This window comes from Micromys minutus (genome assembly GCF_963924665.1).
Source record: "Micromys minutus genome assembly, chromosome: 5".
Taxonomy (NCBI): Eukaryota; Metazoa; Chordata; class Mammalia; order Rodentia; family Muridae; genus Micromys; species Micromys minutus.
Genome location: NC_137974.1, coordinates 88,540,340 through 88,612,428, shown reverse-complemented (window position 1 = coordinate 88,612,428; position 72,089 = coordinate 88,540,340). Strand labels below are relative to the sequence as shown.

Sequence of the window (72,089 nt, the reverse complement as noted above, 5' to 3'; positions counted from 1 at the left end):
AAAGTCTTGGAAGACTCCTGGTGTCATAAGCAAGCAGCAGTTAGAAAGCTAGCTCAACAGCAGGCGCCAAAGGCAGAAAGATGCTAGTGCTGTCTGGTTGGGAAGCTGGAGGAGAGCATGCTGGGGCCTCATACTGGGCAATTAGAGGGAGCCCAGGAGGGTGGTACAGGGAGGAGCAGTCTGTGAGGGAGATGTCCTGAAGAAAAGCTGGTTGGGGGATGACTACAGAGTGATAAAGGTGAGGATGTCCTCCAAGGATGGAGAGGCTGGCCATCTGTAGGAACTGGGGTTAGGGACCTCCCTCTAGGACACTTGCGATCCGGGAACCTGGATGGGCAAAGGCTTCCTGTTAATTTGCAGAGAGGTGAGTTGTTAAGAACAAGCTTTTCATCAGACAGACTCAGCCCTGCAAGAACTATATGATCAAGTCAGGAAGAGTGAGAAGCAGCCTCCAGATGGGAGAAGCATTGCCAGGATCTGCAGGGATGTGTAGGAAGGGATGGGCTGGAAGGATGTAGACACCGATTCGGCCTTTTCTGGCTTTGAGGGGAGGAAACAGCAGGAGAATGGGGGCTAAACTTGACTTAAAGCTGGAAGCTCAGAAGTGGTGGGCCACATGACATGTAACATGAAAGAAGAGAGGGCCGCTGGGCAGAAGTACTTTTTTAGAGACAATACCAGGTATTGTGTAACTGATTGATGGCTCTAATATATTTGTATTTCTGTGGATATCATGTCCTCTCCACCTCCTAAATCTTAAAAAGTTTTCCATGGCTTATAAGACTAGGTAATAAAAATAATGGAGGGTCAGATCTGTTCTGACATTATCACCATTCATTGGTTATTTGGCTTTTCAAATGACCCCAAAGAGAGAGCAAGAACTAGAAAGAACACACATCAGAGAGCAAACACCAAGAGTGGCTTCCTTTAGGAGTTCTCAGAACAAACAGCTGATTCTAGATCAAGGCAAGGAAGGGGCCCGGACACTGCCCATTGGTTGATGGTTATTCAGTGGGAGGAAAAGAAATCCTTGCACCGTCAGAATTCTCATTTTGAAAGTTGCTTGTATGGGTAAGGAACTACCTGGAAGATGTTCTCAGGGAAGCTCTTAGCAGCCAGGGATGGCAGACCATTAATGTTTTATCTCTTGGAAATAATATTCCTTACAGACCGGGATGGTTTTGATGTGAATGATCCCTCTTGTGCTAATATTTTCATGCTTGATGTTTACCTTGCAATGCTGTTTTGAAGGCACACTTAGGAGGTTTCTACTATTTGGGACCTGGTCGATAAAAGAGGGTCACTAATGATAAGCTTTGGGCTTTTGGAAAATGATTGTTTTACTTTGTTATGTATTTTGAGACTGGGATTCACTATGTAATCCTCACTGGTCTGGAACTCACCTAGTTCTCGTGGTGGGAATTTGAAGGTGAGATCTGCCCCTCTGTGACTCAAAGCTGTATTCTGCCTCTGCGGCCTCTGTATGTATCAGTGGGTCTTCTTGACCCACTGATAAAGTAGATTTGGAACCTGGGCTAGCTTGGTAGATAAAGGGCAGTTTCACTGCTGATGGTCTGAATTCAAGTACAAAGCCTCAAGCCAGCACTGTGGAACCTTTGCGGCCACAGCCTTTTTTCCCTCTACCTTCCTGGCTTCAAATCAAGCTTCCAGCTTCAGGAGCATGCATACAGGGACCGACACCATCCACACTGTCCTTTATTGCAGTACTTATGAGCGCCCGCCATGACTTCCGACTCCCAGTGCATGTCGTTCTCAGTCCCAGAATCAGCAGCACCTTCCTTCCTCCGGAGCACCATCAAGGAGAGAACAACCAGCTTCATTATGGCTGGTTCTCCAGAGAAATGCAGTCTGGTCTGCGGCCTTTTTATGTCAAGGCATAAAGGAGGCCGGTTGCCATGGGCCAATCATTAGAGGAAGGGCTCATGTGATTGATGCCCCCCCATCTCTTTCCTTCCAGTCACCCTAGGTGTAATTTACTGATCTTGCTGTCAGCTCAAAGCAATCAGATTCTTGCCTCAAAAGGCTTGTGGCCTGGGCGAGGGTGTTTTTGTCCCTCCGTTCAGACAGTCATGAGACTCTCTTCCTTCATTATCTTCACAGGCTGGGTAGGAGACTTGCCGTTGGCACTAAGGCTGCTTTCTGATGCTGCTATATTTAAAAAAAGAAAGAAAGAAAGAAAGGAACCACCCCTTCATCCTGTAAAAGGTGCAAGGTACCCTCTCAATTAGGTGTCTGCCTTCCACAATCCCAGCCCACCTCTGTGTGGTGTGGGGCTCATGACAGTTACAAATGGAGTATGACAGTTACAAGCTGACATCTCTGCAGTTGCAGCCCCGAGGCTTGTCAGGAAATGAGCCTTCCCTATACCTTGTGCCAGGGGAGCTTCCAGGAGTTAGAGGAAAGAGCAGCAGCATCCTGAGTGGCTCAACTAGAAAAAATATGGGGATGGAAATGAAACCCCACTCAGTTCCTCTCACATCCAGTCCGATGGCTGTTTAAAGGGTGAAACACAATTCAACCAACGCCGGCAGGAATGGGGTGACTGGAACCCTCCAGGGATGATGGAACTGCTTCAGAAAGCAGCGTGGCAGCTTCTGCGAGAGTTAAACATAGAAGTCCCATATGATGTAGCAATTCCGCTGCCGGTATATACCCAAAGGAGTTGCAGGTGGTGCCTCCAAGCAGATACTTGCTCATCACAGCAGACTTGGTGCTTACATAACACACATAAATACAAGGCGTGTGGTAGCATCAGTCACAATACCCACCACAATGGGGAGAAAGACTCCTGTCTACCAACAGATAGGTGGATGAGTAAGATAACATATTACTTAGCCCTAAAAAGGAATGCATTACAGACACCAGTCTTGAAGATCATAAGCCAGATAAGATATCATGACTCCAGTTTTGTGAAGACTATAAAGTAGACAATTTTACAGATGGGAGACAGTAGAGTTTACCAGGGTCTGAATGAGAAGTAAGTAAGACCATGGAGCTATTGGTTAATAAGCAAAGATTCTGCTGGGGATGGCGAGATTTTATTGGAAATAGACAGAGCCAAGACTGTACAACACCACGCATGCACTGATCGGCATTGTGAGTGTTTTGAGTGCTGGAGGTGTATGTTCTTAAAATGGTTAAAACAGGAAAACTGAAAGGCCAGAAAGCCAAATTGCCAAAAACTGAGGTGTCTCAATTCCATTTAGAATCTTCTTCCCTGGTGTGTGTGTGGGGGTGGGGGGGGTCTGCAAACTTGTTCTTTACCTGGCCTGGAAGTCTATGAATGTATCAGGACCTTACAAGAGAAGATATTTGCTTCTGGAAAGGGTTTTTCACTGAAGTACTGTTAATGAATTGCTGGTCAAATGACTTCATAGACTGTGCAAATTCATTGCATCGTGAACCCACTTTTCTGCCTGTCCTGAGCAGGTGTGTTGTGCAGAGGCTGGGCTTTCTCTTCTCCTGGGAGAAACCTTTTAAAATGAATAAAACATGCCTGAGCATCAGGCTTCCCGCTGATTCTCCCCACCTCTGCTATCCTTTGTTTTCTTCTGCCCTTGACAGGCATGATGGCTTTGCTCACAAGCCTGCTCTGATTTCTGTGAAGATGAGGATAACAGCCTGTCAGTCAACCCCATCTCACCCGTTTAATTTAGATTTTAATGATAACATTCTACTGGGACTACACTTGGGCCCTTATCCCTAGCTGCAAGGCCTTCACAATGTCATTGTGAAATTGGGATAGGGATAACCCAACAACCCTGACAGCTGTGCATTCCTCATGGAGAAGGGAATCCCTTCCTGTACACGGCAGGGTGTGACCCACAGCCTTGGCTGTTCACAAGAGGAAACTAGGCTTCTGCAGCCAGTGCTCGCTTTGCCTGGCTGCTCTGAGTACATGGATAGATTAAAATGTTGTTCCCCCTCCAGTAAGAAATAGCTGGTCTCAGTGTAAGTGCTGTGCTGGGTGACTTTCACCTGGAAAAAGGCTTGTTTGGGTTCATGGCTTTATTTATATTTATTTGTTCTGTCTCACAGCATGTCATATGTAGCTCTGGTTGTCCTGGAACCTCCTATGTAGACCAGGTTGGCCTCAAACTCACATATTTCTTTATCTCTGAGTGCTGAGATTAAAGGAATGTGCCACCATGTGGTTTGAAAGGCTCTGGTTCATTATCCACCCCCCCCCCCCCCACACACACAGTGCTGAGGTGAGATGGCATATGTTTTGGGAAAGGGTGGTGGAGCAGAACACTCACAGAATAAGCCAGGGCTAAAGACAAGGGACAAAGACAGGGTATCCCCACCCCCACTCTACAGGGATTCTCCAAACCATCTATGGACTTTTCCCTCTGCCCCACCTCCTCCAGTGTCCACCTCACTACTGTTCAACCAATGGCTCTGGCCTTTGGGATCCAAACTCTAGCATATACCAAATGCTTGCAACATCCCTGTTGAATCGTATTTGCAAATTAGAAGTGAAAACACGCCTGCCCCGGGAAGCATCAGGCTAACTCCATTTGTCACCCTAGTCTAGGAGATTAAAAACAAGTGACAGCATTTGAAGGGAAGTGTTACACTCTGGAGAGAATGCAGCAGCTGAGGAGCGCAAGGTGCAGCACAGTAGCACCTTTGCCTCCGCCCTGGATTGTTTCTCCCGAGACAGACCCTCAACAAGCAAAACAAACACTTGAATTTCCAAGGCATTTCCTCTTCCTGCTCCCACCAGGTTCTTCTCTGAGTTGATCTCTAACCTGACAGTATGGTCCTCCCAGGATGACACCCATTTATTTGTATTCAGTATTTGGCATTTCCCACGAGATGCTGTTTGACTTCATGAGGGGATTTCTGTCCAGAATGAATGGACGTCCCCAGGGTGGCTTCAGAGTACAACCACATTCTGAGCATCTAGGCCAGAGAATTTGGTTCAAGGCACATGGTGAATATTTGAACTTGAAACAGAGGAAACTTTCAATGCATTTAGAACATGGTTACATTACTCTTAACATGACCTGCTTGAACCTCTCCCATTCACCAGAACAGATGAGATGCCACAAAACACTGCTCTTACTACTAGTGTGATCTGTGCAAATATTCAAAAGAAAATACATTTATAACAGTCTTACATTTCTCCAAGACCATGCTTTATCCACAGTGCACCCCTTCCTCTGTGCCATAGATTAAAGCCACATCCTGGAACATGCCAAGCAAGTACTCTGCCACTGACCTTCAACCTAGCTATGATCATACCATTAACAGTATTAACAACATTGATTCATCTTATCTGAATTCTGCAAGCTAATTTTACTGCCCTGCTCATACACTGCAGTACATATAGTACTCACACACAAACACACACACTCACACACATACAAGCACATACACACACACACATACAAGCACATACACATACACACATACAAGCACATACACATACATACACACACACACACACACACACACACACACACACACATGGACTAAGGCCCGAGACTCCACATCTCACATTAAATGGGGGGTCCTTTTATTAAAGTGTTATTTTGGGAACTATTCTGTCAAGGCTGGGTGGAAGAATGAAGGTAGCTCTATATATTGTGTCTTTCAGGCACAACCCTCCAAGCTCTTTTGGAAGGGTTAAAAGAATCATAATGCTTTGTTTTGACCTGAAAATGCACACTGTATATTCTATCAGGGAAGAAAGGAGGCATGCTTGTAATCTCAGCATAAGGGAGGCAGCAGCCAGGTATGGGCAGTTCAAGTCTAGTCTGTTTCAAATCACAGGTGGTGGGAGGAATGAAAAAAAGGAAGGGAAGAAGGGAAGGAGGAAGGGAAGGAGGGAGGGAGGGAGGAAGTGAAGAAGGGAGGGAAGGAAATGGTAACTGCAGTCTTGTTTTCCAAGGCCAAGTCAAATGGTCTTTTCTAACATTTGTTAATCATGTCATCCCTGTAGCACCTTTTTGTTCCCCACAAAAAGCAAATGAATATAGAAACACTTTCTGAGTCATGGACCTGGTGGCTTATAGCTGTGATCCCAGCTATGCTGAAAGACTGAGGAAGGAAGACTGAGTTCAAAGCCAGCCTGGGCTGCACTGAGAGTTTAAGTCTAGTCTAGATAGGTTGGTGAGATCCTGTCCCAAAATAAAAGATAGAAGAAGGTTTGGGGATGTCACTTGGTGGTAGAACATTCACCAGGCATGGATGGGGCCTTGGGTTCAATTCTCTATAGAGCTAGAAGGATGGTTAAAAGAAAAAAAAAAAGATAGTAGTTTTTCCCCTATGAGCCCCATAGATGAGAGAATGGTACTTAAAAGTGTCATTAAGACTCTGGAGATTGCCAGTTCACTTCCTCCAGCAGTGTGCTATGATGTGCCAGGGATTTCAGTGCCATCCCCACCCCTGTTCTTTGCCACAAGTCTCTAGGAGAGTTCTACATAAAGATGGCCACACTTAGGGCACACCAGCTCTGTACTGAGATCCTCTGTGTAAAGTCTGTGGTTTCTTGTTACCTAAGAAAATTAAGCCTTGAACATCTAAATTGATTTGTCTAGAGACAGAAAGTAGGTATCAGCAAAATGTATGAGCCTGCGTGCTTCAGGCTTCTCCCCCAGGGGATGTCAGCAGAGGTGCCTCACAACAGGGAACATGACCCGCACTTTGCTAGTACACACTCGGCTCCCCCATGGGTGGGTCAGTCAGGGGTTGGGGGTTAAGAATCTTAAGAGTACCTGCCAATGGCAAGCTGTGGCCGGAACTGGTCACAAGCTGTGGTTTATGTATATACCAGAATCCAAGACTTAGTTTTATGTTGAAGAGTTTTAAGCTGTTAGCTAATCACCACTATTGTTTCTCTAAATAACCTCTACATTTACTGATCCATGACTTAGCAGAGTTGACAGTGGCCCTTCTAGACTTTCTTTTTTCACTGGAATTTTCATATATACAGTGATCATGTTCACCACACTGACTCCTCTCATCCCCCTCCCCTGCCCTCTGAGCCCCTTCTTCCCAGTTAGTCTCTTTCCTCCTCTCTTACCTCTTCCCCAATCAATCAGCTACTAAGCTTAACTATGGCCACCTGCAGAAGCATAGATATAAGTTATTTCCTACTTCATGGACAGCTTACCGTGGCTGCTCCACTAGGGAAAATGACCTCTCCTTTCCCAGAAGCCATTGTCTACCGAGGGCTCCTCAGTGGGGATGCCTCAGGAACCCTTCCCAAGACTTTCCTAGTCTCCGTGGCTTAACTTGCAAATGGCGGGAGGCATGCTTAGGCTGGACTGTGAGGGGCATCTTATGCTCAGGAGAATGCTTGCAGGGCATATGTGCTTGTACAGAATCTTACCGTAAACATGTCTGGGGGAGCAGGAACAAGGAGAATTACTGCAAAGGGTTAAGTATATAAGCATTATTGAGAAGTGCTGGTTGTTAACTGTAGAGTTAAAGATCATTCATGGTCTTTACCATAAATGCTGAGTAAGCACTTTCTTCTGTTTGGTTTTGGGTTTTTTATTTTTGTTTTTTTTGTTTTATTTTGTTTTTATTTTTGTGTACCACTGGCTCTCCTGGAACTCACTCTGTAGACCAGGCTGGCCTTGAACTCAGAGATTTGCCTGTCTCTGCCTCCCAAGTGCACTGGCGCCAGCACCACTACCATCTGGCTATGAGTAAGTGCCTTTAATACCAGCAGCAGGCATTTTATTTTCAAAAGCAGTAAAGGTAGTATCTGTGGGGTTCTTTTTATTGCACTTATATTAGTGTCTAAAATTACATGTAAGAAATGTACCTGCCTTGGGCCAGCAAATGGCTTACCAGGTAAAAGCTCTTATTGCCCAGCCTGAAAACTTGAGTTTGGTACCTAGAACCCATGTGTAGAAGGAAAGAGCTAACTCTCATAGATGTCCTCTTACCTAATGTGTGAGCCATGGCAAGTAATTTTATACTCACACTGAATTACAATAAATGTGTCTTTGTTGTTGTTGTTACTATTATTACTGTTGCTGGAAAGGGAACCCAAGGCTGTGTTAGCAATGAATGAATGAATTAATTAATTAATTAATTAATTAGTAACTTGAAAGTTCTCTACACTTTAAGTCAGCCTTTAAAATGTAGAACCCAAAAGCCAGACATAGACCAGCAGTTAGTTCAGAGCACATGCCACTTTTGCAAAGGATCTAATTTGGTTTCCAGCATCTGCATCGGGCTCACAATTGCATCTAGCTTCAGCTCTAGGACATCGGACACCATTTTCTAACCCGAAGTTTGTATATATAAAACTTTAAACACCATAAAGAAATCTTTAAAATATAAACTTTATGATAACCTCAGCTTTAGATGGGCCTACTGAATGCAAGGGAAGCAGGGCTGCTCAGGGAAAAGGTGCCCATTTGGCTGTGTTACATTCCAAGGTCATGCCCGAGGATGGCTTCAGAGTCTCCTGCCTAGTGAGAGGAAAAAAGGTGGTGGTGGATTGAACACTACAGCTGTGACTTGTTAGTTATGGGAACCTCCAGATATTCGGTGGTTTCTGCAAAAGTTCTAATTCACACTCCAGACATCAAAAACTATAGGGGAGACTGTAAAATTACACAGCAAAGAATGAATACACACATACCAAGAAGTGCCAGCAGTTCTGGCTGAACTGGGAATTGCTTTCAAAGCGTCCCTTCAGAAAGTTGCTACAGGTATCTATGCACAGACGGAGGCTAGGAACAGAAAGGAGGCATCCAGCAGGAGCATATCAGTTGCTGATAGGGAAGAATGTGGCCAGTGATGAGGAGAAGGGAGTAAAGCAGAGCAAGAAATCATTGTCACAGCTGAGCCGGAGCTCACAGATCCTATCTCAGCCAGATAAGACCCTGGGCTTATTTACTGTTATTTTTGTAACTCTTTAATTGTGAAAGTCCCCTTTCATTTGATGTGCAGCTCTTGCTCCGTCATATTCCACATGAACCCGCTGCCTTTCTACAAACTGCTAATCATCTCTTTCTTATTCATGAAGTATTTTCATTTAGAAACTGTGATTTGTTGTTGCTACAGTAAACAGAACACACAGCTAGCTTGCAGTCTGCTTGAACGACACAGCATCCCGGCTCACAAGACGACAATCAGAGGACAATAAGCGGACTCAAAGAGGGACACGGCTCCACAATTTTTTAATTCATTCTTAAGCTATTATTTTTTGTTTTAAATTATACGGATATATCTGTGTGGGGGTAAGTGCACATGAGTGCAGGTGCCCACAGAGCCCAAGGGTGGGGGTACTCTTGGCGTTACAAGCAGTTGTGAACTGGGGATTAAACTTCTCTGAAAGAGGAGCATATGAGCTTAGCCACTGAGCCATCCCTCCTGCTACTCAGCCCCTCCCCACACACAGACACCAAAGATTTAAAATGAATTGACAAAGAAGTAAAAATGTGGACATTTCCTGAAAGGGCTGCCATTGGCTTTTGCTCTGGTAACCTGATTGGTGCTTCTGTTGTAACTTTGTTACTGTTTTGTTAATTTGCCCACTTATTTTTGTTGTTTTTGTTTGTTTGTTTGATTGATTCTGGGGATTGAACCCAGGGTCTCACACTGGCACAGTAGCTTGTCCACTTCCTGTCCTGGGCCTTATTTTATGAAGACGACTCACAGTAATATCAGAAGGTTAACATTACAGGAACAATTCTAGTATAATGGGCACACTAAGTCCTGTGGGGTCACCGAGAAATGCTGAGTCAGTCAGAGGTAGAAACTACTAGGGACTTCCTTCCAAAAGGTCTGGCAAGGCAGGAGATGGCTTCCTGGTGGTTAGTTATCTAGAATTATTTTGGAGCAATTTGGGACTTAGTTGCCTAGAGCTGTCTGGCACCTGACCTAGCTTAATATACTGCAGGAAAATCCTAGGTTAGGCAGGGTATGGAGGTCAAAATAAGGACTTTCTACAGAACAGGGCTTCCTACAGCTGCAATAAATACCACAAGCAGAAGCAGCTTGGGGAGAAGGGGTTTAGTTTGGCATATACTTTATAGTTTTCATCAGTGGGAGAACCCAGAGTAGGAACTCAAGGCAGGACACTGGAGGTAGGAACTAAGCAGGGATCATGGAGGAAAGCTGCTTGCTGGCTCACTTAACCTGTTTTCTCAAACCACCAAGGACTACCTGCCCAGGGACGGCACCACTCACAATGGGCTGGGCCCTCCCATATCAATCCTTAATTATGAAAGTGCTCTATAGATTGCCTATAGGCAACGTGATGGAGGCATTTTTTTTTTCCTCATTTGAGGTTCTTCTTCCCAGGTAAGTATCAAGGTGACAAAACCAGCCAGCACACTCAGGTCTTTATGTGCAAGCATGTGAACATGCACACATGTACCCCTACACGTACATATATACACGGTCACACACATTGAAAAAAGGAAAATTCAAGGTGGGCAGTCTGAAATGTTAGTGGCTTATTGTTCATGAACCTTAAATATCACCCAAAGGCTAGTGTGTTGAAGTAGTCACCGGGCAATGGTGCTTCTGGCATGGTGAAACTTTTGGTAGGTGTGATGTTTTGCATATGCTTGGCCCAGAGAGTGGCCTTTATTATTAGAAGGTATGACTTTGTTGGAGAAAGTGTGTCACTGTAGGGGTAACTTTGAGACCCTCCTCCTAGCTGCCTGGAAGTCAATCTTCTTGTGGTTCCCTTGGAAACAAGATGCAGAACTCTCAGCTCCTTCTCCAGGGCCATGTCTGCCTGGACACTGCCATGTTCCTTCCTTGATGATACTGGACTGAACCACTGAACATGTGAACCGGTCCCAGTTTAACGTTTTCTTTTATAAGAGTTGCTTTCTTTGGTCATGGTGTCTGTTCACAGCAATAGAAATCCGAACTCAGACAGTAGGTAAGGCCTGGGAGAAAGCAGTTGGGCCACCAAGACCTGGCCCCTCCCCTCTTGTTTGGCCTCTAGTAGCCATGAGGTGGAGAGTTTTACTTCACAGTGCACTACCCTTCATGCTATTCTGCCTTGAAAAGGGCCAAAAAGCAACAGAGCCAATGTATGATGAGCTGAAACCAGGAGGCAAATAAGCCCTTTTTGTGTGTAAGCTGTCTCCGGTAGTTTGTCACCATGATGGACAGCTGATTAATACACAGCTTTCATAAAATGACATAGATGGCTTTGAGAGGAAGATAAGTAATGGGACGGAAGCTTCTTCTAAAGGATAATCTCCTTTCCAGTGGTTAAATAGAATAATTCAATATCAGACAACCTCAGAAGCATTCTGTGCTCATGAATATGGATGGGCTGGCCAGCCAGAAAGACTAAAAGAAAAGTAACCCCTACCCTTGACTCTTCCACCTTGATGTCATTGGTAACTTGCTTTATGTCACAGTTCTAACAAACCTGTCACATAATCTCTACTTAATAGGAGCTCGCATTTATTCATTTGTTTGTTTGTTTTGACATTAGGGCCTCATGTAGCCCAGGATAGCTTCCAATTCACTATGTAGTAAAAGATAGCCCAAGGATAACTGTGAACTTCTGATCTTCCGGTCTCCATTTCCTGGGTCTATAAGGAACCTTCCTCTCATTCAGTTTTGTGCAGGGCCAGGGACTGAATTGAGGGCAAGAATTCTGTAAACATTCCCAGCCCAGATAGATGTTTTGTTTATTTGTTTTTAATTACTCCGTTCCAGATTATTATTCAAGGTCTTTGTTTGTGGTGCTGGGGATGAACCCCAGGGTCTCAGGAATCCTAGGTAGGCACTTTAATACTATGCTGCCAGCCCCCGTCAGCTGGTCACAAAATTCTCATTTTAATTTTATTTGCCTTTATTTGTCTGTTTTTGTGTGTGCATGTTTGCGTGTATGTATGTGTGTGCGTGCATGTGTGTGTTTGTGCATGTGTGCGTGCATTCCACAGTGAGGTCAGAGAACAGTATACTGGAGCCAGTTCATTTCTTCCATTCTGTGAGTTCTGGGATCAAACCCAGGTCATCAGGATTGACAGCAGGAGCCCTCACCTACTGAGTCATCTTACAGACTCCCACATATTTCTTATTTCAAAAATAAAGTCACATGGGTTAAAAAAGTACTGAGCTAGTTTTGATCGATTCTCAATTGGCTAGTGTGAGAAGAGAATGAGGAGCCTAAGGTGCCTCTCTAATGCTGATCACACCTCTGCTCTCCAAAAGCTATGCTGACATCTCTCTGTCCCAGTGGGACACTAGCCAGACACAACCATTCCCAGGAGAGACCAAGAATCTGGCAAGGAATGTCCGTCCCATCCACCTCTACTCAACAGCAACTCTCTGTAGTGAGTGTTGACAGAATCTGGGAGCCAGGAGAGGGTATTTTTCATTATTAATGTGTAGCCCTATGTGGGAAAAATCTGACACCCAGGTAGCCAATAATAAAAAAAAAAAAAAATTTATCCTCCTGCAGTAACCATTCAGATTCATTTCTTAAAGTATAACTGAAATGTGTTTACTTTTTCTTCATGCCCAAGTTCATGAATTATGTAACTGTGTTAGGTCTATACCAACATGGAAAACAAGGCTGTGGGACTCTGTGTGCTCACAAGGGATGCCAGGGGCTATAAATTCCCAGTGTGTGTTAAATGACAATCACTCTGCTATATTCTCAACACAGGTTATTTATAACAGATTTCCACCCCCCTCCCCCGGGTCTGGAAATTGAACCTAGGGGCTCACATGTGGCAGGTGTGTTAGTTAGGGTTCTCACTGCTGTGAAGAGACACCATGACCAAGACAACTCTTATAAGGGACAGCATTTAATTGGGGTTGGCTTACTGGCTCTGAGGGTCAGCCCATTATCATCATGGCAGGAAGCATGGCAGCATCTAGGAAGGCATGGTGTTGAAGGAGCTGAGAGTTCTACATCTTGTTCTAAAGACAAACAGAAGACTGATTTCCAGGCAGCTAGGAGGAGGATCTCAAGCCCCTCCCCCATGATGACACACTTCCTCCAACAAGGCCACACCTCCTAATATTGCCACTCTCTGGACCTAACATTCAAACCACCACAGTAGATATTTCCAATTTTTGTGCTCAGGCCTGTCTCTCAAAGTTTGCTGTGTTTAGGAATGATCTGGATACTTGAAGTCCAGATTCCAGAAACTCACACATGCAAGAAGAATGCTGGTCATGCCCCTGTCAGTAAGTCCCAGGAATCTATTAGTCAAACCCTTTCAGTGGATCCTGGACTAGAGAACCCTCCAGGAAAGCTGATATGTAGTTTATAGTAAAGAGTAATGAGGTCGTGCAGAGGAATTACTGTAACACATTATCGATATCTAATCAAGTATTATGGTACTGTTGACACAAAATGCTTTCTCCTCTGTTCACAACCATCATTGCTTGCCTTTCCACAAGTCAACAGGCAGGAATCAAACTTTTACCAAGAACATTTGTCTTTTCAAATAAATATGACAATTGGCAGTGTCTTTCAGACTAAAGGGGAAAAATAAAGACCATCTAAATTAACCAAAGAACCCTTTACGAGCTTCAGAGAAGAGCCCTGTAAGAAGGGTATGGGAGGGTTGTTCCAGGTCTTTGAAAAGGCATTGAATTAAAGAAACAGATTTTTTTTTTTTTTTTTTTTTTAATTTCCTTCTTAAGTTTTCCTTCTCTGGTCATTGCACATCTGCCCCATGACTCAATAATCCAAGTTCCTTCCTGAGTCTGTAAAACCTCTTGTCCAGGATTCAGAGGAAGGTGGGGACAGTGAGCATCCGGGCTGGGCAAGTGTGTGCTCTCCAGCCTATGTTTATAGAACTATTGTGATGGAAATTCTTTCCCAGCAAATTCTATATTTTATAATATACAACCAGTGGCTATTTCCCTTCCCGTTTTTATCCTCCAACATCAAGTAGATGAGAGAAAAGAAGCTGAAGATCCTAGAAAGTGACAACTGGGAACCTAGGAGTTTAGGAGAAGGCAAAATTTAGTTTAGGGTGAAAATAAAACATATACAGGTGTTTCTCTGAACTGCCAAGATCTGCCTTATGAAGAAATGGTCTCTAATATAAAACCATAATCACAAACATGCGTGTGCATGCAAATGTGCATATAAAACAGACCGCATGCATATTTACATATACTTAGTTTTATAAATATTTTTACAGATTGTTTGTGTTTTACTTACTTGTGTGTTTATTCATCTTTGTGACAGGACCTTGTTATGTAGTAAGGCTATCTAGTAGTCATCCTCCTGCCTCAGCTTTCTGAGTGTTCAGGTTCAAGCTCTAAATATTTAACTGATGTACATCTGTTTCACACCATGTCTGCACACTGGTGACCAGTGTGGAAATTAGCCCAAGAGACTGTCCCCCACACCTGGCATGCTCCTCAATCTTCGTATACCTGTTGTTTGTTGATGGCTCATTCACACTTACTCATCCATTTCTTTTTCAGCCTGACCCTCCTATTCTCAGATCTTCAAACTCTCCCACCTTTGCCCTTGACCCTCTCCCCCCAACTCTACCTCCAGCCATGTTACTACTCTCTCCTCTCTTCCTCTTCCTCGTGTGAAACATGGCCTAAGTAAAGCCTTGCTAAAATGCACTGGAGTGGGGCTGAGCTCAACGGCACCATGACATTTTCTGGGAAGACACATCTTGATCTCAGGTCAATGGCTGATGAACAGTTTTGCAGGGTGTTTGGCTGCCCGTGAGTAAGACAGATGTAAACAAGCATAACAAGGGGTCTGTGGACATACACATGTTTGTGATCATGGGATTAGAAAAGAGGCACTTGTGGGTAGTGTTGAGAGGCTAGTCTTGGTTGTCAACTTCACCATGTGTGGAATTAACCCAAACCCAAGCAGTTAGGCGCACCTGTAAGAAATTTTTCTTGGTTGGATCTCTGAAGGTCAGAAGTCCCACCCTAAACCTAGACACAACTTTTAGTGGTAGGCCACATAAAAGGGCATGGGAGAAAGATGTCTTTGCTTTTTTTCCCTGCTTGCCCTCAGTCACACTGGACAGCTTTGATCCATTTCTTCAGTGGTTTGTGAACTTCCTTCTTCAGGATTCCAATGTAGACCAAAAGTCTGAAGTCCTCTGGGACCTTTCTGAAAATCCAGCATCACAGTGGGACCACTGAGACATTCAGTCTTGTATGCTGAACAACTACCAGATCCTTGGCCTTTCTGTCGGGAAACAGATATTGTTGGATTACTCGAACCAGAACATGTAAGCAACCATATATATATATGTAAGCAACCATATATATATATATATATATATATATATATATATGTGAGTAGGGTCGGTTCATGCTAGTGTGTGTGTGTTAATATGTTAATAAGTGTTTGTGTTCTTGTGTATTAGTGTATATATGGACATTTGCCCAGGCCAGGGTTGACATGGTCCAAACACAGTGACAGAAGAAGAGGGGAAAGGATGGACAGCCCTGTGCCAGCTACGCTTCTGAAGCCCTCATCCCAGTCCCAGCCTGGGTCCAGGTGCAGCCTTCTCCCTCCAGAAGCCTGTTTCCGAAGGAGGGAACCAAGTCGGGCGGTGGGCGGAGCGATGCTGGGCGGTGGGCGGGACGGTGCGGGGCGAAGGGCGGGGCGTGCGGCTGTGCTCCGAGCATGCTCCGCTGGGTAGTAGCAGGCGGGGTGGCTCGTGCTGGTCCCCGGCCGGCCGAAGAGGCAGCGGCTGCGGCGCGGGACAGTATGCGGGAACCGTTCGGTAAGTCCCGGCAGCGGTCCGTTTGGGTCGCTCCCACGGCGTCCCGCGGGCCCCGCCTCAGCCCCCCGCGCGCGCCCCCAACTTCTCTAGCCCGGATATTGTTGAGTCCCTGCCTTGGCGTGAGGGGACGCCCGCGCCGCGGGTGGCAGCCCGGACCCCAGTTCCGAGGGCAGCGGCTGCCGTTCGGGTGCCCGGCGCGGGGAGGAGGCCGGGCTGGTGTTGGCTCCCGAGGGCACGGGTCTCGCGTGGGTCTCCCCCTCGTCCCGTGCCGCGACCCGGCGGACCCTCCATTCCACGACTGACAGCCCCGGTTCCCACGACGCCCTGGCCCGCGGGACCCGCGATGGGACTTGGGGAGTGGCCGCGCCCGCGCCCGCTCGGGTCCCCGCCCGGCCCCACCACCCGCCGGGGAGTGGCTGGCAGTCCGCTAAGCGGCTCAACGGGACGGAGCCGCCTGCACCCCCACGCCCAGACCAGCACAGTCTCTTCGCGCCACCCCCAGCCCTGGTGACCCGGGACCTGGCACCCTGGCCTCTGCTGCACCCGCACCCTCTTGTCTCTGGCAGAGGAGGATGAGTGCCTCGGGCTCCTCTTGGGGAGGAAAACATCTAGCGGGGAACTTCAGCCAGTTCAGCCAGCGCAGCCGGGCCGTTCGGCCGGGTCTCATCCACGCTCCCCTGTGGCCGGCCCTGGCTGGACCACACAACTCCTAGGCTTTTTCTGTCTGGGACAGTTAAATCGGTTTCTCCCACAGATTCGTGTTTTCTTTCTTTGGATTTTTGCTTCTCTTGGACTCGCAAAGAAAAGATATCTAGAGATTGGGGCAGAGTTTTAGAAGATGGGAGGATTCCTGAGGGGGAGGTGAGAGGTGGGATTCTGGCATCCAGCAATACTCTGGAGATACTAAAGAAAAAGTAGACTACATTCAGTGGTGCAGGCCCAGCCCGAGTAGGTAGAGCTCCAGGAACCAGTCTTTGTCAGGTGGTTTTAAAATTTTAGATGGCTGGATTGAGACTATCGAACACAGCAGGAACACCTACAGAGAGGACTTCGGGAGTCTAATGGAGGTTCCATTTCATGAGAGTTGTGTTGGACTTTTTCTGTGAAATTGGGAATTTGAGAAATCTCCTTGGTTTTCCAGTGTTCTGTGTCTTTGGTCTTTCCTTGATAGTAGGTCTAATTCTTTATCACCTCTTGAATGAGCTTCCTGAATGTTTCTCCCTGTTATTCTGGGCAGAGCACAATGGGGCAAACTTTCACTCCCACCGCAGTGGGTAAACAAATATTTGTTGAACAGAGAGGCCTTTAATCTGTGGCCCTTCCTCCTGCAGACCCCATGCGCTGATACTGGGTGAGATCCCAGGGAGCCCAAGGGACTTAGGGAGATAGGGTAGTAGAAGAAGTCTGGTGGAGGAGAGAGAAAAGTTTGTTTTTCCAGCCACTTGGAACTTGGGCCACGCCTGAACAGCCACAAGCTCTGGAGGACTTGACAGGCTCATCAGAGTTATCTGATAACTCACTCGAGAGGTCATGGCTTCCAGAGGCTGGCTGGATATTGTTCCAGCTCTATAAAAATGTTAACTGCCCTTCGGAGATACACAAGACAAATAGATATGGGTCCATTTTTCAGCTTTAAAAAGGCACATCTATAAAGATATTGTGGGATGCAATTTAAAGATAAATCCTGTATTTGCTGTGAACCCTGGAGTTCAGGAGTTAGCAGCTCCTGCCGGTCCAGAGCCTCTGTCTTTGCTGGGAGGGGCATCTTCTTTGGAAGAACAGCAAACAGGGAGCATGGTTGGAGGCCAGTTTCTGTGTTAATGAGCTTGGCGAGACTTGGAGGTAATTAATCTGGAGAGTTTAGAACATAGTGTTGGACTGAAATGATTGTTCTGTTGTGGGTTTTACTTGATAAGCCAGGACTTTATCTCTGAACTTCCCCTGGGCTGAGGCTGAACCCTAGCTGCAGCAGTTTCTTTTGGTTATAGCAGATACTAGTTTATACCTCTTGGTGATGAACACTGACACACACCAGTTTGTTAAATCCAGAAGCCAGGGAAAGGAAGACCTTTGCTACATCCTTTAACACTGAATAACCCCCCCTTATATTAATTTTCACTTGATTTGAAGGATCTTGTTTAAAACTTATCACTTTTATCTTCTATAAATACATTTCCTGACAACTTTGTATAGATGGTGTGGTCTAGCTACACAAAGATTAGTTGTCAGACTACTTTCCTGTGAGTCTGTCTGTATTATCCCTCTGCAGCAGAACTGAAGACTGGCCCTTCTGCTCAGCCATGCTGTTATGAGCAGGCACCAAGATGAACCAAAGATGTCGGGAAATAAGGATGGAGACCAGCATCTGCTGGGGAGGTGGGGAACCAACAAACTGACCCCCCCACACACGCACAGAGGTCACTGGGAACTATTTTCTTTTTTTTACAGAGTTTTGCAATGTTGACTTTTGAAATAACTTCATGGCTTTTATAATTAGTAAGTAAAAATTACATGAAATCATTTGAGCCTTCACATTTTTATAAAATGTTATTGCTTTTTTAAATTTTTTTCATTCTGGAGATACTTTAAAATAAAAAAACAGCAACTGATCACTCATCAAAGCTTGTCCTAGGACAGTTGGTGATTTGGTATAAAATTAGAAAATTTCAAAGAATTGCAGACTTTATATTTTTCCCCAAACAACCCCAACAAGTTCCAGAGGGTTAAAAAAAAAAAAAGCTCACCAAACAAACAAACGAACAAGCTAACTAAAACTTACTAGGTTTTGTCTTTTCTTAATGACATGTAATCTTTCAGAAATGTTAATGAGGTACTTAAGGTCTCATAATGCTGGAATACTAATTGTGGGAATTTAGAAGTGTATGTGTGTTGTATGTATGTATGTATATGAGTGTGTATTTGTGTTTTATGTGTATATGTGTGTGTTCATGTATAGGTGTGTGTGTATATGTACATGTACAAGTGTTTGTGTACATGTGTGTGAGTATAAGCATGTGCATGCATGTGTGTATATGAGTATTTCTGTGTATGTGTGTGTACATGTGAGTGGTGTGTGTGTGTGTGTGTGTGTGTGTGTGTGTGTGTCCCTCTCACCCTAATAGTTGAAAAAGGAAATGGGGTGTTAGAAGAGGCAATACTTGTTTTAAAAATTAAGCACGTGACATTTGACACTATGTTCCCTCTTTCTTTCCTTTAAAAACCACTTAGCACCAGTCCCACTCACCGCCATTAACAATGTTCCAAGACCTTTTTAAAAATCTTAGTCAAGTTTAACATCTGTTTTTTTTTTTTCTTGTCACCTTAAGAAAAGTCATTTCAATGATGCTTGTCTTACCCAAACAATTACTACCACTGAGTGGGTATGCTCTTCTTAGCTTCCATAAGTTGAACAGCCTGAGAACACCAGGTTGTCGCACAGTGAGGTATGGAAACAAGTCTGTGAAAACTTCTTCTCTCAGGACTTGAAATGGAACTGTGCAGTTGTTTATTTAATAGTCAGGATTAGAGAGGGCAACGGCAGCCTCATTGTTCACGATAAACACACTGTTCCATCGATAGAGGAGAAAAATGCAGAAAGCTTTGCAAATGCATAATATCATTAACAACACATCTTATTCTGTTTTTTTTTTTTCTGTCTTGCCTATTTACTCCTTGTTCTAAAAAAGCACTTTGTTATATATTAATCATAACATTAGACCTACACGTTGTCAGTTGAGGAAATATTTACCCAGAACTGCCAACAGTTTAAGGGACCAATTACATCGTAAGTGTGGAATGTCAGTGGACACAGCTGAGGAGTTTAGGGGTATTTTTTTTTTAAACAGGGAAGCATTATCTATGGGACTATTAGAATTCGAGCTGTGATCTTGTTTTTGATTTCATCATCAGGCCATGTGACTTGAGGCTTTAGGAAGCAGGTCAGGAGGAGTCTTTGGCCAATGGGACCTTGCCTTATACTAGAATCTCACGTCATTTCTTAATTCTTTATTCTTTTCTCCAACATTTCTTTTATGGCCGTTGATTATTTCTGATTTGAAAGCTATTTTCAAAATTGCCTACAGTTTATTGTACCTAACAATCCTTTATTTTTAAAGTTTCTTTTTTAAAAACTAGAACACAAACTGAAAACTCATTTATCAGATTATTAAAGCTTTTAGAAATCAGTATTGTCAGTGGTGAGCAGCATTAGGAGCTATATTATTCTGTATTGACAATATAAGTCATCATATTAAGCTAATAACTTACACTGATAAACTTTAAATTACAATTTAATGTACAACCAAGTTATGTGTGATGACTACACGAGTGTTGCTTTAATGAGAAACTAGTAAACCAGGCTGGAGAGATGGCTTGGCGGTTAAGAACTTACTGCTCTTGCAGAGGATCCAAGTTCAGTTCTCTGCACCCTCTCCTCAGCGTCAGGCATGACACTTTTCTGTGCCTCAGATACCTAAAAATACAATTTTACACCTTTGTGCATACTCCAACTCCCCATGTCCCACCAAACAGACATTTAAGTTAACATACTTTCTTGAATTTAACTTGTATGAATAACATTAAATTTATATGTGTGCACCTCTGTTTTTGTCATTAGTATAGGTCCCAAAAATTAAAACTAGTCCATAGGGTGTCAGAGGTCTCATGATTGATACGTCATATATCCGTTTTCTTGTCTTACTTTTCTATAATAGAATCTAGCTGTGTGCTCCAGGCTGACTTGCCAGTCCTCTTTCCTTGGCCTCTCATTGGCTGTAATTAAAAGCAGGTATCTTCAGTTGGGGCTCCTAGTCACTATTGGATAAGGAACTACCCATTTGCACACACACCCCCATTCAAAACACAAGAGTTCTGTACAGCTTCAGCAACAAACATGCTTTTACAAATGTTTGGGACTGGAGAGATGGCTCAGCAGTTTAGAGCATGTCCTGGTCTTGCACAGGACTCGAGTTCCCAGCCCCCATAACTGGTAGCTTGCTTTACACCCCCTTCTGGTACTCTGAAGGCACATACACTTGTGCACATGCACATAAATAAAACTTAATGTATTTTTTAGGCTTTGATAACCTGGGGTGTGAATGGTCACAATTTGGTTTAATTTTTATGTCTTCAACAGTTTAGTTTAATTATTATTTTTTTATTTTTAGATGAATGGATTTCTCTCTGGATTTTAATTGAGCATTTGTCTTTTAGTATTCAGGTCATATTCTAATAAAAATTTAAAAGAAAAGTTCTGGTTTTGGGAATGAGTTTATTGATATTTTGTTTTCTTCACTGTCTTGGGAAGATTTGTGACTATAAATATGAAGATAAAACACTGTTATTTTTACAAATGAGAAGAAATTCGTAACTCTTAAATGGCATCCATTTGCAGCTCTGTGCTTAAAGTGATGGGACTTTGCATAATTGAAATAATACCAGCAACATTGTAGCGTCGTCACCAGGAAGGGTACGGACAAGTGGGTTTATCTTTATGTTCTCTGGTGCCCAGAGCCAGCACACCTAGTGTCCATCACGCCCAGTGTGAAACAAGCTCTTTGTTGACTTTAGGCTGGAACAAGAGTGCTGTTTGGGATGGAGTGTTGCTGGTTGCTTGTGTTCAGCGTATGGCCATTTGCCTCTGCTCTCTGGCATGGCCTCTGCGTGGGCGCTAATGAGGCCAAGGTCAGAGGGTCTATCTGCATATGACCTATTTAGCTTTGTTCCTTGTCACAGCCACAAGCTGTACTCTTTTTTATTTTTTTTTCTTCTTCGTTTTTGTGCTCAGCTGACTGGGAAAAGTATGTGCTGTTCATCACATGAGAGACAGGTTGGAGGGAGGTCCAGATTTCCTGAGCTGGGAAGAGCCTAACTTGTCCAGTGTGCTCTTTTAGGGATCTAAAGCTCTGCTTTTCTCCTGCAATGTCCCAGGATCCATCTGGACACACACAGACACACACACCTCTCACACACACAACTTGTATACACACACACATCATACACACAACTCACACACACAGCTTGTACACACACATACATACGACTCTCTCAAACTTAAACATATACAATTCATACATTCAGACACTCTCATACAGGTTCTTTCTTACATACATATATTATAAATCACACAATTCACACACTAACATGCAGACATACTCTCCTCACACACAACATATGTTCTTACACATTGCCCCTCTCTCACACATGCAAACACACACATACACACACACACACATCTCACATGGACACACACTCTATTTCACCATACCCCTACTTGCCTGGATACGGGTTGTAAACACAGCCCTTTTCTAATGCAAGGACATTGTTATCTACGGCTTCTTATTTTATAATTCAGTCATTTGAATATAAAGGACACAGGTGATATAGAACTGAGAAATAAGGCTCAGTAAGTTGGTCTGAGTCAGTGGCTCCCAACCTTTCCAATGCTGTACCAACCCAAACCATAAAATTATTCTAGTTGCTACTTCCTAACTGTAATTTTGCTGCTGTTACAAATTATAATGTAAGTGTTTTTGGAGACAGAGGTTTCCCAAAGGAGTCCTGACTCACCGGTTGAACCTCTGGTCGAAGTAGCCGATGCACGTGACAGTCCAGTGTCTTTCTAGCTGCTACTCTGCCCTTCCTCAGCACTCTGCTCTTTTCCTTTCCTACAGGCTCACCACAGAGCAGCCCCTATTTCCTCAGGCACACTGGCAGTTCCCGGTCCAGACTGTTAGCATCGCAGGTAGCAGTGGCTGTTTCCAGGCGGATGCTCTCCTTTCCTGTAAGAATGCAAGGCACTTGTTGCTGCCTCTTTCTCGTCTGACCTGCGTGTCCTGGTTTATGTGCCTTTTTTCGGTTTTACATAACGGGCTTACTTAGGAAGAAGCTGAAATAAGTAGTCTGCAGTTGAACAGTGTGTTTCCAAGTAACTCACCTTGTTGTGTCTCTAACAGATTAAGCATGAGTATTGATTAATGATTAACGCCATGGAGACAGTCAAGTGAGAAATGGCATATGTGTATGGAGAGCAGCCAGGAGCCTCCCGCCCTAAGCAGTAAAGCCTAGGTTCTTTTATACATAGTTGTAAGCCTGGTGCCACCATATCCTTTTTCTTCCTTGTCTATTCATTGTTTGGTAAATCAGGAATCTGATTAATGGTAGGGAGGGATCTAAAATGTTAGCCTGAACTTCCATCCTAGACAGACCCGGGAATTCTCACAGCTGCCACCTAGAATTTGTACAACCTTGGACATACAACCTCAGTACCCTCATTTGTGAAGTAGAAATAGCCATGTCTACATCAGGTTCTTCCTGGGAATTTAAAGAAAAACAAGTATACGAGGCAGCCAATGCAGTCTCGGTCACCTAGCAGGCACTCACAGTGTCCCGGGATTGCACACCTGCAACGCAAGGAAGGCTCTTGCTCCCTCTCGCTCTTTCTGTCTCTGTCTCTCTCTGTCTCTTTCTCAGGTTTATTACTATTTTTAAAGTATTTTCATTATTTTTAAATATGTGTCTGCATGTGTGTACGAGCATGTATGTGTGAGTGCATGTGAATGCAGGTGCCCTTGGAGGCCAGAGCTGTTAGATTCCCCAACTGGAGTTGGAGTTACAGACAGTTGTGGGCCACCTGATATGGGTGCCAGGAAACTGACCTTGGGTCTTCTGGAAGATCAGTAAGCTCCCCAACCAGTGAGCAGTCTCTACCCCTAAAAATTTATTTTGTCTTAATGTGTGTGTATGGGCTGCTCAGTGGTTAAGAGCACTGACTGCTCTTCCAGAGGTCGTGAATTCAATTCCCAGGAACCACATGGTGGCTCACAACCATCTATAATGTGATCTGATGCCCTCTTCTGATGTGTCTGAAGACAGCTATAGTGTACTCACATACATTAAATCAATCAATCAATAAGTCTTAAAAATAATGTGTCCTGTATACATAGTGTGTGTGTGTGTGTGTGTGTGTGTGTGTGTGTACACATGTCTAGAAGAGAGTGTCAGACCCTTAGAGCTGGCATTCCTGATAGCCTGATGTGGGCGTGGTGCCAGGAAGCAGAGTCCTCTGGAAGAGCAGCAGAGCTAGGACTACAGAACCATTCCTCAAGCCCCACACAGCAGGGTTCTCTTGTATAGTGTTTATTGGGGTTATGGGGCAAGGACAGTAAAGAATACATTAACTATAAATAGAAGTGTGTTGTGGTGTTTAGAACAGTTCATGGCTGGTCACAAACATTCCCAAGGGGACACTGGGATTGTATGATATAAACTAGATCACATGAGTGAGTCACAAAGCCCAGAAAGAAAACCCTGGCTCCTCAGCCTCCTGACTTCTCTAGCTCACCTCCCTTCTCCACCTAAATGACACCCTGCTAATAAGTGTTTCTTTTTTGGTCCCATCTCACAAAAGCATAGTTTAAGTCAGTCCCATAGTGGTAAACAAAGGGTGTTGGGGGCTAAAGCTGGCCTTTCTTTCTACTCAGTGTTGGTTTGGTTTCTGTGTTTGTTGTCCATTAAGATGGAAGGTTTGTTCTTTGGGGTTTTGCTTGTTCTTTCTTCTTTTTTTTCTTTTCTTCTCTTCTCTTTCCCTCCCTCCCTCCTTTCATTTATTCTTTCTTTCTTTCATTCTTTCTTTCTCTTCCTTTCCTTCTTCCCTCCTTCTCTTTCTTTTCTTCCTTCTCCCCCCGCCCCACTTTCTTCCTTCCAACTCGGACTCTCACTATGTGGCTCTAGCTGGCCTTGAACATGCACAGACCCTCTTGCTTCTGTTTCCCCAGGGCCACACCTGCCTTTGTTTTAAGATTTGTTTTTATTCTATGTGCATGCGTGTGATGTCCATGTGTGTGCTTCCACCACACGTATGCCATGCCAGGTCCTCCAGAAGAGGCTGCATGCTGGCTATGCCAGTCAGGGGTGATCAGGGACCCTCAGGTTCAAGCTTCAGTGTTCTCTCACAGAGTGAGGGAGCTGTCAGTGCCTTCAACTGATGTGCCATCTCCACAGCTTGCTACAGCAGCCTTTAAAAATCTAAGTTTAAAATGTATAAAAAACAGGAACGAAATCGCCAAAGTTTGCATTATCTTAATTATTCTTAGAATACTAATTACGTGCTCAGCATAAAACTTTTTATACAAGAATAGAGAATATTTTACAGATCCAGTTTCTCTTCTTTGTGTATGTAGCCTTACAACATTTGTTTTAGTGCAAGGCTTGTTTGGCTTAGGCCAAGTTGTGCAAGAGCAAACTAGGGAAGAGCATGTGGCTGAAGGCCTTACGAGGAGTTTCGCTAAGCCAGCTTGTCCTTGTGAGATCACCCCTGATTCCTCTCCTCTACACAGGGATGCCTCAGAGCCTGGCAGCAGTGATTAAGTCTGTGTCCTCCCATTCTCTCTTGGGGTCTGTGGCAGATCCATTTATGTATGAGAAAATGGAAGTTTAGATATGGAGGCCACCTATCCCATGAGAGCGTGGGTCTTTCTGATGTCACAAGCACACTTGATGTCTTCCCTGTACCTCAGCTGCTGAAGCAGAACATGTGTAACAGATTCCCTCTGAGATGAGAAACAGCTGGACCCTCATTCCCCAACAACAGGGTCCCTGGGACACAAGTCCCTTCACGAGATGGTCACCTCCCGTTGTGGTGGAGTCCCTTGAGGAACGTCAGAACAGAAATGCCCAACAGATGTAGACAGTCGAAGCTTCTCGGTGGCCTTCTTAAGCCAGACACACCAGAATGAAGTAGGTTCTGCCACATGCTGGCCGTGCTGGTCAGTGGTGGTCAGGGGCCTTCAGCTTCAAGCTGCAGTGTGTCTTCACAGAGTGAAGAAGGAAGGTGGTGGTGGTACTGTTTCTAGGGAGAATTGATCCTCTCTCTCCAGGCGTGCTCTGAAGATCAGAAAAGCAGCAGTGTGTGGCAGCTGTGTCTCCCATGAAAGTCCAAATTTGGGTACATGGAATAATTCTGTTTGCTTTTGAGAGGACAGCAAGGGACTTGTTAGGCCAAGGAATTTCTCATGGAGTAATAGCACTATTGAACTCACCTGGGAGATCATTGCCTCAAACCTCGACCATCAGAGGGATGGCAGGCATCCACATGGTATTCTTCAGACTAGCGGTTTGTGAAGTGATTCGGTAGGCCATGCCCTAGTAGCTGTCTTGATCACCTTCTTAGATATTTCCATGTGAGCACTTAATTCAAGAAAATAAATGTGGCAAAATGTATGTTATGTATCTCATTGCTGTGACCTAAGGGAGAGTAACTTACTCATGCTCCTCAGGGCGCATTCTACCATGGCAGTGACAGCATGCAGCAGCAGGTGCAGCCTCAGGTGCAGCCGCAGGTGCAGCAGCAGGTGCACAGGGAACAGAGAACTCCTGCCAAAAATGGGTAGGGCTATAACCCCCAAATTATTCCTTATTCTTTATAGGCCCCACAGTGCCTCTCAAAATAACACCAACATTGGAGAAAGGTGTTCAAAACACAAGAACCTGTGAGTGATATCTTGTACTCAAACTCTACCATGAGCTCCTTTCTCCCCCACCCCCAAAAAAGTCTTTACTATTTGTTTGAGACAGGACTCAACACTGTATCCCAGGCTGACCTAGAATTTGCTAGATAGCCCAGGCTGGCCTTAAACTTGGGACAGTCCTTCTATCTTAGTTTCCTAGGTGTTGAGGAGTGAACCACCATGCCTGACTAGGGAGTAATGTATTGAATTGACTGACTGCAAAATAATACTGACCTGGGCAGTGTTTTGGGTTGACTAAGAGAGGATCTTCCAGAGGCCTTCTCAGTCCCTGAGACTGGATAGGGTCTCCTTCCAGTCATCTGCCCTCATCCATGGCATGGAACTATGACACCATGGTGGAGGTGGCAGGCTCCTAGTATGTCTCTGACACACATGCTTAGTTTTAATTATCTGTTCTCCCGAAGTCTGTTCAGCCAGACAGTAAGATCCTTACAGACAGAGAATGTGTGTTCTTCATTAATAGTTCAGAGCTTGGTGGATTCTGTGCACCTAGGAAATCTTTCCTAATGTTCCCTCCTTACAAAGCAATATTCCCTTCTTGGTGACTTGGAGAGGCTGAGTATCCAGGATGTGGCAGCACCAAGTGGGGATGAGGTTGGATACCATGGTCAACACACCAAATGATACCAAAAGAGACAACAAACATGGCAACGGCACATGATGAAAATTGACAGTGTGGCGTAGCATCTGTCTGTGATGTTTGCATTGATGTGTATGTGTTTTTATTGGCTTTCAGAATAGTCCAGGAAGCTGGGAAGATTGTTTGCTGCCATTATGCATTTGGAAAGAAGGGTGGCTCACCAGGCCCTGGAGCATGTCTAACCCTGCATTGTTTTAGCTATAATCTCAAGTTGCCAGGTTATAAAACAGCTTAGATAACAGTGAGAGCCTTGGTGTAGGTTAGTTTTTGTCACTGTTTGTCCTTATAGCAACCTTGAGTAGTGCATGAGAGATCCCACAATCCCTCTTTGCTGTATATGTGAATGGCCCATTTGTGACTCCCCCAAACCACAAAGTGGTAGCAAGAATGGTGGCAGGGATTTTTCAGTGAGGACATTAACTTCCAAAGCTTTCCAACCTTCAAAAGCTAGACAGACACCATGGACAGTCGTAGACCTATAAATGTGATCATCTCCAAGCTGACCATAGAGGTGGCTCTGCTTGTGTGTTCCAATGGGTGACATGTACCCAGTGGTCAGCAAAATAATGCAGAGACCCAGGGAGAGTTCCTATTGGCAAGATATGAGACATCTTTCTCACACCTGCATGCTGGCCAGCATGTATTTCTTGGCCATTGTTCCTGTGGCCACAGTGACTCTTTTCCCTCCACCAGTGAAGTGGCTGGGGACGGAGCTCCCTGCACCATATGGCCCAGACCAGAGCTATACCCAGTCTTGGTGACGGGCAGCCCCACCTGCTCTGACCTCACTGGAGCTCTTCATTCCCCCTCTCTGGTCTTCTTGCCGTTAGTTCAGTGGTTCTCAACCTGTGGGCTGTAACCCTTTTGGGGGTTGAATAACCCTTTCACAGGACTTTCCTAAGACCATCATAAAACATATATTTACATTATAATCCATAACAGTAGCAAAATTATAGTTATGGAATAGCAAAAAAAATAATTTGATGCTTGGGGTCACCACAACATGAGGAGCTATATTAAAGAGTCTCAGCATTAGGAAGGTGAGAACCACTGGTCTAGTCATTAACATAGGGTAAGTAAGCCTTTAGGTTCACTGGTCTTCAGGCCAAATTTGTCTGTGGCCAACCTTGGATGAGAGATGGAAAACTGTACTGAATCACTGGGGAATGATTTGAATCACAAGTTTCACATGGACCCAAGCTGGTCTGGTAGCACATGCCTGTGGTTCCAGTGCTTGAAAACCAGAGGCAGGAGGATTCTCAAGGTGAACCTAAGCTACATAGTAGCATCCCATCTTTTTCAAACAAGGTCTAGACATCTATTCCTGGCAAGCCTTGAACATCTCCTGCCTTTGCCAACTGGCACCAGAGAGTGAAGTCTGCAGATGTGCCAGAACTTCCTGTGGCACCGTGTTGCACTCTGCTGGCCTCTTCTGGAAGGATGGTATTGGGCTGTACAGCAAGTACATGGTATCATTTCCGTGTGGATGATGGGGAGGGTGGTGTCTACTTGGCACAGGTAAGGGACTGTCCATAAACGCAGCTCTTTGTTGTCCTTTCAGTGATGGGTCCTGCCACCATGATGGTTCAAGCTCACGAGGTTTGATGACGCTGCATCATGTATAGTGTGGAAGACCTCCTGATTTCTCATGGATACAAACCAGCCCGAGATGCTCCAGCACCACGTGAGGACAAATCAGAGCGATGCAGGTCAAGAAGGACGGGACCCCAAGCTGGTCAAGGCCTATTGAATGGGTACAAGGATGGCTCTACAGCCCATGCCCACAATAGGACATCCCTAGGGACAGGACACGTAAGCAACTCTGAAAAACGCAGCAGCAAGCCAAGAGGCCACGGGGAGCACCAAAGCACTTCTAGAACTCCTGAGGCAGGGTAAGCTTCAAGTTGGCCCAGCGGTTTTATTTTGTTGGTTTTGGTTTGTTTTGGTTGGTTTGGTTTGGTTTGGTTTGGTTGGTTTGGTTGGTTTGGTTTGGTTTGGTTTGGTTGGGCTGACGTGGGAGTTGATGTTGGGTTATATGTAAGTAGATCAATTCTTCCTGTTTGGCTGTGTTGGGAGAGAGAGAAAGAGAGGTCAAAGATGGGTATGAATGTTGCTTGGGCTGTATTTAGGATCTGAGTTCTGGAGGTAGTCAGCACGGAGCTAGCTGTGTAGCAGACCTGCACTCCCAAAAACATTTTCCACCGAGGCAAGCACATCGTCTTCTGGCTCTGACTTTCTTCTCTTATAAAGTGCTCAGCCATGTAGGAAGCATCCTGGAGCTTTATAGAGCTCATTCATGCCCACCCCGACACGCAAGTATGATGTACTTCAGAAATGGGTAGTTTGGGAAGTTGGAAAGAAGCACATGCTCCCTCTGTTTACATGTTCACAGGTGGCTTTTGACCCATCTTGCCTTTGTACCTGTGTTGTCTCTGTGTGGTTGTCCCATCTGAACACAACTATACCTGTGCAGGGGTCTCCTTATGAAAGACAAGGGGATGAGTTGGTAGGACAATGCTAATAAGAACAGGAATTTCAGCCACCATGCAAAGGAATCCTGAAACTTTCCCAGGCAGTTTTCGTTCAGGAAAACCAATGCCGTCCCTTCGTCACACTGTGCTCATCTTGGGGCAGTAAAAGTATACAGAGGCAGAGTCAGAACTTATAGGCAAGTTGGTTGAGCTTTCCAAGAACTTTGCTACCTGGCAAATGTGGGTTTGATTTTCTCCTGTCTCACCTTCTTTCTGTTTGGGTGCTGCATCTGTCTTTCTCTGAGCTCCGATCACAAGGCACCAAGATTGGCCTGGACTCCTGTTTTTTCTGTGGTTTCTACAGATTTTGAACTGTATACACAGTGCTTCTTTGATTGAGAGAACCCCTTTGACCCTTCTCTTGTATAGGCGCAAACTCCTGAGACCCACAAGATTCCCCTTCCCCAGCCCTATGCCAGTAGGCACAGTCTCATGCAAGCAGCCTCCCCGTGCCGTGAGTGAAGTGATCGGATCACTGGCTGTGTGACCAGCTGTGTGTCACACTGGCGTGTTTCCATGTGTGTTTCCGGGATTCACTATTTAACCTGGAAAGTCAATAGTAGCTTTTGGATGGAGCCGGTGCCTTGTAGAGTAGAAAGAGAGAATGCACACGTGTGTGCAGAAATCCCTGTATTCCTGGATGACCTGGAAGGGCACTTTCTTCCTTTGGTAGCCAAGATACTTGAAACTAGGAGGCAGGGTATGGGAAGTGGGAGAGGAGGAGAACTGTTTCCCCATCAAGAAGATGTTGCTCTGGGAGGAAATAAGCCAGTGCCAGTAGTGAACAACTCAAACAGTTCAACCTAAAGATGAAACCAAGCACTTATGAATCCTGCATCTGGATGACTAAATAATGCTCCACTAGCTCCTGGCCTTTGGCCCCTTGACAAGCACATCTGTGGCCTTGTAGCTGGTACTGTCCCAACAGTAGCCTCTGCTGGGCTGGTCTCCAGGTCTGCAGGACACATGGGACTCAGGATGTTCAACTCCAAGCTATGAGGAGACTGGGAAAATCACAAAGCTCCTCTAGTGACTTTCCTTCTGGCTAAGGTCTGATCTACAATGGTCCCCAGATGTTGAGTTAGGCCCTCAGTAGCTAGCTACCATTCTCAGAAAGGTGAGAGAAAGTCCTGAGGCCAGCCTGTTTTATTTTGCCTGTTTGTAGCGACATAGGCAGGGCAGCGATGTTTCATAAAGGAAGAGCAGGATGACCAGAGAGTATTGGTGGCTTGGCAAGGTCTACTCTGGGTGGCTATGGAGGGAACCTAGAAGCTAGGTATCTGTGGCTGCCACCCTGCATCAGTGAAGGTCCTGGTCACACTTCCAGTGTGAGAGACCTCAGCCTGTGAGCTTTTCCTCCAGCTGCCAAGTGCTGGACTCTCTTCACACAACCCCCCCCCCCCCCCGTCCTCTACCCCCTTGTGAAGGCATGGCTGGGTCCGTTCCTGTCAGTAGGCACTGAAGGGATGCATGCTTATACCTCCATTAGATAATGTACACAGTCCTGCTCTTCTGTGAACATTGTTCAGTTCCACATTGATGCAAGGAAGAGTTGCCTACAGCTTGGCATTCAACTGAGACATCAGCCCAGGGCTTCTTTAGACATAATTAGCAAACATACAAGGTACTTGTTTCCTAATTTTGAAGATATTGCCCAGAGCTCACACTGCTGTTAGATCAAGTGATACTGAGCAGCCAAGACAGGGACGATTAACAGTTTGGGAAACAGAGGTGAAGGAATGTGTGAACTTGCTAAAAAGCTTTTATGCTCAAGTGGCAAAGATGAGGCCAAAGAGTCAATTCACACAAGTGCACAGTTTATCTAAATTAGTGACTGGAGAGAACTTGCTTTCTGAAGCTCTGTGTCTGGGACTTCGCTTCTAGGCTGGACAGCACAGAAAATAGGCTGTAGGCCCCCACTGTGTGACCACTCCCTAGGGCCCAGCCTGGCTCTCTTGCCATGATGACAACCCTGGCTTCACAGCACCACCTGCAGCTGTCTCCATGCCTCACCAGCCTGCCTTTCAGGCCACCAGGGCCCTGGCCTTGCTTGGTCACAACCGTCTCCCTGTCTACTCTCCAGGCTCTCCTGTGTCCAGCAGGGGACCCTGCCTTCTCAGCAGCACTTCTGCAGGTCTGCCCCATGGTAACTCCTCTGTCCCTGAATTCTCTAGCATGTCCTCTCATCCTCTGGATTCCTTGTCCCAAAGGTCAATACCATATCTGCTAATCGGCAGCCCTATTACGGCACTTTCACCTCATCAATGTTTATCCCGATGCCCGGGCATTTGTGCAAGTACTAAGTATTCTACATGGCAGGCTCATCTGGGACAGGCGAGGGTCTTGCCTGCCCCCAGGCTGGCAGGGGTAGCTTTCCTGGTAAGAAAGAAGAGGAGGATTGGCCTTCCAGCTAGGCAGCTGAAGTGGCCACCGTCCTCTCCCCAATCACAATGCAGCTCGAGGAAGGGTTTATTTTGTATCACAGTCCAGAGAGCACAATATACAACATGGTGGGACTGGTGTGAAGTCAAGATGCAGGTCCATGGCAGTGAAAGCGTTTGGCACAGTTTGTTCTCATCCTGTTGGATAGAGCACAGAGCAATTGAGCCAGAGCCTGAAGTAAGTATAACCTTCAAGATGCCCCAGCAATCTGGTCTGCTAGCTAGCCTATACCTCATAAGGTTATATAACCTTACCGGAGGAATTATTCTCCTTGTCTCTCCTTGTGGGTAGCCCTGGCTCTTGGTTTTGTATAATAACTCTCTTTGCTGGGCAGCCCTTTCTGCATATGTACAGTGGGACAGTGCCACTGGACAGTAAGCCCCATACATAGGCTCCTGGTGACTGTACTATTCTCTTCCATGATGGTTGTCCTGGTATGTGTCTGTTGCTGTGTGATACAACACCATGACAGAAAACAGCCTTGGGAGAAAAGGATTTATTACATCTTATATCATTGGAGGGAGTCAGGGCAGAGGCCACAGACAACTGCTTGGGCTCACTTCCAAGCCTATACTCAGCTACTTTCTTATATAGCCCAGGCCCACCTCTTCAAGGCTCAAGGGCAGCACAACCCACACTGGGCTAGTCCTTCTTACATCAGTCAACAATCAAAAAAAAACAACAACAAAAAATGCAACACAAGCATGCCCATAGGGCAATCTGATGGAAACAATTCCTCAGTTGAGGTGCCCTCTTCCCCGGTGACCATCAGACTTCACTGAAAGTCACTTAAACAGAACAGAAAACCCACAGGCCACACCCCAAGCATCACATACATTCAGTAGCACATATGTGTGGGCACAACTACAGTACACACATTCATGAGCACACAAGCACGAGAACACAGGAGCATCACACACACACACACACACACACACACACACACACACACACCCCAGCACATATATGCATGAGCACACCCATGCATTTTCGCACACAGCGAGATGGGTGGGACACCGTGGAAGAAGCTGCATGCTTCCAGTGAGGTCAATCCTTAGTGCCCATTAAAATATGTGAGGGCTGTTATCAGTCTTCACGGGTTTCCTTAATGTGTTTCCTGTGGAATAGTATAATCAGAGGAAGCTGTAAGCTGCAAATAACTTAACAACGCAGAGGTTTGAATCTGAACAGCACATCACAATAGGCTCTGCTCTGCTTCACCCAGGGAATTCTGATTTTGCTTTTTTTCTTCCTTTCTTCCCCTTCCCTCCTTCCCCCCACCTCCCACTTCCTTCCTCCCTTCATCAGTTACTACGAGGCTAACTTGTGATTATCCAGCAGCAGCAGCAGCAGCAGCATGACTAATTAGAGACTGAGCCACTGAGGGAGCCTCTGATGTGGTGGCTCTAGACTCTCGTCCTGGGTGGTTTATACCAGGTGGATAAACATTCATTCTCAATGGTGCTACTGGGTATTGTAAACAGTTCTTTTTTTTTTTTTTTTTTTTTTTTTAACTTCTCTCAAATCATACCCTACTTATAATAGTTTTCTTTAGAATGCTTAAGTTTATCACCAGTTTCTGTGTCTCTCTTTCTCTTTCCAAAATTCTAAGCCCAGACACTTTATCTTTTGGGCTTGCTTCATTTTCTCAGCACAGGGTGCATATGTTGGCCTTCTTCCAGGGGACAATGCTAAGCTATCATGCTCTAATGCTAGCAAAGCCCCACGGTTCTCCTGCCCTCTCCTCCAAGGCACTTGTTCATTTTCTGGGGAAGCATCTCTGTCCTCAGTATCCCCTGCTCACGCAGCCACATTACCTTTTGCTGCAGAATTTGCTCAAGGGGGGTGGTGGGTAGTGGTTGTTGGTGGTAGTGGTGGTGGTTAAATCCTTGGACCAGTGTCTTGCAGAAACATAGTGGCAAGGAAGGACTTCCAGAGACCTTCCTATGTTTTGGCAGCCACAGCTTCACTAAGAGGCTTAGTCCATGTCCATAAGGAGGATTGTCTTAGCTGGAGACCTGGCTAAGACTGAGAGGTAGGAAATGCCACTGGACAGTCTGCAGGGGATGAGGGGATGCGGTGAGGTGCGGGGGAGAGGAGGCACTAAGCAAGAGCTGAGTAGCTCTTGCACCACTGCTTTGCCCTCAGGAGGACTGTTCTTTAGGAGGAACAAAGAAAACTTGGTGACATGCAGCTGGGCAGTGGCCACAGGTGGCTTCTAGAGTCGTCATAGCCCTAAAGTCTCTGTGCAATGATCCTCTCTGATCCTGTGCTCTGTGCACACTTCCTCTGTGCTCTGCCTGCTGTGAGCTTAGCCCTAAAGAACAGGGGGTTGGAGAGAGGGAACACCCACCTCCACAGCGGCTGAGGGAGGGAGGGCACGGTGGTTGAAATTTGGTGGAAGTGAGAAGCTTGAGCGGTCTTTCATGTCTTCAGTGGCACTGAGTAAACTGTACTGCTCAAGAAAGTTTGACTTGGTAAAAACTACTAATTCCTATTAGAGGAAGAGGGACCCTCCAGAACGGTCTGCCTTACCTGTTGCATTTACATGAGAACAGATGGGTGGGTGCTTGTCCTTCCTGTTTTGTTTTAATAAACCAAACACAGGGTCTGCTCTCTATTGTCCTGTGGAAACGGGTGTAGCTTCTTCCTTAGCGACCAGCTGTGCTGGGCAGGGCAGCATCTTGCTCTGACACTCAGCTGGATCATCAGTTCCTGCTGTTGTACAACCTAGAAAAAAGAAAACGTGTACTAAAATAGCCATCACCTCCTGACTGAATTCTGACTTCCCCTTTCCTCGAGCTTGCCTCTTTCCCCTAGGATAAGAAGAAAGGGTGTGGACATTACCTGCCCACCACAACTTTATCATAATCTGGGTAGTAACAGCTGAAACATTATTCTCTGTTAGGTACTATGTGAAACATTTTGCATTATTTCACCTGATCTCCCCACTCTGAGCTCCCAGAAGTAAGGAGGGAGGTTAAGGATTGAGCAGGTGTGCACTTAAAACCCATGCCGTCCTTTGTCAGCCAGGGCAGAAGGCTCACACTCCTGGTATCTGGTCACCCTCCTGAAGTCAAAAAGGGGCCAGTACATATTACTTTGGGTGCTGCTACCAGCACCAGATATGAAAGGCCACTTCCAAAGAGGAAACGGAATCTGCCATTAGGTTCCTGCTGATGTGGCTGAGGAGCCAGTGCTCTGTTGCCCCTCTCTCCCTGAAAAGATGTCTCTGCTGGGTTGTCTCTGGAATTAATTCCCACAAGAAGTGGTGTGCCATTGGCAATCCTGTGGGCACAGGAGCCCCAGCACACTCCTCCAGGGATGACTGCTTCTGGAATAAGAAAGTCCATAATGTGTTCCCTTCCCTCTCACGACACCATAATCAACATGCCCCTGCCATTTAATCTGTAAGATGAGTGGGCTCCTTTAAATATCTGACATGACTCCGAGGTGGGGGACATGTGGGACAGGCTCTCTTCTCTTAGGAACACTCTCAGGAAGTGTGTTTCTGCAAGATGGCAGACATGATTCATACACACTGAAGCCCACTCTGTGTGTCAGCTGCCAGCCAGGGTGGCCACCTACCTGCTACTCACACTGTTTTTCTTTTATTGCCTCTCAGTCCTGTATGCCTACCCTCCCTACCGATTCTCTATCTTTTTACATATAAAGGCCACTTATTTATGCTGTGGTAGTGGGGTGTGTCCTGGCATGTGAGTGGAAGCCAGAGAACTGCCTGCCAGTTCTGACCCTTCACCGTGTAGGCTCACATAGCATCTAGGACTGGGGTATTAAAGCCCATGCCCACAGTAACACACCTCCAAATTGTGCCACTCCCTAGGCCAAGCATATTCAAACCATCACACCTCCCCACCCTGATCTCCACATGAAAGGACAATTGGCTGGACCTGGGGTCATGATATGGTCAGAGAGGGGACCACAGTGCTCATGTTTCCCTTTGCACAGAATATTCCAGGCCAGTCTGCAAGGCAGCACTCATCTGCTAAAGCTCACCTACATCCTGTGTACCAGATGGTCATGAGTCAGTCATAATGACCCTGGAATGCACTGAGACAGATAATCCTATCAGAGCATGTGACAGCCATTAAAATACTACCTCCATTCTAAGTGATTTACCTTTTGTTATTAGCTTATGTGTGTGGGATGTGTGCATGTCTGTGTGTGTACATGTATGTGGGTGTATGCATGTCTATGTGTGTGCATGCCTGTCTATATGTGTGCATATATGTGTTTCCATATGTGTGCATATGTATGCATGTGTATGCATAGCTACATGTGTGCATGTATGTATGTGTGTATGCATGCATGTATGTATGTATGTTGGGAGCATTGAGTGAGGGTGTATATGTATGTATATGCAGGTCTCTGAACCCAGATTTTCTAGTCTAGATAACCAGCTTACCCTGTGGATCTCTTGTCTCTGCCTCCCTCCCAGTGGAGTTACAGGCAGGCTGCCACCCTAACCCTGCATTTATATATGTAACCCTGGTTTTCACCAGCATTCAGCAAGTGCTTTAACTCAGATGCTGGACCATTTTCCTAGCTTTTTAGACTTACTTGTAAAGAGAAGACAGTGTGCCCCAGCAAGGTGACACAGTGGGTAAAGGGTAAGAGCCACCAAGCCTGCTGACCCAAGTTTAATTCCAGGAAAATACATGGGAGAGGGGAAAAAACTGACTCCCACAAATTGTCCCTTGATGTTTACACATGCACTGTGATATGTACATATCCATATACATATACAGTCACAGAATGACATTCCAAAGGACAGGCTGTGGCTTTGCTCAGTGGTACCATGCATGTGTAAGGCCATAGGTTTGATCCTACATACAACAGAACACAGCGGGGTGGAGAAAAAGAACAAACAGTCTTTCTTCCAGTGAAAAGGAGTCACATGAAGAACGCAGACTCCTCCTAATTCTCCTCTTAATTACCTTGCAGAACCCAGGAGTAAGTCTGCCAATTTCCTTTAGACTTGTTGTTTTTCAAATGTTTGTATTTTCACTATTTCCCAGCGATGCTGTTGGCTTCATCACTCTGGCCCATGATAATGTGGGACTATCAGAGAGGCTCACTCTGTCCCCTCCGCCACCCTTTGGGGCTCACATAGCCCTGTTGTGTCTTCTCACCAGCCCTTTCAGTGTGTGCATGGATGGTGTCATCTGAGCACACTGACTTTATCACCTTATCTTTCTCCCAGCCCATGTCAGTGTACCCGACAGGTTATGCAGAATCCATTGTAAACATTTCTGTGTTGAATCTTTAGTTTTTTTATTTTTTTAAAGAAAAAATTGATCTCACCTTGTTTTTTTCAAAAGCATTAGTGAACATCCTTGTAGCTTTGAAGCCATTTGAGGTAGCACTTGATATGTGTGGTGTAAGGTAGTTGTCTCAAAGCTGGTATAGAAGATGCATTTGGTGATTTGTCTGAAGGAGATAGTACAGAACATTCCCTGGGTGGTCTTGATGCCTGTCATGGCCTGGCTGAGGCTAAGTTCAAAGTAGACAGTTGCAAAACAACTGATACATTTGGACGTGTGTGTGTGTGTGTGTGTGTGTGTGTGTGTGTGTGTGTGTGAGAGAGAGAGAGAGAGAGAGAGAGAGAGAGAGAGAGAGAGAGGAGTAGAGTACAATTTTCAGGAGTTGGATCTCTATTTCCACCATGTGGTGGAATCAAACTGAGGCTTGGCAGCAAGCATCGAGACTTACTTGGTTTTGAGGCAGGACCTCACTCTGTAGTCATGTCTTACCTGAGACCTGAGTCTGTTCCTGGCAGCCATATTTATTAAGCTCCAGTGGGTCCAACACCCTCTTGTTTGATCATGGCCGTGGCATGGGCATGTACAAGCAGTGTCTTGAGGTCTCAGCCTCTCTCTAAGCGCAAGGCATGCTCATCACAAAGCCAGAGCCACCCTATGACTGAGGAGGGACATGGAGGGAGATGGAGCCCCTCCCTGTCAGGAACTTCAGAAGGCAGATGGCTGTGTCTGCTGCAGGGCCACAGTCATGCTTGTCCCTTTCTGCTCCATCCCAGCTCAGTCTGTGACTGTTGCAAGGAGCGTCATGCCCTGCGGAGGGTGCTCTACTACAACAGTTTGCCACCAGCCAGCCAGCATCATCAGCTGTCTCCTGCAGTTTCTAGAACTACCCAGCTGGCTCACAGGCATGGGCAGGGGGCTTTCAAGGAGACCACTAGCAATGGCTTCCAGAAATGAGTCCTGGTAGAACCCAAGCCAGGCAGTGATCTGCCAAACTAGTGTGAAGAATACAGTTTAGAAAGCAGTGAAAAGATTGACAGCCTACACTAGGCAGCAAATGCAGAAGCATGTGGGCCTTGCAGTGAGACACCCTTGATCTCCCAAAATGGCCAAATTGTGCAAACAATAGCTGCTTTGTCAGTTATTTGGACACTGACTCTGCCCTTTGAGGCAGATAAGTCACTCCCAGGAAGACTAGCACATCCAGCTTTACCAAGGACTCCTTGCGTAGCAGCTGTGTTCTGCACAATCCATTCCCAGACCTTTATGTGCTCATGTGCTGTAGTCAGCAGGAATGGTGGCTTTTGAGTCCCTCACCCCACCCCACACCCTCATGGGCTTCACTCTGCTATACCTCCACGACTAATGGTCGGGGAGCACATGACTGTGGCGGGGGTAGGCCATTACCAGTAATCAAAACAATGTAAATTAAAATAATGAGAAATTAATTTCACTTATCTTCAGAGGAAAAAACAATTCTCAGCCAAGCTGAAACAGTTCTGCAAGACCATCTGTGTTCCACATACCTGGTGGGACTTTAAATTGGGGTGGCTTATCTAGGGTGGGTTTAAAGCATCTCCCATGGTCTACTCATTCCTTTTGTTAAATTTTATTATCAGTGAGCTAAGGCTACTTACATCAGGTGTTAGTGGACTAAGCATTCCTCAAAGTGTGTTAGAGCAGAATCCACATAAACAGTTGACACTGGTCAGATCATATGTATATTACTGGCTTACCATTTATCCATCACAATTGAATGCTGCAGGGAATTTATCTTAAAATGGGGGAAATAAAATGCAGTGGTCATGGACTTGGTGGTTTGTGCCTGCAGCTCCAGCACTTGGGAGGAAGACCTTGTATCAACAAATTAATAATGAAAACCAAATATAGCAAAAACTCTAATAATAACTTAAAGTGGAAAGTGGATTGGGCTTTCTGCTTTCCTTTCTTTGGTGAATTTCTTTTCCAGATTTTTACAAATGTTGTTATAATTTGGGAAAGCCGATTAATCATTCTGTGTCATGGTTCTCTTACCTACCAAAGAAGACAGTAGTGTTGGTAAAGTTTGAGGTAACTCATTAATAGTGTGACTGTCTGATAAATGTCATTGTTAAATCACATGATGAGCATGGCAGGCAGCCACCTGCTGGCTTGACCCCGTGTAGCTCCCGAGAGCGAGCTGCACAGGATAAGATGCCTGGGCAGCTCCAGGTCCTCACACAGCCTCTGGACAGTGGCTAGTGGTACCTGGGTTTGGTCCTTGTATGTGTTCTTCCAACATTAATTTCAACAAGGAATATATTTTTATTTTGTAACTTATGCTTTAAAATCAGTGACATTAGAGTGAAAACACTCTCCTGTTTGGCTGATCGGCACAGCTGACTTCCCAGAGCATCTTGCAGGGAGTAGCTTTTCTGTGCTGTGTCCAGCCCCGGTCTTTTGTGGGGAGCATCTGAATACCTGTGCTTAGCACAGCAGTGCTGCCCAATGCTCTTCACTTGCTTTAAAGTGGTGATCTAATCTCCTGTGTGCACCCTGGAGTCGCTTGGGAAGATCTGAAATACAATGATGTTGGACTCCTCCATAACCCAATCAAATCCACACATCTGGAAGTGGGCCCTGGGCAGTGATAATTTTGGATTTGAGGGTGTTTATTTGTTTCTATGTATGTGGGAGGCCTGATTGTATGTATGTACACCACGTACAGGTACTCACAAAGGCCAGAAAAGGGCCTCAGATCCTCTGGACCCAGAGTTACAGACAGCTGTAATCTACCACGTGGATGCTGAGAACTGAACTAGGTTCTCTCCAAGAGCAACAAGTTCTCTTAACCACAGACAATCTCTGTACCCCCACTGGCAGGGTTTTTTTTTTTTTTTTTTTTTTTTTTTGTTTTTTGTTTGTTTTTTTTTTTTAAGACTTCAAAAGAGACTCACATGCTGTGAAAACTTCCCCATGTAGAAGTTTTATCTGAGACTAAGAATCTCCTGGGAAGGGTGAGGAGGTGGCTCAGCAGTTAAAGCGTTTGCCCTGCAAGCTTGAGAAACAAGAGTTCAGGTTCCCAGCACAAGGAAATGCCACGTGGCTGTGGTGAACTGCTTGTAATTCGGCCTTCAAAGGCTGAGAGTGGGGATACGTAGACCTAGCTGGCTAGCAAATTGAGCCATGCCTGCAAGCTCTGGGCTTGCTTGGGAGACCATGCCTGGGGGAGTGACTGGGAGAGCAATGGGGATGGTTTCCAACATCAACCTTAACCCCTGTATACGTGCACACACACACACACACACACACACACACACACACACACACACACATACACACACAGAGTGCGGGGAGGAAAAAAATCCCCTGACGTATTAGTTAAACATGTAGATTCCTTGGTCTAAACCAGATCCACCAAATCTGAGCTTTCACATGGTGAGTCTTAATAATCTGCATGCAGACTTGTGCCACTCAAAGGTGAGCCATATTCTGAGAGACATGTTGTTTTATTTTGGAATTGTACAAATCTGTCAGGTAGTAGAGAAAGTTGCCTCTGTGGAGCCAAGAAGTCAGATAATGCAAAACGTGGAGGCTGCCCCCAGCATATTGCAGCCAACCACAACCACCCTTTAACGATCTAGTGAATAAATAAACATTCTCACTTATTACACATGTCATGTCTAGATAATTGTACCTGCTGTGCCTTTATGTGACTCGGGCAGTAAGTACCACAAACATATGACTTGCACATAGTATCAGTGTAGCATTGTATAGTGTCTGCAAAAGCACTGGTGGAGTTTTCTACTCTATTGTCATTTTTCAAGCCATTGTCAATATATACAGTATGCCACTGACCACAACATGGTTGTTTAGAGGGGCATGGCTGTCTAACATGGTTGATCAGTGGGGCGTGGCTGTCTAACATGCCTGTGTGGTTATTCTCGATAGCAGAGAAAGCCTGCAGGTTCTGGTACCAGGTCACCCCAAGGTCCCATATTCTAACACATAGATACTTCTCAGCATTAGGATTTTAAAATCTCCTAGATTCAGATGTATGGTTTCCAGCAATTTAAGTTCCCAAGACTGGGAGTAGCATCACCCTGTGGGAATGTCACCCAGGTATAATATGGTACCCTATGCAGTTGCACTGACAGGACTACCAGCACCGTGCCTCATGGGTGCCTGGCCCCATGGTGATTCTGGCCTGTGCTTCAATGCATTGCTTTGAAGATCAGACTCTCAGGTTGCTCAGTTGGTCTGGGCCATGCCTGGCCTGTGGTGCTCCCACAGCTGGAGAGAGAGAACATTCCTCCTCCAGGGTGCTCTTTTAATTCAGATGTTTTGAAGCTGTTAGGTTTGTGTCCACTCTAGCATAGCTAGCATCTCTGGTGTTCTGTGGATAGCCTGCTGCTGTCACTTGACTCTTGATGACAATAAACAGGTTGTCTTCCAACTATGACTGGTGGGACTTGTTTTCTTTCTAGTTGACAGTTGGGAACTGTCTTAGTCACTGTTTTATTGCTGTGAAGAAACACCGTGACTCTAGTGAGAGAAAGCATTCAATCAGGGGCTGGGTTACAGTTTCAGAGGGTTAGTCCATTATCATTGTGGTGGGGAGCATGGCAGCAGGCTGGCATTGGAGCAGTAGCTGGAAACCACATTCCTAATCCTTAGGCAGAGAGACAGACAGAGACAGAGACAGACAGCCTCTGAGCTAGTCACAGACTTTTGAAACCTCAAAGGCCATCCTAGTGACACACTCCCTCCCCCATGGCTGCAGCTCCTGGTCCTTTTAATTCTTTCAAACAGTGCCAGTCCCTGGTGCTAAGCCTTCAGTTATATGAGCCTATGGAGGCCTTCTTATCCAAACCACACCAGGATCAGTTTTTCAAAGGTGGTAACCCAGTGACCTTGAGCACTGAAGCAGATGAGGGTATGTTTGTCTTACATAACATCTGCCTTTCTGTTTTGCAGGCTTCTAAATCAACCCTCCTTAGCATGGTCCTCTCAGCCCCAAAGTGGTAGAGACCACATCTACTGGAGCAGAGGAAGGCAGGAGGGCAGTGGCTCCCTGTGTCCCAGAGACCGGAAAGAACTGGAGGTCAGAGGAATGGCGCAGGCTCACAGTCTGCCCATCCACGTGAGAGAGAGTCCGTGGGAAGTTGCGGGAAGGACAGAGCATGTGATGAAGAACGCTGTTTGGGAAGAAGAGCTAAGAATGCCGACTCCTGCTAGATGGCAGGATGTGAGCTTGGAGAGCTGGAGGCAGCCGAGGAGGTTAGGGAGGCAGGCACCCGATGGCGATGGACAGACAAGGTCCCAGGGAAGGTTGGAGGATCTGTACCAGTTTGTTCAGGGAGAGCACATGCCGACATCTCAGAACAGAAGTAAATCCCAGTCATTGCCCCGAGCTCTTTCTCCTAAAAGCCTGAATTTCACAGAAATTCCTGTTCCGCTACACGATGGTCACGTAACAGGTGTCCCAAAAGTGCCACCATACCCTCCCAGCTGCCCACCACCTTTGGAACCCACAAGGAACCTTGAGAAGGCTAGTTCCTCGGGCCCTTTTCCCAGGCCAAAGTTTGGGAAACCCCTTAAGACTCCATGTTATGGCTCTCACTCACAGCCCAGGGGAGAAGGTGGATCTCAGGACTACCAGCACAGGGACCCACGTGGCTCCTACCCAACAAGAAGTAAGGATCCCAGCCATGAGTTGGGAATGCCAGATGCTGGCTTAGAGCCCCCGGTGTATGTGCCTCCACCTTCATACCAGTCACCCCCTCAGCACATTCCAAACCCCTACCTTGAAGATCCCGTGCCCAAGCCTGTGAGCAGCAGCCAGAGTCAGCAGCAGCAACTACCTAAGAAACCTGAGGCCAGCTGTCCACTCTCTTCTGGCTATCTTACAGCTAGGGATCTCTATGATGTAATGCCTGGCTCTCCTCCTCAAGGTCTTCCTCCACATCCCTATTCTGTTGCCACCCATGGGGGTTCTATTCAGTACATTCCATTTGATGATCCACGGATCCGACATATCAAACTAGCTCAGCCCCCAGAGTTCTACGAAGAGGCAAAGCTCGATAACACATCCTATAACTCTGGCTTCATCACTACCCAGGAACCAGCTCTTGGGAAAAGACAGTATGATGATGCTCTTTCGGCACCATGTGGCCCAACACCCCCACCAGTGGGCGAGCGGGGCTCAGCCTTCACCCATTCCAGTCCCCGGTGGCTGCAGGGCCAGTTCCCCATGGGCACTGAACCAAGAGGCTTCCCTGGCCAAACAGAGCATCATGTCATGAGAGGATTAACAACTGATGTGAGAGACAGCAAGGCCGAAAGCCATGTGTCTTCCCCACAGCCACAGAGTGAGGGTACCTGCAAAACCTACACTAAGCTCAGAAAGTTTGAAGCTGGGATTCAGAGCAAGAAAAGTTCAAAGAAGAAAAGTAATGCGACCATATTTTGTTTGGTTTCCATCCCAGTTAAATCCGAGTCACTTGTGCCAGATACAGATACAAACAACAATAACTTAAAGCTGGGAGCTGATACGCCCCATGGGCTGGGTCAGGCTCCAGCCCTGGAGGAGCAGAGTCTGCTGAGCATGTCCTCCACCGACCTGGAGCTGCAAGCCCTCATGGGAAACATGGCTTGGAGAAGAACAGGTCTGGGGGAGTCAGAAGATGGCCAAACTGATGACCCCAGAATCCTCCATCTCATCAAACCCAGAGAACTCCAGGCTTTCCGCTCATGGCCAGGACACCAGTATAGAGATCAGCAGACCCAAACCAGTTTCCCTGAAGACTCCAAAAGCTCACAGCTCCTCCCTGCCACACATCCAGGAAAGGCCAGCACTGCAGCATTGGCCCCAGCATGTTCAGATACCACTGCCTCTGAAGTATATCTGCATGAGGCCTTAGCATCCAGTGACCCAAATCAGAAGCCTCACCTCCAAGGGCAAATGTCCCTCAGCCCATCTCGAAACAGTGCTTTCTCAAGGACTTCCTCAACCACAAACCAGGCATCTATGCCCAAAGGGGCCTCTGGCCAGCTTCCTAGTGCCAGCCCTGTACCCAAGCCAGAGGTGGTGAAGGGAGAATCCACAACAGGCCAATGCAATAGTACACAACTCTTTGGTCAGTTTCTCTTGAAACCAGTTAGCCGGCGACCCTGGGATCTGATAAGTCAGTTAGAAAGTTTTAACAAGGAGCTTCAGGAAGAGGAAGAAAGCCATGGTGCCAGCAGCGGGGGCAGTAGTGAGGACAGTGAAGCAGAGCAGCCAGAGGACTGTGCTGACTCCAGAGCCAAGACCAGGGGCCACCAGGAAACTCGAACAGAAGAGCAGCCTGCAGAGCTGGCACTGGAGGACACAGGGTCCCTGGAAGGAAGACGTAATGAGTCACAGAACTGGAGTGAGGAACCAAAACCTGGGCACCCATGTGCCTATCCACAGTCCCTGGGCCCATCACAGGAGGAAGACAGCAGAGGTGTTCCAGTCCACTGGGCAGATGGAAGCCTGGCTGCAGAGCAGAACAGCCAGGAGGTTTTGAATGGGATGTGTGAGCGAGACATCAGCCCAATGCCTGTGGGCAGGATTGCACCTGCTGACACAAAAGCAGCCCCTTTGTCCTGTCTGGCAGAGCCGAGAGGAAGTCAAGAACTCACCAAAGTCAGCAATGCTTTAGGGTCTGTGCGGCTGGGCAGAGATACTCCCTCAAAGGTGGACAGTGGTGGGAACTCAGAGGTCCTACCCTGTGTCCTGCAGCCCCTTGCTGACAAATATCAAGGCCTCTCCACAGCAGACTTTCGGTCTTTAGAGCAGAGTGCCTATAAATCAGAGTGTCTGGGTTTAGGGAGCACCATGGAAGTCCTTCCAACTGAGTCTCTGCAGGAAAGGGCAGAGAGGATCCTGGGCATCGAGGTGGCCGTGGAGTCCCTTCTGCCAGGTGCCAGGAGAACAGAACAGAGCCAGCTCCCTGAGCCTAAAGCAAGTGCCTGCAGCCCAAGTTCATCCAAAGAGGACTCATCACCCATCGTGGCTCCACCAGGGGGCCCCACAGTGTCTGCTGATGCCTTCTATGGCAGAAGGAAGTGTGGTTGGACTGAGAGTCCCCTTTTTGTAGGAGAAAGGGCCCCCCAGGCTTCTGTATGCTCAGATGTGGATGGGTTCCCAACAAGCCAGGCCACCAGTACTGAGCCTGAGAAAAAGGATGAGGAGGCGAAACCACCCTTCAAGTCCACTCTGTTCCATTTCATGGAAAAGTCCACAGATGTGGTGGGCCCTGAAAAAAGGCTCAGAAACCCTTCCAAAGTGATTGAGAGCTTACAAGAAAAACTGGTTTCACCCCCAAAGAGGGCCGACTCAGTTCGCTTGCTAAGAATGAGGGAGGTAAACTCCTTGTCTCAGATGAGGTGTCTAAGCTCCAAGAGTGAAGACTCCACGGAGGAGCCCGACACCTTACCGGGCATCAAGAATCCAGCCTGGCTGTCAGAAGGCCTTACTTCCCAGAGTGGTAAAGACCAGTCCTGGCAAGCAGGGCACCTGCCCTCTGTCTCTCAAAATGAAAATGGACACCCTGAAGTGGCAAGGAAGAAGATGTCAGACCAGGACCTGTGGTGTGCAGGTAAGGAGTTGGGCTGGAGGGCAGGAGTTTGGTGTCAGTTTGGAGTTGTGTGGTCATCAGAAGAATGACTAGCACATGGATATCCTCACCCCAATAATGGCAACAGTTTCATAGCATGATCCTTCATGCATGTGTGGTGGTGCACACTTGTATAGAACAATCTTTCATGCAGGCATAGTGGTGCACACATGTATAGAACAATCTTTCATGCAGGGGTGGTAGTGCACACTTGTATAGAACAATCTTTCATGCAGGGGTGGTGGTGCACACTTGTATAGAACAATCTTTCATGCAGGTGTGGTGGTGCACACTTGTATAGAACAATCTTTCATGCAGGGGTGGTAGTGCACACTTGTGTAGAACAATCTTTCATGCAGAGGTGGTGGTGCACACTTGTATAGAACAATCTTTCATGCAGGTGTGATGGTGCACACTTGCCATTTTACTTAGGAGTCTGGCACAGGAAGACCTTGAAGGCCAGCCAGGGCTACATAGCAAGATGTCATCAATTAACCATTTTAAAAGAGGGTCTGGAGAGGTTGCCAGCAGGTCAGGGCACTTGCTGTGCAAGTTTGGTGACTGAGCCCCATCTCTGAGACTTGGGTAAAGGTCATAGGAGTGAATGCAGTCTACAGAGTTGTGGAGTTTCACACGTGCACAAGAATAATGAATACATTTAAAAAGTAAAGTCATATTCAAATCAGTACCCAGCTTTCTTAGTTAAGCTTTCTCAATTAAGAATCAACATTGTGTCATGTATATGAATGATACAGAATTATCCTTATAAACAACTTCTCAGGCCTCGGAAGCTCAGGCCTCGGAATGTGCTGCAGACATGTCTGTGGCAGCCCAGAGGCTCATGATGGAGGCAGAACATTTCTAATCTGGTTCTCTTCCAAAATAATAGACATCCTTCCAAATGACCCTGATGATTGTTTTTTGCTAACTTTATTGTTTTTATTTTTAATTTTTTGAGAATGTGGTCCAGGCTGCTTATGGAGAGCCATCTTCCTCTGCCTTCCTCTGCTGGGATTAAAAGTGTGTACCACCACACCCAGGTTTTTTTTTTTTTTTTTTTTTAAGATATTTTTCATGCGATACATTCTGATTCATTTCCCCTCCCCCAACTCCTCCCAGGTCCTTCCCATTTCCCAACTCATCCACATGCATTTTTATTTTATGAGTGTGGGTGTTTTCTCCACATGTTTGCTTTGTGTAGTGCATCCATGCAGTACCTTAGGGGCCAGGGGGAGGGCGTCAGAGCCCCCCCGAAACTGAAGTGGCAGATAGTTGTATAGGTATAAAATTCACACCCAGGTTTTGAAGTCTCAGTACAAAAAGTCCGAAATATCTTAATAATTTTACATTTAAATGTTACATGTTGAAGTGATAATATTCTGAACATATTAGTGAATATATTTTGTATATATTTGGTGAAATAAAGTATATTATTAAAGATAACTCCACCTTTTCTTTTCAATTTGTTTTAATGTACTTACCAGAAAATTTTAAATAACATTATATGGCTTAGACTAGTTTCGTTGGATCTACCTGTCTATGAACTGAAGAACTGACTGTTGTAGAGTAGTGGCTTACAACCTTCCTGATGCTTCCTCCCTTTAGTGCAGTCTTCATATTGTAGTAATCCTCAACCATAAGCTTATTTCATTGCTACTTACAGCTGTAATTTTGCTACCATTATGAATCATAATTCACTATCTGATACGCTGGATGGTCTTAGGCAACCCCTGTGAGAGGGGTCATTCAACCCCTAGAGGGGTCATGACAGATCCAGTGTTCTAAAGAGTTCTTCCCATGGCTCCTTGTATTTGGGTCCTTAGCTTCAGTTTTGGGTCTTGGGACTAAGGGACATTATGTGGTGTTGTCTCCAGCAAATCTGGCACTGTTTAATTCCAGGTGCCTGTGTGGTCTGAGGCTTAGTCTGTCCTCTGTCTGTTTGGAGTATATCAGTCTCCTCCATTACCGACCCTCCACCGTATCTTCAGCACACAAGAAGCAGCTTACTTTGAGCCCAAGTACAGCACTGAGCGGTAACTGTCCTCTTGTGTGGTCACATGGGTTGTTGCTGAGGACAGTATCAGGAGGTGTTAAGTCATAGGAACTCTACTTCCTTTAGCCAGGTGGGCCTGGGGCAATCAGTCCATCAGTGAGCAGGCTCAGAGGCACCCCTGAGTGTCAGCCCTGCCCCTCCTGCTGTTGCTCCTGCACAGTGCTCCCAGCACAATCTTAGCTTTCACCATCACAGTGCCTAACATCCAGGTCTGTGCCAGCCAGCTGGAGCGGCGCATGGTGAGCCCTTAGGCTGCAGGAGATGAGATAGATACCCATCATACAGTGTCATTTCCCAGGTGCATTTCAGATCATTGTCTTCTATGAAATTATACCATCCCAATTTTTAAAATTCATCTTCTAGGCTATGGTAAGATTTGCTGTTACTTTTTTCTGTCCTCATTGAGGTTTTCATAGTAAGTGAGTAAGATACTACTATCTTTAGGATGCACATGATCTTTGAGTGGCCATATATTACATGCTAAGTATGACAATCACGCTAATTAACAGATCCATCAGCTCCAGCCTCTTGGCAGAGTTCAAGTGCTCATGTGCTCTATTAACTAATTCCCCTGTGAGTACTAACCTCAAGGCATGAGTTCACCTTACAGTAGCTCTGGACTCTTTTCATTGTCTCCTCTCTGCCCCAACGCTCAGCTCCTAGAAGTTCCATCCTACACTCTGTTACTACAGGTGTGACCTAAAAACAAGCCCACATGTGACATTCCAGTGTTGTGCTCATAGTTTAGCAGTGTCACCTGTGTCTCTGTGAATGACGAGTGTTCCTTTTTGATGCTGAATGGTGGCTCACCATGCAGACATTTGTGTATAGAAAGAACATTTCTTTCCTCGCTCATCTGTTGGCAGACACTTGGGTTGTTCTCCCTCTTGACATAAACAGTGCAGCGTGCCTGGATGTACAGAGACCCAACTGCCTTTCCTGGTAGTGAGGTTGCTGGATTTTATAATAGTTATATTTCTGTTTGTTCCTCAGTCTCCAGGGCTCCAAGAGTCAGACTGTCCATCTCAGCAACGTACATTTCCATCCCAATGGCAGCTTGGGATTGTTGTCCCTTTCTATGGTACTCCATTTCAGAATTCAGGTCATCTGGGCTCAGTTTGAGCAACGGGTCCTGGTCCTGCATGTTGGCTGGTAGTGGCTGGAGACAGGAAAGGTATTCTTGCCAGCCATGCACATGACAATACAGGTCCCCCATGCCTCAGAGGGAGGAATTTGTTCTTGAAGATGCTGTCATTGGATTGAGGGGAGGTATATAGAAGTACAAGGTACTGAGCTCTAAACTCCACAGCCCTAAAGCCAGTCACAGCAGCATGCTGTGATCTCAGTGCTGAGGCAGCCAAGACTGGATTTGTGATGATCATTGGCCAGTCAGATCAGACAAACCAGTGAGCCCCAGATTCAGCAGGAAACCTTACCTCAGAAACTACGTGGTCACACGGAAAAAATTAAGAACAATGTGAAAGCAGTTGAGGAAGATATCCAGTATCTACCATCAGTCTCTGGTCTCACCTTGCACACACACACACACACACACACACACACACACACTCACACACACTCACACATACAAAGAAAACAAAAAGAATTGGCATTAGGCAATTCAGCTAGTTAAGAGTCATTGTGTTTATTATTATTTATATTGTACGTTGAGAATCAGGAAGGTCTCTCAGTATACTGACTAGCTTAGCTTTACCTGTCTGTATTTGGTAATGATGGTGCCTGTTCCTTGAAAACATTCCAGCTGTCATCTCTGATTCCTTAGTGAAATAAGTTGGCTGAAGTGTCTAAAAATCAGTTTTCCATACATTTTGTTTTGTAGCAAAACATAAGCTTTGTTCTCTACTTTACTTGTAGCCTGAAGATTAAACATAACTTGGCATGTGAATGCCCTCCTGACCTTTCATTTTTCTTGTTTGCAGATTCCTACGATCCCAGTCGAGTGGAGAGAGTGTGATGTCTGCTGGCAGAGTCCCCACTGCCTCGGCTAGTGGAGTGTTCTCTGGTGGACCCACCTGTCTTGCTCAGGCTGAAGCTGGGAACTGGAGTCTGCAGCGTCCTGACTCCTCCTTTGCCTGCCATCCCTACAGAATTGTTAAAGATAAAGCGGTGATCTGCTGACACATCTGTCTCTGTATTGTAGACATGTAATTCCTGTATTAGAACAGAGTATTTACATCAGTTCTCTTCCAGTGGATTAGGCCAAGCTGGCAAACAGCTTGGTGTAAATGTGGTGTTAGGTGAAAAGTCAGACACAGAAGCAGTGGATGGTTTCGATTGTATCCTGATCTCATCCATTTCCTGCTGCTTCTCTTCAGCCCTTGGTCATATTTGGGAGCACAGCCTAGGAGTGTGGACACTTACAGTGTGAGGGGAGTGTGAGTGAGTGAGTACACACGACCTGTTTTTATTACCAAACCCTCGGCAGTGTGAGTAACGCTCGCTGTAACCTCCCCACAAGGTGACCCGCCTGGCATGGAGGCAAACGTGCTGTACTCTGCTTTGCACTCAGTCTTCCCTAGGTTCTACCTTCTGTGTGAATGTTTAGATATTCTTTATATGAAAATAATTGCTGGTTTAAAATAGACCATGTTAACAAAGTAACTATATTTCTTTTTATAAAATGGCTATTTTTCTATGATGTATAAACAGTTCTTAGGTGGCAGATTTTTAAGGAAGTGCTATTTTATTTAAGAGTCTATCCCTCTGTGTGTGAGGGACCCAAAAGGGCCCACCTTGGCTCTAAAGCCTTTTTCCCTGCTCAAACTTCATCAGAAGCCAATCACATGTTCATTAACTCTCATAATAATTTGCACAGGTGGAGCTGTGAGATTACATTTGAAGATACCACTCTCAAAATCAGCCCACAACTTCACGGTCACCTTGCAGCCGTGCCCACTGGACTTGCCAAACCCCATACTTTTCTTTTGGTATTTCCTGCAGGGAATCTGCCCCAGGAAGAGACTGTTCTCCCGCCTGCCTGCCACCTTGCTCCTTTAAAGAAACATGTATTTTTGTCTAGAATGAACCTGATTAATTAATCTTGCATATTCTGAGAAGTGCTTGAGAGCAGTACGTAGTTGGCATTTGGTGTGCGCATGCACCGTGACGGAAGCATAGAGAGGCCTGTGGTTCCACTATTGCATTTGCCTGCATAGTTCGTGCATTTTGTGCCATTTCACCCTTCTGCCTGAGGAAGGTGTTCTTGTCAGCTAACATTTCCCAAAACCTTTGTCCCCTTCCTTCCCCTCTTACCTCTCTCTTTGTCCTTTCCTCTTTTCTTCCCCCCACACTCCGCCTCCCTTTCTCTATTAATATTTTGAGACATTTAGTTAACCTCTTTTCTGATATGCCAAATTCCTGCAGTGTGAGCCCATGGCTGGTCAGTCCTCTGATCCTAAGCTCAAACAGGACTTTCCCAGTCTCTTTTGTGCACCATATCATTGTATTTCCTGAGAACCCCACGTGCACTGACTGGACTACACAAAGCAGAGTCCAAGTAGTCCCGACACACCTCCCCAGGTGCACACATCTGCAGCCTTGGTTTGCACCTGTCTCTCACGGTCGGCCCTGTCCAGAGCTTGGCTCTCATGGGAAGAGGTGCAGATTTCCCTGGGTCAGTGGGCAAGCAGGTTGATGGTTGAACCATCTGCTAGGGGCAAGTGAAGGCTAAACTAAACTGGTCTTTGTGGGGCTGCACTTCCCTCCTTAAAAGAAAGTGAAAGCAGCCATGTGCATGTGACACACGTAAAGACCCAGTGCACGACTGTGTACTGTGTACACACTCATGCTGTACTGACTCTCGTCAACTAGCCCGATACCATCTAAAGACGAAGAGATGGATCCTGAAGGAAAACTGTTGTGCCTTATGTATCTCAGTCTGAAACAAGCTGTGCTTCCATTTTGTCTTGTTTGAAATCACATCATACTTCCTTCTAGCTGCTCAGTCACACGGTGAACATTGTAATTTAACCCTAATTTTTCCATATCCGAGCTCATAAGCAAATCTTTTGGAAGTGGTAATGTTAGCCTTAGAAACTTGAAATTTTGACCTGTAACTTTTCATATTCCTAGGTAATGTATATCCGACCAAAAATCATTTTGTTGAGGTCTTAAGGTCAATACCAACCACCATTCCCTATATAAATTCCATGTATGCCCATGACTTTTGGTAGAAGAAGTTTTCCATATTCTGTGTTTGTAATTATTTCTCTCACTACACATGTTGGTATTCAATAATTTGGAGTTTGTAAAATTAAAAGTCCTAATTTTGATTGTTTGAACTAAAAAGTGTAGGAAGAATTGTGCCTGTGGTTGTTTTGGAATTTACAGACATGACGGGGAAATAGTTTCTTTGTCCTCTTTGGGGAAGTTTCCTGAAGGACTGTAAATGAGGTGTCTTACTTATTCTTATATATACTTACATATTCAGTTATGTTTCTGTAAGCTCCGGGAACCCTCTAAGGATGCAGCCAGCCCCTGGAAGGGACCATCAGAAGCATTTCTATAATTATAAACACTTATTTCCTTTATTAATAAAGACCCTGAATGTGCATCACCCCCTTGGCATTGTGTCTCCCTTACTGGGACAGTGGATTTAGGGTCTCAGAGTTGAAACCCACAGAAGGATCAATAGCAGCAAAGGCATAAACCACCCCATGGCTCCCAGAGTGTGTTTATCCACTTTGAACTTATTGTTCATTTGAAATTATTAGATAATACACTATTGTCAGCCCAACAGCTCCTCCAGAATGACAGGACAGCAGGGGTCTTGTGAACAATTGTGGTGTTGGATCAGCTGAAGTTGGAGGGTGGGTAGTGTTGAAGCTGCTGTAGCTATGGCTCCATTTTCTTTCTGCTTTGTTTTAGACTGCACATGTGCTAGAAGAGAGTTTGGCTCAGAACAGGCTCTAAGAGACACATTCCAAATGGCCTTTGACGAGTCTGAATAGCGAGCCGGCCTTGTCCCAGAATGTGGATTGGATCAATCAAATACCACCATAGGAAGACTGGCCCCTAATATGTATGTTTTGTTAATAATGGTGGGCTCAAGACCATAAATTCAGACCACAGCCCCTTGAAAAGGTCCCTGCAGTCTGACAGCCTGCTCACTAGAACAGTCCTGGCTTCAGCCTCACTGTGGGAGGAAGCGTAGGCTCTTGCCTGTTGGTGGCCTTGACCTCGAGAACCTCTGTCTCAACTGGAATTATTAATGTAACAGAGGCCAGGGAGGGGATTGTGCGGCTGCAGACAGCTCAGTCTACAGTCTTGTCTGCAAGCCTTCCTGCAGCTGCAGCAGCCCCTGTGTCCACGTTCCAGTACCCACACTTCATATCCAAGCCCACGAGGGTGACACGTGAGCAAGAGGGAGACCAAGGCAAGTGCAAGGTGAGAAGCAGAAGTCAGTGATGGCAGCCACATGTCAGAGGCAGGGAAAACCATGACCTCTATCCAGATGTAAAAAGATCAAAGAAGCCCTGATTCTCGGGGTCAGCTGCCGCTCCAGCCCCAACCGCAGCCTGTCGGGCAAACTGAGCATGCCCCAAATCATAAAGTTTTGTAAGAATAAAGCCCTGGAACCCACAGGAACTTTCTGTCTGATCACTCTTCTGTCCAGCTTCCTTAGCATTTAAAGTAAACGGTAAGGGCCCTGTGGTAATGTGGGGTATAGACGGACAAGGAATAATCTCACAGACTGAGGCAGAGTAGCAGCTGGAAAAGCAGGATGGAGACATCTGAGGAACATGCCTCTCCTCACAGTGTAGCTACCTTTACTGTCTCGGGCTGGTTAACCTGCTCTTAACTGGTTTTGCAAGACTACCTGTGTTTAGCATCAGACTGGTGCAGAAGCTACCTGACTGCCAACTGCGTGGTTCAGGGTTGTAGGTACCAGAATGACAGATGGCACAGCACCTTAACTTTCCACCAAAACCCAGTGGGGCTGAAGGACCTGCATGTGGCTTCCTCCACAGAGACTCACAGATGCAGTGACCTAGCCTCTATTACAACTCTCTCACAGCCTGTTGGCCAGTGCTTAGCTTTCTTACCTACCTCTCCTGCTAGGATAGATAGATGGGACACAGAAGCAGGCTTTGCATGAGTGGGTGGCATGGAGGATGTAGCCAAGTTTGGGTTCCGATAGGGCAACCTGCAGGCTTTAAATTGGGGCACTTGGTGTTGTGTTTTGTTTTCAGAGATTCTGCCAGCCCAACACGATTGTTCTGCAAGCAGATGAAGACTGTATCCCATAGACTGGTAAACCAAGCTGCTGTTCCTGCACTAAAACAAAAACAAAAAAATAAACAAAATAGCGAGCCAACAAGATAGTTCTGTGGGTAAAGGTGCTTGCCAATGAGCCCAGTGACTTAACTTCAATTCGTGGGACCAGTGTGGTGGAAGGAAAGGACATACTCCTGCAAATCATCCTCTGGCTTCTACACATGTGCTATGGGACACATCACACACACACACAGCTGCCAGCAGGGCACTGACCCAACCCTGCATCTATAACCACATTCGGGCTGGTCATCTTAGCTTCCCGCACCCTAATAAGAGAAGGGGGAGCCCTGAAATTAGGAAATAGGAAGGCAAAGTTTCTATATCACTGCATGTTTGTGAGGGTTGGATGCAGTTCTGCATTCAACAGTAGCTCAAAGAAGGTAGCAGCTTATTTTTCTCATCTTTTGAAGGAACATAGAAGCAAGCAGTCCAGGCCTGGCATGTTGGTTCAATGGCAACTCTGGTCCAGACTTCTCATATAGTAGCTTCCGTTCTAAAAGAACATCATGGGCCAAGAAGGTTGTTAGAGCACCAACTGTCACCAACTCTTCCTAGATAGCTATTGAGAAGAGCCAATCCTCCCAGATGAATTATTTCCTATCAAATAGTTTCCCAGGAAGCACCACACTTTAAAGTCCAGACCTTGACCAGGAAGGTCTGTTTAGCTGGGCTCTATGTGGACAGCCAATGTTCTGTCACTGAAGACAGTGGCCCTAGGCATTTCCTGGAAGGTTAGTCATACTTGCTCTAGGGCAAAGGGACATTGATCAGCCAGTGGGACAGAGGAACATGTGTGCCAGGTTCTGGGGAAAGTTGGTGTGACTGGTGCCTCCCAGCCAGGCACACTGAAACCTGAGCATGCTCAGAGACAAGCATACTTTTAGCCAAGGAACAACCATGGGTGAAAGAGCCAGCCCTGAGCACCTGCCACTGTGATCACAGGGACTGTGGGACAAACACAGGTCACTGAGCACATGTGGGTTGGGTGGATTAACCAGAGAAAGGACCTAGAGTTGGAGGAGAAAATCAGAGCTCGAATGGCCCCTTAACCCATCCATTTCCTAAAGGCCTAGACCCCTCTCCCTTTGAATACTGCGGGGTTATCAGGAGATTGCAGGAGTTCCTGTTCCTATAATGGTGGCTTATGATTTTTTTCAGTATGGAGTGATGGCTTTTGATCCAGTTAGTGACAAAACCTAGTGCTAATTTACATGACTTTGCTGAAACCACTTGTCTGTATAAATCTTTGGTATTAGAATATCTTCAGAGTTTTTAGGAAGTCAAAGGGTTCATACTCCCGCCCCCCTACCACCCCCCAAAAAAACTTACAATTTAGGCTGTACTGGCCTTGAACTTGTGATGTTTCTGTCTCAGTCTCCTGCACTGGGATTGTAAGCCCAGGCCCATTATTTGCTTATCATCCCTTTCTTGTTTTTCTCTCCATTTTTCTAACCACTCTCAGCCTTTGAGTCTTTTGTGGTTGTTTGTTTGTTTGTTTGTTTGTTTTTGGAGGCAGAGTCTCACTCACTGTGTAGCCTTGGCTGGCATGGAACTTACTAGTTAGACCAGGTCGGCCCAAAACTCACAGAGATCTGAGAGTCTCTGCCTCCAGTGTTGAGATTAAAGGTGTGAACTACCACACCTGACTATTTTATGCAAATGAAAGATATCTTTTGAGTCTGGCTTATTTCATATATGATGAGATAAACACATACACCTTGCTTTAAACGGCAGGGATTATTCTTTATATATGTGTGTGTGTGTGTGTGTTTATCTATGCTTTCACTAATGGACACCTAGTTTGGTTCCATGATCTTGTTATTGTGAATAGTGAACAAGGCCAAGGTTTGCAAATGACAAGCAAGACTCAAAATATTGGTGTGTGAATTCTAAAGGCAAATCATGACCAAAAAGGGGGTGGGGTACTGGCAGACTGGCTTTCACCTTGCTCACTTCAAAACTTCAGGTTGAGGGAAGCCAGCTACTGTGTCACAAAAACCTCCAAGGGGCCCCATGGACTACCCAGCTTACACTTCAGCATAGGGCAGACTTTCAGATAATGAGCCAACATCCAAAATGCTGCTTCACTCAGACCTCCAAGGACCAGGTCCCCAGAAGCAATGCGGATGTTAGATGATGATGGTGCTTTTAAATGATGATCACTCTATACCATGGCAACTGCTCTGTGAGGTCACTAATCTTACAGAAGTAGAAGTTGTATTCATGAAGTTTGACCTTAAATCTGAGAAAGTTAGGAAAAAAAATAGGAAAGTTCTCACTGCAGTTGAGGAAATAAGTACAGAAGGTGGGCCACAGCACTCACACATGCTCTCTTCCTTCTCGCCTCGCTTCCCACTTCATTCCTAGGACCCTGAGGCCTATGCTAAGCAAGGGTTCTGTCACTGAGCCACCCACCTCCCTAGTTGCCCTGAAGAACATGCTTGTTGATGGCTGAATAATCTTACCTGGCTGCCCCACCCTTTCTGTCTTAAACCAGGGAAGAACAAGAAGCTAGCTCTATCTTAGATCTGTCTTTGGGAGAGGCCTTTTATGTGTGAGCTTAGAAGGATAAACATGAGCTGCAAAAGTTCACACCAAAGCTTATAAGTGACTCTTTTCTGCAAAGATGTTTTGCCTGAGGATTTCTTGACAACCATAATTGTACCCATATCATATCTGGCTCAGCTCCATCTTGTGCATGCAAGGACATACCATAAACTCTGTAGAATGTTTCATTTACAGTGGTCATCATGATTTACTTTACATGCTTCTAACAGACACCTCAGTAGCATTGTTTATTCCTTGGTCAAGCAACAGTTCAAATGACAGAGCCCTTGCTTTTTGCAAGAGTCCTGTATCACACACTGAAGGAGTGTCACATGAAGAAATGAAAGATGCATGGCCAAGTGGGGATTATTACACACTTTGATCACTTTGTGCCTGGTCTGACTTTCTCCTGTTGCCATCAACTTGAGAGAGAGGACTTCTAGCTGATGGATTGCTTCTTAAACACACACAAACACACACACACTCACACACACACACATACACACACACACACGCAGAGAGAGAGAGAGAGAGAGACATACATGGGCACACATACACACATACAAGCATACACACACACACACACACACACACACACACATGCTTTGAGGAAGAGTCTTGTCATATAGCCATGGGGAAGTTCTGCCTCAGCCTCTCGAGTGGTGCAATAACCTGAGTGCACTATATCCAGCATTAAGAAATACTTGGTTTATGACATGCATTTGAGTTTGTGGAATCCAAGTTGAAAATGCAGCCATTTATCTAGACAAATAGATACTGTGCGATTTGAATGATGAATACCTAATAGACACCAGCATTTAAATGCTTATTCCAAGGTGTTCCTATTTGGGGAAGTATGGCCTTGCTGGAGGAGGCATGTCACAAGAGGAAGGGGTTATTGAGAGTTTCAAGACTCGAACTGTTTTGAGTTTGTGCTCTCGGCTTATTGATCATTATTTGAGTTGTGTTTATAGTTATGCCTGGTACCCCTGCTAGAGGTCCCTGACAGGATGGTGATGGACTCTTATCTCTCTAGGTTACTAAACAGATAGCCATTGGGATACTTGGTGTCTTTAGTGAAGGTTTCTTTGCTGTGATAAAACACCATGACCAAAAACCCACTGGGGAGGAAAGGTTTTAATTGGCTCAATATCTTAGCTCACGGTCTATTAAGAAAAGTCAGGGCAAAAACTCAATGTAGGAACCTGGAGGCAGGAACTGAAGTGGAAGCATGGCAGAATGTTGTTTACTAGCTTAGTCCTTGTGGCCTGCTGCTCATCCAGTTTTCTTCTACATCCGAGGACCTCCTGCCATGGGTAGCACCGCCCACAGGGAGGTAGACCCGCCCACATTCGTTGGATAAGAGAATATCCCACAGGCCAATCTGGAGAGAGGAGAGCTACCACCTCCAGCACCCAGCATAGGTGAGGAGGCTGACTGCGTCTGAACACTAGAGGGCAGTGTGTGCTCATGTCAAGAAGGATATGGGGGTAAGATGAGCTTGTTTGTCTTCCAAGCACCTAGGCTTGCCTAAAGATTCCACCCCTAGTAGGAGTTTGGTCACAATCTAGCACAGAATAAAGGGGCCTGTTCTTGGACTTTTTCCTGTGTTCAGGGGACACACTACACTAGGGAAGTGTGTTTTAAGCCTATCTTTGTCATATAGCCAAATAGGGTTTTCAGGGAGTGGGACCTTGACCATGTACTGTGTACTGCTGAGAGACACATTTAGAAAGGATGTCTAGGGATTGACAGTGTACAGGAAGGGCTTATCTCAGTGTCCCTGCAAATGCTCAGTGATAGTTGGTTGCCATCCTGTTAAACAGGACAAGGGGTTGCTGTAGTTTGGGTAGTGTCCATAAAGACCCATGTGGAGAAAGTCTGGCTCCCAGCTGGAGCTATTGGGATGCGCTATAGACCCTTAAAAGGTGAGCTTCAGAAGGCTCGCTGTGAGGTCATAGGGGACCAGCCTTGTAGGAGAACCAAGTGATGGAAACCTCCTGAAGGGCATTTATAAATGTCATGAGCACAGAGGACAAGAAAGGGACCGATGACCTGGGGTCAGACCATTATGGCTGTCTCATGTCTCAAACTCTGCCCCCTCCCTCTCCCCCCTTCTCCCTCCCCTCTCTCTCTCTCTCTCTCTTTGTGTGTGTGTGTGTGTGTGTGTGTGTGTGTGTGTGTGTGTGTGTGTGTGTGTGAAGAATGGGCATACACATTTGAAGAGAGAAAAGACAGGGGGCTAGACTGGATTTAATGTTTGCATGATATCATCAACTTTCAGAATGGGATTAATTTTGTGGACACTTAATTGGCTTTTACTACCAAAAATAAGTAAATTTTCAAATCTGTAGATTTGTCTATGTATGTGCCACGGCACATGTATCTGTCAGAGGACACATTAAGGGTTAGTCCTTACCTGCCACTCTGAGACGGGGTCTCTTGTTTGCTGCTGTGTGCATGAGGCCAGCCAGCCCTCAGGCTTCCTCATCCTTCCAAGAATGCCCCCTGCCTCTGTCTCCCATCTCACCACAAGAATTGTAGGTTTGTAGATATATGCTATCTGCGCAGCTTCTAAATAGGTCCTGGGGATTTGAACTCAAGTCCTCATACTTACACAGCATGGCCAGCAGCATGCTTATCACCCAGTCAGCCATCTCTCCAGTCCCTACTTAAATGAGGGGAACAGACTGTCCCCAGGTTTGGAACTCTGGGTCTACAACACTCAAGATGGTGATGGCTGTCCTCTCCTGCCTCTGGGACTAGCAACGAGGCCAGCCCAGCTGGGGAACGTACTGAGTGTGCAGACACACCCGGGTCTAATTCATGTGACAAAGGGAGGTAAACTGGCTCCATGTTCACACTGCCCCCTGGAAATTCTGTTTTCAGTGCACGGGGCTGAAGTCTGTTACTAAATCAATCTCACATTCCTTGACTGTGCAGAACTGCATCAAGAGAGACTTTCGTTGTTTGTGTAGCTCTCCTTTGCAGTGCACACTGTTTATTATGGACTAGACTCCTTAGGAGGCATATCATGTGACAGAAAAGGACTGGAGCTAGGCAACTTGCTGCATATCACAGCCCAGGACAGTGGTAGAGCTGGATGTGGCCACACAGAACTCTGGATGAAGTCTTCTTTCCTCTCACTTGGAGAATTTTAGTCTTGAGTCAACATTTTTTTGTCCCATATTTTATTTCTTTTGTGGTGCACATGTGAGCCACAGCAAGGCCACAGGACAACTTGCAGGAATCGGTGGTTCTTTCCTTCTATCTTGTGGAACCCAGGCATCAAACTCAGGTTGTCAGGCTTGACAGCAAACCTTTGCTCAATAAGCCATTTTACTAGCCCTAGTATTGGCATTCTGAGAGAGGGTCTAACTTGGCCCAGGTTGTCTTAGACCTTTCGATTGTTCTGCCTCAGCTTCCAGAATTGCCGGCATTATGGGCCTGCACCACTCTACCCAGACAAAAATTTCATCCTGGAAAACAACAAAACTATCTCTTCTTTCTTCATCACTTTCTTCACAGAAGCCAACAGACACCATGCCCTGAATGTCATTATGGGCATCCTAAGCCTTCCTGAGTTGTACCAGTGGGTATTAGGATGCTAGGATTCTCTTTAAAGCCTTTGCAATGCTGTCCCCTGCTGGTTGGTTCTTGAAAATGCTACATGAAGTCCCTCGGAATCTCAGGGCTTAGGGTGTGGGTTCAGTGTGTGAAGGCTTTGTATGCATGTGTACTGTGTGTGGTAGTAACGATTGTGTATCACAGGGATTACACTGAGAACCCGTTATGTGTTACAGCAGTGCAGCCATCACCTGCACACACCCGTTGGTGGGGAGAGTTTGCTGCACACTCTTTCCACTGCTATTCCACCCTTCTGCAGCCTGCATGGTCACAAGACACTGGATCCTACCAGTCTTTCTGAAATCCCAGAAGCAGTAGAGTCACTGCAAAGGGGGCCACACTGATGGATTAGGCCCCAGAACTAAAGATTCAGATGAAACTGACACACAAAGTGATCCTTAGAAAGCATTCTGTGATAAGAGCATCTATCAGCCTAATATGGGTCAGCTTTCTATCCACAGGTGACAATGAGTTTCCGTCTCATCCAAGATGTTTCTGCCAAATGAAAGGCCCTGGGCTCCGAGACAGCCTGCAACAGGGCTGATTCCCACTCTCATGTCTTCCTTGGGTAATTTGCAGTTCACAAGGCATTGGACATCTTGAGGTAGTTTTGATTTTGACTGTGCTGGGACTTCTGATGTGATCTAGCAGCTGAAGCTCAGATGACAGGCAACACCCTACAGCACACAAGGCAGAAGTATCTGCCCTGAAATCCCTGCTCTGGGGCATAGGCTGTTTGTTACTTATCAGGATTTTAGATGAGGTCCACGGAGCTCAAGCTGACCTTAAACCGTTGATTCTCCTGCCTCTACCTCCCATGGGCAGGGTTACAGTTGTGGGCTGCCACACCTATTGTGTGAACATTAGTTTCCTGGAAGCAATGAAAGGGCAGATTCAGAATCTCCTGCAGTTACTTTTCAGCCTTGCTTAAACTTGAGCAGGTTGAATATGCTGCTATTACCACTGCTTTGAGTCAGGCAGGCTACAAATGGAAAGAACTTGTGCCCTGAGCCAGGCAAGGTAATGTAGACCTTAATGTCAGAATTTAGGGGGATAGGAGTTGGAGGCAAGACTATCACATTCAAGGTCAATCTCAACTATCTGGAGAGTTCAAAGCTAGTCCTGACTATGTAAGACTGTAACAAAAAAGGGGTGGGGCTAGAAAAAGAAAGTAAACAAAGGTGGACTGAGGGTGTTGGGCAGCTCCTTGAAGTCACATTCCCACTGACCTGAAGACCAAAATTATCGTATTTAGGCTTACTGCAGGCTGGTGGAAGACACTGCCTCAGAATGGGTTGTGTGAGCTGTTCACTGTGTAAGTATGAGCTGTGTCTTCCCCCGATGATAGATCGTTCTGCTGACATGCTGCCTTTCATCCTTTCCTGGGAGACATGTCCAGGGCAAGGTGGGGGTGGGCATCAGGAAGCACTAGTGTCCTACAGGTTCAGACAGGCATCTATCTACCTACACTATTTATAGGAAAGTACTTCTACATTTTTATTTTGAGACAGGGGTCTTTGATTTGTTGATTTTCTCAGTATATGCTCTTTCTCTGTCAACACCATCAGTTGACCAGGAGAGGCCAGACTAAAGGCAAAACAGTCTTGCATAAGACCTTGAGACTTTTGTTGGTGGTGGTGTTTTTTTTTTTTGCTTGTTTAATGTTCTGTTTTTATTTGTGTTTTTGGTTCGATTTTGTTGTGACACAGAAACTCTAAATTGGCAAGACTAGATTGGAATTTGTGTGCCTTCTTTCCCTGGCACCCTGTGTGAACAGTTCACTCCAGGTGATATACAGTCCACAGTCTGAGTGCTCCTGGTTTCAGGCTTCAAAAGTCCTCCTTGAAGAAAGTCAGATGCTGAGAAACTGTGCGAAATTCTCTGTACAAAAATGAGAGTCCATGTTAAGATACTTTTCCTTGTTACTCTGGACTTCCTTCCATTTATCTTCTTATACGAGTATATTGCTGACATTACATACCAGGCAGCAAACCTTGAAAACTCTACAGTTGCTGGAAGAAAATGTGTTCTTGAAACAGCTCTTTTGCACAGAAAAATTATTCCTGAATTTGATACTTCTTTTTCTCAAAGTATTGGTCTGGTGATCATTTCTCCCACTGGGCACACCTGTGAAGGATTTTCTTAATCACATTATTTGAAATGGGAAGACTTAAATACTTAAATCTGGGCCACACCCTCTGATGGCAGAGCACATAAAAATGTAAAGAGGAAACTTTTTGCCTGATGGCTCTCAGTCTTGTTAGCAAAGTCATCTTTCCTCTTGCTGTGGAAATTCATCATCAATATGAGAACCACTTTTTCAAGATTCCAATGTAGGCTGAGGACCACCATGGCCCTCGGGAATCCTCTAGGCCCTCAGCATCGGACTGGGACTGCCGAGATATCCATCCCCAAGCACTGAGCACCTAATTAACAGACTCTCTCTATCTCTCCAGTGTGAATAGCTATTGCAGGATTATCTGGACCATACCACAGCCTATGAGGCAATCTAACAAATCCTTTCATTTGTGTGTGTGTGTGTGTGTGTGTGTGTGTCTGTGTGTGTATGTGTGTGTCTGTGTATATGTGTGTGTATATACATACATTCTATCAGTTCTGTTCCTTTAAAGAAACCTAAGTAATATAATATACCTTTTAAACACAGATAGACAGACAGACAGACAGACAGACAGACACACACACACACACACACACACACACACACACACACACACTTGCTTTTTGGTGTTACTGGGAATGGAAATACATTTTGAAGAGTCAGTGATCTCTCTAGGGGAAGGAGTTAGAAAGACTCTCATATAGTTAGCCTTACACAAACACAAAGCACAAGATGTCTGCAGTCATGAAGGGATAGGAGTTCCAAGCATCTCAAAGGTAGGGAACCTGTCAGAATGACCTCTTTCAAGTCCTGCTTCTAAGGGTTAAGGGAATAGACAACATCACTGGTAACTAGGGTGGTTAATCTTTATGGTCAATTTGAACAGATTTAGAATCACTGTGGGTGGTGGTTTGAATGAGAATGGTTCTCATAGGCACATAGATTTGAATATTTGGTCACCAGGAGGTGGCACCATTTAAAAAGATTAGAAAGTGTGGCTTTGTTGGAGGAAATGTCACTGGGAGTGGGCTTGTGGGTTCAGAAAGCCCACTCCAAGCCCAGGGTCTCTGCTCTTCCTGCTGCCTGGGGATCCAGAATGAAAACTCTCAGCTACTTCTCCCAAAACATGTCTGCCTGCATGCTACCATGTTTTCCACCATAACGATAACGAGTTAAATCTCCGAAACTGTAAGCCAGCTCTAATTAAGTGCATTCCCTTATAAGAGTTGCTTCGGTTATGGTGTGGAGAGAGGAATAGCAGGCACCATCCCTCCGAACTGGATAGGTAGACTGAATACCAAGGAAGTAGAGACCCTATCACTGCCCTGTGCTTCCCAAGGCAGACACCTTGTGAGGAGCTCCCTTCCCCCCAGACCTTCCCCAGCACGATGAACAGTGCCCTCAAACTGGGAGCCAAAATAACTCTGTCCTTCCTTACTTCTGTCAGGGTAATAAGAAAAGTAAGCAAGACAAGAGCTTATTAAGGTTATTTCTGCTCAGCTTTAGAAAGGGGGGTGAGTCACTGCTGAGCAAATGCCTGATAGCTCCTTCATGCCAGAGAACTAAGTGGGGGAGCTGCAGGAGACAGTGGGCCAAGCTCACACGGGGGCTTGAGTAACCTGGAGGCCTTTATTTATGAGAGAGAAGGCACAAGGTGGGGTGGGGGGACTTGTTCACATTAAATGACCGGTATTGTTAGTCTCTTGTTCTATAGTGAGTCTTCTGGTGCTGGCTAGAATAGCCATGGGAGCAGCAGTGAAAGGCCTGGTACCTGATGTTCACACATGGCCTCCTTTCTGTGAAAAACCAGGTAGTTAGTGTCTTCCTCTTTCTTGGCTGCCTCTTTATGAGAATAGTGCCCACTGGGTCGCTTTGGCTCTTGGGTCAAGTTTGGAAAGAGAAAAGCATGGGCCTGAACACCTCTAATCCCAGCAATTGGGAGAATCTCAAGTTCAAAGCCAGTCTGAACTGAACAGTGAGACTCTGTCTCAGAAAAAAAGAGAGGAAAAAAGAAAAGAAAGGAAGGAAGGAAGGAAAAAAAGAAAGAAAGGGAAAGGGAATCTAAGAAAAGAGTATGCTTCTTACCCTCCAACTTTTTGTTTGGGAAAATGTCTGTCTTCTAATGGCATAGCATGATCAAGAAGGAGACACTTCCCTATAGACTCACAACAGGGATCACACCCATGAAATTTAATGTCAGATTGACCTAACATGAAATCCATCCCCAAAGTCCCCAATGACCTGGGCTAAAGAGAAGTCAGAGCACCTGCCCTGCAAATGCCAGAACCTGAGTGCAAACCCCACCCTCCACCCTCACCTGCACTATGGTAGGTAGAGGCAGGAGGATTGCCAAGAATTGCTGGCTGAAGTCTAGCTGCTTGAGAACCTGCCTCAAGGGGATAGAGAGTGATCGAGAAGAACACTACATATTTCTTTCACTCCATATACCACACAAGTGAGTGCACTTACAGGTGTGTGCATACCACACAACACACACACAAACACACTTGAACACGTGCATGGGTACACATACTCATGCATAAGCCAAAGACCCCAACAGTCTTAAATAATGTCATTTAAATCTGTTTAATCACAGCTCCCCACTACATTTGGGTGACATAATAATTTTGTTTGAATATGACAATCCTTTGTTTATCTTCTTTTCCCCATTTCTTCCCTTTCTTCCTTCCTCCTTTTTTTCCATCTTTTCCTTTTTGCTTTTAGTTTTTTAAATTTGGTGTTGTTGCTGCTGCTGCTGCTGGTGTTGCTCTGTGTGTGTCACAACATGAGTGTGGAGGTCAAACAACAAAATTTTGTAGTTGGTCCTCACCTTTCTCCACAGGTTCTAGGGACTGAATCCATCATACTTGTGCAGCAAGTAGTTTTACCTAAGCCATTTTACTGGCTCTTTCTTCCTTCTTCCCCCTCCCTTTGTACGCTCTGAGGGATACCAGAACACAGCATCCCATAAGAGACCCGTTTTGCACATTGATTATCTGCAGCTGATAGGATCTGAGAACCCACCAAATCTAAGCAGACATCCCTGTCCCCTCCTTTCTACCAAGGATCTGCTCCGAAGCCTCTGGGAGATCAAGAACATCATTAGCTGCACAGTGAGCTCAAAGCCAGCTTGGGCTACCTAAGACCTTGTCACAGAAGAGAAAAATAAAGTGATAAGTGAATAAATGGAGGATATGCATTTAGTAGGAGAAGCATGTCCTCCTCAGACCAGGCAGAGGACATTCGTCTTCTAAAGTAGCTCCTACCACCCACCAGTGTCTCCCGTATAGTCTGCAGTCACTTTCCCACCTTAACTCAGGTCCTTTCTCCCTTGTCCTTGTCACAGCCTCAGGATTTATTGTTCCTTCTTAGAATGCTTTATACGCTCCCACTTCTACATGACTACATCTTTGATTTTTTTTCCACTTAATTTCTGAAACCCCCATGTCATCTACAAACATAAATAGCAAGATATTTCTAAGTTGTTTTCTGCTGATAATCTACCTTCGCAAGTTCAGTTTGCCAGTGTCTCAGTCACAGAACTGAAGAGAAAATGTGGATTTGTTTCCTGCTGTTCACTTGGGCTGTTATGACATCAAACCTCAGGCCATTTCTCTAAGAAGTCCATCTCAGCTTTATATGGAGTGGCCACATTCCAGAAAGGTCTCCTTCAGCCTTGGCAAGAACAGTACATGTGCAGTGTGTGCTTTCTCACTTCATCCTATCAGGAGACACATGAAGTCAGTTTGAGAGGAGAGCGGCCATTCCTGAATTATATGCTTGAAATTCCTCCAGGAGGGAGATGACCCTGAGTCACCTACATAGCCCAGATGGCTCACTCAAGACACCCAAGGGGTCTCCATTTATGTAATCATGTACAAATAAAACATAACCTAGATGTGTAGTGAAAATGATCAAGAATGTGTTGAGGGGACTCTTGTAGTGAAGGAGTTCAAATCTGTGACTCTTATCTCCAGGGCTGCTGGCTTCACAGTAATGTTATGTGAATTGCCCTCTCCCTGCCTCTGTAGCTTGTGCTTACGAGCTCCACTCCCAGCACTTGGAGCTCAGACCAGCTTTTGTCCCTCCCACAGGGAGACATTGGTTTCTCTTCTGCATGTGTGCTTGAACTTTTCTGCTCTGCTTTCTGCTTAGTGAGCAGACCCTGACTATCTCCACACCTGCAACTTATTCTCTCTGCAACCCCAGCCAAAGGGCAGAGAGGCAGATCCTGGAGGGATCAGTGGAGTTGGGTAGAGCCCGGGAGTCTGGAGGTCCTCTTAGCGTTTCTAATTCCTATGAAATGAGGCAATGAAGGGGCTCAGTGGAGAGCAGCACCTCGAACCCAACAGTAGTGCTGCTGCTGACCACGATAGAGGCGCCTCTTACAGTGCTAATACCCTGGCTGCTTTGCTTCCTCATTGTTTCCCTTTAAGCTACTGTGACCCCTTCTCTCATTTGCTTACTGTGACCAGGTGCTTCCTTAGAGCGATGGAAAATGGGCATTGAAATGTGGATTATAAAAGGTACGTCTTGGTCATTTTCCTTGTTAGACAGCATTCATGAAAATGGAGCAACCTAGAAAGTCATCACCAGTAGCCAATCACCTTCAGAGATGGTTTGTGTGTTAAGGTTTTATTGCTGTGAAGAGACACCATGACCAAGGCAACTCTTATAAAGGAAAACATTTAATTGTGGCTGGTTTACAGTTCAGAGGTTTATAGTCCATTATCATCATGGCCAGAAGCATGGCAATAGTGCAGACAGACCTGGTGCTGGAGGAGCTCAAGAGTTCTACATCTCGATCCAAAAGCAGCCCGGAGGAGACTGTCTGCTTAGGCAGCTCGGAGGAGGCTTTGGATCACAGTGGGCAGACCTGAGCATATATCTGACACCTCAATACCACTGGTTCTTTTCATCCCCAGAACTACAAGGGGAAGAACTGTGATGTATGATTTTGATTGTTGAGGGTAGAGTGAGGAAAGTAAAAGTCAAGGTGATAAGGATTTGTCCAAGACCACAGTCGTCAACTTTGATCACATTTCAGAATCTCATGGGAGGCTGTGAAAGCCAAATCCTACTGGGTATGCAGAGGACTTTGAACTTGCATTTCTCGGCCCCCAGATGGTGATGATCTTCACTAGGGCTGCAAGATTTCAGAAAGGTAAGCCGATGGACGGGAAGGTGTCCTCTAATGGTGCCATCTCTTACAGTTCCCATAAGACCCAGGGAAGGGGGCACATATTTCTCTCCTTCCCCTCAAAATGCCCCCAAAACAGCTTGTTCCTGGGGAAGACAGAATTTTCCAAGGTGAATAATTTGTGCAGTGTACTCATGACCAAGGTGAAGATTCCAACCCCATGGGAATGTGATCAGTCACCTGCTTCTTCTGTCACATTCTGTCCTGCCCCAGTGCCTCACTGTCATAGAGCCCACACTGTCGATCACACTCCTCAATCTCCTCTAATTAGTGGACCCCAAGCTCAGCTCTAGATGAAGCCAAAAACAACAGAGAGACCACTCACTGTCACTAAGCATCAAGGAGCAAGGGGTGGCAAAGACAGTCAGGGCTGCATCTACACAGCATTAGCATCAGAGCCCAGGGACTTCAGGGACTGCTGTGTGCTTCTGAGAGGTTTTGTTGTACATGAAGAAGGATACAAACCGGCTGGCACATGTGGGAAAATATATACTGCTGAACACATAAGCACTCCTCCATGTGGAAACAAACCATCGATACATTGATACACACACTAATGCATACATACACATATATAAATACCAATATGAACTTACCTGTGTACTGATAATCATGTGCATATAAACAGATACATAAACAGACACATGTGGGCATGCTAGCACACACACACACACACACACACACACACACACACACACACACACATTGACACATGCATTCAACTGACAGTTACAAACATTGACATACAGTAGTCTGGTCTGTATAAGAAACATATACAGCCTTGCTATAATACAAATACTTTTCAATTATTTTGACTGTCTAAAGGGTGTTTTATCTTATGACCAAAAATTACCCTTCCTCCCTCCGTGTGTGTGTGTGTGTGTGTGTGTGTGTGTGTGTGTGTGTGTGTAAGGAACGGGTCCACTGAGGTCAGAGGCCCGACAGGAAGAGCTCTGTTTGAACAGTGCTTTCTGGGTCTGTGGCTAGTGCTTGTGAGGGCTGAGAGCCCAGCCTGCCCTGACCACAGACCTCCATGGCTGTGAGTCCAGCCCTTGATGTGAAGCCATCGTATAGTTTCCTCGTTTTTACTCTTTCCACTTCTGCCAACAACAACTGGGCACTCTCTGGTTCATGTTCTGGTGAATGTCATTAAGAGCCTGTTTCTAGTTAAAATTTTGGTACTTTATCATGGATCCCTGAATATTTTTATAATGCTTCATGAAAATATGATTTCTCTTACATGGGGCTTTTCAGTGCCCCTATGACTTTTGCACATGGGACAGTGAATCTCTACTCCAGTGTGGCCTTGAGTTTATGGGTTATGGACCCTAGGTTAGTAATGAAAGTTAGAAGTATCTTAATCTGTGGGTTGAATGACCCTTTCATAGGGGTCTGCTAAGAACATCAGAAAACCCAGATATTTTCATTATGGCTCATAACAATAACAAAATTACTGTTATGAAGTAGCAACACAATAATTTTTTGGTTAGGGTCACCACAACATGAGGAACTGTATTAGAGGGTCACCGTGTTAAGAAGATTGAGACCCACTGCTCTAGAGAGTGGGTGGTGAGAGGGACAGGAGCTCTGCTTTGACCAAGCCATGTGAGATACACAGAGGATGCTACTGCAGGGCACTTGGACAGGACCTCAATCACTGACTGATTCATACTGCATTTTCCAAAACAAAGCCAGCTTCTGGCACCTACTGGGTTACGTTCCTAAGACATACTTGTGGAGTCACCCACAGGGTTTGGCTTGCTACCATCCACACTTTACAAATGAAGAAGTCAGGGCTTAGAAGGGGTGTGATACATACAGCCCAGATTACACTCTGTGTCAGAGACAAATTCTGTGCTCCCAGCAGTGAGTCCTCTCTAATTTTATTGTCACATATCACTGAGGATCCCATTCTTCAACATGTCCCCTTGCCTGCAGGTACCCATTGTTGATCTTGGAAAATCAAATCAAGCAAGTCTACAGTTATTAAATGTGTTCATATTTCATCTAGTAGGACACGAACAGATTTGTGCTCCAGGTAACTGCCAGGTCCCCCACTTCCCTTTGGAGAAATGTGCTCCAGCTTTGAGCTGTTTTCCAGGCCTGTTATTAGGAGCAAAGATGTGACTTGTTCAGTGGTCAGCTCCTGTTTCAACTACAAAATCTTCGGGGATGGTGATGTCTCAGTCGGGCTGTGTCTTGGTACTGAGAAAAGCCAGTCACAGAGAAGCTGATTACTTTGTCAAGGGGTAGCAAGCCCTTTCCTCAGACATCATGGGGTGTGTGTTGTGAATAGAAAGAAGGGAGTCACAGTGGTAACAGAGAACTCTAGAGTGTTGTGTGTCTTAAACACCTGGAAGGGGTGAGAAGCACACAGAGGATAGGAAGGTGGGAGAGTGCAGGCTAAGGGGTAGCCCTGAGGGAGGAAGAATCAGGTGCTCTAAGAGAATGGGAGGCAGACACCTGGGGCTTGTTACCATAGTTACAAGCTACTAACCATCCCTAGCAGCCATACTGAGACTCAAAGTCTACTACTCCACCCTCTGTGATCCTAGCTATATAGTTGGCCAGAAGGCCATTTTCTCTCTACATCTTCAAATTCCCACTGCAAGGACCTCAATGAAACAGGAGCTTTCAGCAGAAACAGCTAGTACAGAGGTGATGCTAGGAAAATCCCTAGCCTGATGCTCAAAAAGAATCCCAACCCAACCACCATAGCATGGAAATGACCAACCATCCCATATCCTCTGCTTCACCCATTAAGGGGAGAGATCAACACTTTCCTCAGACCACTGATAAGTGGATTACACAGCATACCTGGAGGGAAAGCAGTGCAAAGCTGAGAGCTTTGCTAGAATGGAGTCACCAAGTCACTGTCACAGTCTCAGGGTCGCACTGTGGACCCTGGAGCAATGTCAAGGCTGTGTGGAATCTGGGAGTTCTTTTCTCGCTTGAATGTGATATGGTGCAGAACAAAACTTTTGTTCAACTCTGGCTCTACTACCATAGGCAGAAAAGCTGGGGCATGGGATCCAGGAAAAAACAATCACTCTCTTCCCTCTTCCCCTGAACTGTGGCTTTTCACTGCCCCGAACAACCCCCCCCCCCAATGACAGAGCCTTCCTCTGGGGCTCCAAGGCGACCCGCTGACAAAGCTTGGGGGCTGGGGCATGGCTTTGATCTCTGTCCCATTCATTCTGCCCCAAATCATAGAGGCTGGACCTCCCGCCAATTTCTGATCTTTTGTCCCAAGTCACTTCATGAGTAGTCATAAATTGCTTTGAAGATAAAAGCCCCACATCAGGGCACCAGGACACAGTGGTTATTTTAATAAGTAGAGCCTGTGCATGTCTTCCTGACGTATGAGCTGCTCCAAATATTTATCTTGTTTTCCAGCTCAGCTGCACGGGGAAAGTACGTGCAATGTCTCTTGTGTCCACCCCTCCATCTACCATGATGTACAGGGAGCCTTGTTTTCATAAAAATACTTGCCTTTTCTCCAATAAAAGAAATGATGTTTCTCTTGGGAATAGGTCTCTGTTTGCCAAAACCCAAAGTAACTCTTTTTAGAGATATGTGCTTTTAAAAATATTTAATTTATGGCAATACTTGCAAATGCCAGTAAAATATACTGTAATATTCAAAGGGCTAACAAAGGTCAATGGAAAAGAATGAGAAGGAATCTATGTGTGGAAGTGATGTATTCATAAACATGCAGAGGGTGGTTCTACTGGAAGAGAAGGAAGAGAGCCCTTCACTTCTGACCTGCCTGGGCTATAAAGACCTTTTGGCAGAAAGTTCTCTGGGGGAACACCCTTTGCTATTGCCAGGGTGCATTGTAGACCACTCTGCTCACCCCGTGCCAATCGCCAGCACCTCACATTTTCTCATCTGCTTCACCATGATGACAGGATCTGCTCAGAACCTCTGGGCCGGGGCACACCCCTAAGAGCATCCCTCACTCTTTTCTGTGGTCAAACGGCCACTGGGTCTCTACTCCGGAGTTATACTAACTGCTCTTGTCTCTCCTCACAGAGGGAGTCTCTGGTGCAATCTGCAGAGCTAGACTTCAGGGAAGATATGATCTTTGCAAAGCATAATAGGCCGTGATTTGGCGCTTTCCCAGCCTCCTCTGCGTTGGGCTAGGAGTCCTAGCTACAACCATTTTCTGCTCCTGTTTCCTTCAAATGTTTTCCCAGAAATTAAGAGGCCTTCTCCTGTAGACACTCTAACAGCTTCACTTGAACTAGCCCCCTATACTCCCCACTCCAACCCCCATCTGCCTTCTGCACCTGAGCAGCTGTCCACTGCCTGCTGCCTTTCCCCAGCCCCTCCCACCCCACTCCCCAACATAGGTCACCTTCTCCTCTTTACCCCCTGGAAGGACCCACTGCCGCCCCCTGCTGGGCTCTCCTGTGCATTGACTTGGAGCATCTGGCTCCTGTAGAGCTCCATGCTATACTCAGACTTTCTGCAGTGCTGTTTTTTCCACTAACT

The 72,089-nt window shown here is 45.8% G+C and overlaps 1 protein-coding gene across 1 annotated transcript; it reads left to right on the top strand.

The window, feature by feature from the left end:
* Positions 1–15,615: 15,615 nt before the first annotated feature.
* JCAD (junctional cadherin 5 associated) lies at positions 15,616–52,372 on the top strand. The gene is made up of 4 exons (XM_080917172.1): positions 15,616–15,704; positions 28,432–28,762; positions 42,082–45,731; positions 49,743–52,372. Exons 2-4 carry the CDS (start codon positions 28,488–28,490, stop codon positions 49,775–49,777), a joined length of 3,960 nt encoding a protein of 1,319 aa, XP_080773298.1. The 5' UTR covers positions 15,616–15,704; positions 28,432–28,487; the 3' UTR covers positions 49,778–52,372.
* The last annotated feature ends 19,717 nt before the right edge of the window (positions 52,373–72,089 follow it).

Bases quoted from the DNA above. Each gene is read 5' to 3' on its own strand.
- JCAD (XM_080917172.1), top strand. From the start codon at position 28,488: ATGTATAGTGTGGAAGACCTCCTGATTTCTCATGGATACAAACCAGCC. The intron at 28,763-42,081 runs GTAAGCTTCAAG...TCTGTTTTGCAG, and splicing joins TCTAGAACTCCTGAGGCAGG to GCTTCTAAATCAACCCTCCT. The intron at 45,732-49,742 runs GTAAGGAGTTGG...TCTTGTTTGCAG, and splicing joins CCAGGACCTGTGGTGTGCAG to ATTCCTACGATCCCAGTCGA.